We start from the raw sequence: 72,089 nt of genomic DNA on the forward strand, positions 1-72,089 counted from the left end.
TGCACTAAAAGACCCGCAAAATATACACTCATATATATGCACTATCCCATACTCTACAAAATACTTATTTTTCCTCTATGTATAATGTTGGTACCCCAAATATCAACTGCTGAAACATAATACTTTTAACTGTTTTCCCTTTTGGCAATATTTCTAGTGGTTATTGATCTTCATACAGCAAAGAATGCATTAAACAGGCTTGCCAACGTCGGCGCATTATCCACAAATACTGAATACCACGAAAGTTGATGATAATGCTTGTTGTGTAAAGGGGCCTAACATCCAAGGTCATCGGCCCTTACCACGAAAGATGAACGGTAAAAATCGGTTTGAGCCACAAAATATTAGTCTGGACAAGACAACTTGTCTGGACTGGTTCGGTCGTGCTAGTGAAAAAAGAATCATAGCGACAACGAAAATTGTGGAGTTATTTAGTTTCAGGCTGTTTCTATTTTAATTCGTCTGTATAAATAAGAATACTTTTGGGGGTGGGTAGGTTGGTCCCTGCCAAGTATCGAGGACGGATGTCTGCTACCTGCAACAATCTGCGTCTCGCGAGAAGTTGCGGCAGCTTGTAGGTACGGCACTAAGCTACAAACATAAACAGTGCGAGCTCTGTGAAAGAGATGCGTGTTCATTATTAAACTGCTCATTACGCAGTACGTCCAGTAAATGTGAAACTAAAACACAATTGCACTACCAGTTTGAAACTCCACAACAGCATCTCACTTCGCAAGAGTCACCGCGGATGGAACAGATGTTTATTTTCAGTGCTTGAGACTTCAGACTGGCGCATGCGCACCCCTTACCCCGGAAGTAAGCGACTTCTCGTTAGACAACCATAGTACTTCAGGGCTCATAAAACATTATTTGTCTATGTCAACATCCGAACCGAGTACCAAAACGCTACTGAGAAAACATACTTACACACATTGTGAGCTCTTTTTAATACTCTCGACTGTCAACAACAATGTGTCGTAACGGCCTCCGGCGGCGAATGGAAATTTTACGTATTCGTCTCTTTGCATTGTTGCACTGATTTGAATATCAATATTCTTATACAATATTACACGTTGTTTTATACAAAAGAATAATAAAAACTGCAATTATGCATTTATATACACGTATAAAAAGGATATGCGTGTATACCGTATATACAGGGTTATTCACCTAACAAGTTACACAAAAATAACTTCTAAACCATTAAATATATCGGCATTTCGTTTTCATATTCGTAACTGGTACCCAGGCTCTCGTAAAATAACGTGCTACTCAGTCTCATGGGGGTGATTAATAACCGAGATATTGATACAAACTCCATATTTTTAAATAGAACGGTACAAATTCATACAGCTGGCCTAAAAGATCAACTTCGTACAAGTTCAAATAGTAAGTATTTTCAAAATCGGACAATTACTTTTTGAGATATAAATAAGAACAGCATACGCGGTTTTGCTGCCGCATCAGATGCCGTGAAGCCGACCAAGGACATATTGAGGCGCAAGCTGCTTCCTGGCCTTGATTCCAGCCACAGAACGGATACCAGGCATGTACTGTAAACATAATGTGATGTACCGTAACTTACCCTGGTGTGCAACGTTATTGTATGACTGGCGAACACACAATGGGGAAGGGAGATTAAAGTTTTATTGTTTTGTTTTGACATGTATTGGGTTGCGCTCAGTTTAGCGTTTTTTCTGACGGATGGGAATGGGAAGGATTTGTAAAGGAAGTCGGCCGTGGCCTATCACAAAGGTACCTATCCGGTATTTGCCTGGTGTTGAACATGGGACACCATGAAAATCACTTTCAGGTTGGGCGAGGCAGGACTCGAACCTTCGCTCTCCCGTATGCACGCTACTACAGTCGCACTGGAGCTCTGCGGAGATTAATACGTGTAAAATAAAACATAAATAATAGTGTTGCTGCCATCTCACTACGATCAGCTCTGACCATTTGCTTTCCTAGAAGGAGCTCTTCCAGTGTTTTGTGTTATGTTTATTTCTCAACTCATAGAGTAGTATGAACTGTACACTAAAACCAGTGACAGTTATAGCTTTCGTTATGTTCCTTTCAAGGCAAAGTACTTATTTTATTCCTTTTAAACACATCAACCCTTTCTGTCCTGTCATGTGTTCGTCTGTCATACACACTTTGCAAACCCATCACATGTGTACGAGGTGCTTACTTGCCTTGTATCCATTCTATGGCTGAACTCATTCCCAGGAAACTGCTTGCGCCTCAATATGTACTTGCCCGACTTGACGCCGTCTGATGCGGCATGCAAAACAGCGCATGCTGTTCTTACTTATATCTCAAAAAGTAATTGTCCGATTTTGAAAATACTTACATATTTGAACTTATACGCAGATGGACTTTTAAATTAGCTGTATGAATTTGTGCCGTTCCATTTAAAAATATGGATTTAGTATCAATATATCGGTTGTTAATCACCCGACGCGACTAAGTAGCACGTTATTTTACAAGCCCCTGCGCATTATTTACGAATATGAAAACAGAATGCTAATATCGTTAATGGTTTAGAAGTTATTTCCGTGTAACATGTTAGGTGAATAACCCTGTATGCATTATGAAACTTAGCCAATCACCGAGCTCGATAGCTGCAGTCGCTTAAGTGCGGCCAGTGTCCAGTATTCGGGAGATAGTAGGTTCGAACCCCACTGTCGGCAGCCCTGAAAATGGTTTTCCGTGGTTTCCCATTTTCACACCAGGCAAATGCTGGGGCTGTACCTTAATTAAGGCCACGGCCGCTTCCTTCCCACTCCTAGCCCTCTCCTGTCCCATCGTCGCCATAAGACCTATCTGTGTCGGTACGACGTAAAGCAACTAGCAAAACAAAAAAAAAAAACTTAGCCAATCGATTTGAAATGGTATGAATCGTCTTTATTTCTTATGTGATACTGTATGTGCAAACAAAACATTCAAATATGCCAAAATCCTCCCTCTACTGATAACATTAAATGCGAGGAACGTACAAGATCTTGAGGTCATTCTTTTTTCTTTTGACTGTAGTGTGGGGGTGCGACTATACGCTAGAATTGACTTTGTTTATGAAGTAGTACATTATCCAAGTCGATTTATGAACTTTCTTCATCCCTCAGGCATGCCACCTCACAAGTTAGACATACAAGGTGAATGTGTTGTAACATCCTTCTTTAAAGATATTTATACACAGCAAACCCGAAAGCCTGCACTCAGAAACACTTCACCTGAATGAAGACTTGATGACCATAGATATATGGGCCAAAAATCACGGATTAAAATTAAACCCATCAAAATCCCAGGCAATAATTATTGGTTACCTTAAATTACTTTGCAAACTCAATCGAACAGCGTTGCCACAGTTGTCCATAAGTGTTACTCTCATACAATATAGCCAAAATGTAAGAAATCTTGGTATAATATTTGACGAACATGTGTCCTGGTCTGCCCAAATTATATCTGTTTGTAGAAAAATATACGGAACGCTACACTGTCTCAGTAAATTCAAATTCACTTTACCTTTTAAACTAAAGAATGTTCTTATGGAATCACTCGCATTACCTCATTTTGATTATTGCGATATAGTTTACTACCACCTATGAGTAGACTGGGAAAGGAAATTGCAGTGTGCTCAGAATGCTTGTGTAAGATTTATATGTGGATTTCGTTACGCTGATCATGTCACACCGTATTACACACGGCTCGGGTGGCTTCGCCTGCAATAACGACGCACACTTATTAATCTTTGCTTTTTGCATAATATTCTTAAAAATTCTCAACCAGCCTATTTCCGGGATCGCATCAAGTTCCTCTCGACAGACCATAACAAAAATACGCGATACTGCAGCGCCATGTGTTTATCCCTTCCTGTACACAAAACAGCAATCTACATGAAATCATTCACCGTTACCGCAGCCCGACAATGGAATCTCTTACCAGTGGACGTCAGAAGCATGTCCAGCAGCTCAGCTTTTAAACATGCCTGTGTCGAAATACTAGGTAAAAATGCATGAATCATCAAGTTATGTCCGACTCGTTGGCTGAACGGTCAGCGTACTGGCCTTCGGTTCAGAGGGTCCCGGGTTCGATTCCCAACCGGGTCGGGGATTTTAACCTTAATTGGTTAATTCCAATGGCACGGGGGCTGGGTGTATGTGTTGTCTTCATCATCATTTTATCCTCATCACGACGCGCAGGTCGCCTACGGGAGTCAAATAGAAAGACCTGCACCTGGCGAGCCGCATCCGTCCTGGGATATCCCGGCACTAAAAGCAAATACAGTAGAGATAATACACGACACTTACGGATTTCGCCTTGCTAAAATGGGAGACAATTCGACGGTGGCGCTCCTAGTGACTTGACCTGAACAAATCGCGCTAAATTCAAATATCAATGGAAATGTATATACGGAAATGGATAAATAAATTACGTCTAGAAAGAAAGTGGTATTGAGATATTAACTTCCCGAAGTTGCTAAAGCAATTCTGGATAAATGAATGAAGAATTATTTAAAAGGTTATTATTCAAAGACTGAAATTAGACATATAAGCAAGGTGTGAAATGGACTGCTGTGAAATGGCTTGATCTTTCATTTATGCATTACTTTTTTAGCTTTAGCATACCTGCCTGAAATCTTACGGTTGGATTTGTCCTTTTTCCTCATTTAAAAACATTGTATCATCACATTAAGGCTTTTGTCAATAAAAATATCGGCACATTCCTTACACATATGATGCAATGAATTAACATTTAACAGCTGGACAATTTTCCTCTTAACATAAAGCCTACTAACAGAAAGAAAATCTATAAAATCCCGGCTTTAATCTGAGAAGAGGGATAAAGGAAAAAAAATTGAAAATGTTGTCGATAGTGATGCTTTGAGGAATATTTACGTACAATTAGAGTAAAAATGTAACATACCCTTGGCTGTATAGTCGTGGATTTTTAAAGTCGCTGGCCTGGAAATGATCTGAACAGTTCTTATAATTATTATACAAGCGTAACGTCCCTTCTTTCTTGTACACTTTATCCAAATCGCTTCTGTGACATTTCAAAACCCACAGATCACACCTACAACAACACATCGGTATTGAAGGTTAACTGCTGCACTATACTATACAATAAAATATGCGTATTATATTTTAAGCCCGTTAAAACATGGGTCGAGCAGGTCAGAAGATTATGAAGTACTATAAAAATCTCTGTCACTGGAAGAATATATATGCAAACACAATATTACTTACATGTTCTTGTCATGAGGGAACCTGAAGAACGAGCGCGCATTTTTTTCTACATCGTAATTACTGCAGCCAAACACAGCACATACCTTTCCCCTCATGTTGAGAGGAGATATCAAGGAGTGGCACACGCTACTATTTAATTATGTCAACTTCACTGAAAACGCGTAAATAACACCAAAAACTTCATACAAAAGTACACGTGCTCTTATGACAGAATCAGTACCGTTCAGGTCTATCCGCTAGAGTGAGCTCCAATAGCTGTCCCTCGATATCTCGCTCAGTGTCGCGTATTGTCTCTACTGTATTTGCTAAAAGCCATACGACATTTCATTTAATCAAATTATGACCTAAGAACACCTCCTTCTACGGCCTCTTCATCATTATTTCCCTCTTCCTTTCACAGATATTCTTCTTCTTTTTCTTATTCTTCTTCTTACTAATAATTCTCTTCACTTCTGAATTGAAGGCAATATTTCGGTGTACTGTAGAAATGTATACATTTCTTAACTTCCTCTTAAGTAGTAGTTACAGTACTCATTATTCATATATATTTTTAATGTACTCTACGTACGATGTGTATTATATAGATGATATGATTTATTTAAGTGTGGTTACTTTTATTAATATTGTTACTATTTCTCTTGTTAAAATTATCATATTATGATCATCAGTAGTTATTATTACGTGTTCTAGGTTAAGACAGATTAAGTGTAAGAAAGGGAGTACATTCCTAACTTTGCCAGAATAAATAAAATTATTATTATTATTATTATTATTATTATTATTATTATTATTATTATTATTATTATTATTATTATTATTATTATTATTTATTATTATTATTATTATTATTATACAAGCTAAGTACAGAAGCTGGTTTATGCAATGGTGTGATATTTACTGAGGTAAGGTTGGATAAAAATATTGCTCATGCAGAGAAGTAGAGGTGGTGGTGGTGGTGGTGGTGGTGGTGGTGGTGGTGGTGGTGGTGGTGGTGGTGTGGGTGGTGGTGATAGTGGTGGTGGTGGTGGTGGTGGTAGTAGTGGTGGGTGATTGTTTTTAAGGGGAAGTACAACTAGGCAACCATCCTCTGTATACCATTAATCAGAGGGAAAAAATTGAAGGGATCGAACACGTCGAAAAATGAAGGTATTGGCCAAAGAAAGACAACCACCAAGAGCGTGAAAATAAAAGACTCCCTAGGCCTCGAATGCTCTAATACCATCGGGGTCGGAAAAGACCAAGAGAGGTTGGACACGATAGATGAAAGTGAGGAGCCCGACACAAGTAAGTGGAAGCAATGCTAGGACTCGCCTGAGTGCCCTGTGGTCGTGCTGCCAAGTTGAGAGTTCCTGGGCCACTTTTAGTGACCTTTTACGACAGACGGAGGATACCGTGGGTGTTATTCTATCGTCCCAACACACAGGGGGATTGCTGATGCAGATAGACTCAACTTCAGAGAGAACGTGTTCTTTTCCAAAAATAGGCTGAAAATAAGTATTTTATTTTCTCTTCCGCATACATGTGGTCATCCGCAAGTGCGATCGGACGTCTCTATTTATATAAAAGGAAATTTCATAACACCTGTTATGATTCTGTAAAACTGACATCTGTGTAACATGGGAAGTGTAATTTGTTTGTAAGATACAAATATTAACATGTTCATTTCAATTTTCCAATTACATTTTACGTGGTAATTTTGACTGGTGAAGGCAGGCTTGCAAACTATAGTAGTAATATCAAAAAGCGCTCTGAGAGCTAGCGCAGGAGGGAGGGAATACTGTAGTGTGGTGTTGCCACAATCCTACATTCCTTCCTCCTTCTTGCTCTCACACTGAACTATTCGCGACAAGATCGAACTGACAAGTGAACAATTTGGCATCTCCAAGCAACTCCAAGAGGACAGCAGGCACGTCTCCATGGAGATCCCAGTGGTTCTGCCCACGTTTCTATGGCAACCATACCCCTACTCCATTTGTAACTTTTTGATGATAATAATAAATAAATAAAATCATGAATAAAAATATATAAATAAAATTACTCAAAAACTTAATAAAATTAATACGCATAATTAAACGAAGTGTCCGTAGTATGGGCGCCATAGTTCACCAGAATGGATCCCTCGAATTTAGGTAAGAGCATGATAAACTTTATATCCCAGGGCGTGTACATAATGCTGCGTACTGGTACATCTGCTGCAGGCCTTACCTAACCTCCTGAAAACGACTAATTAGGTAGGAACTGCACCTAGGTTCATCAATAACACTGATTCTAAAATAGCTAACTATATTCTTAACAAATTCCGTGCATGAGCACCTCATCAACATACAACAATATACATATAATACACACATAAAATATTGCTGGAAGACTCCATATTTACAACAACAACAAAAATAATGAAAATCGTGGGAAAACGAAAGCGAGAACTAAGCTACCATTTGTAGATAGTCCGATGAACAATGTACATGTATGAAGATAAATACCCTTCACTGTCTCTATATCAATTCGACTTACTGATTCTCATAATCGGCAGTTATCACATCACACAGATACTGTACCTTGTACTACTGTGTTCACATATTTTAACACTTGTTGTAAAGATATATACACACGTCTGTCGATCCTCAACATAAGTTATGGAAAGTCTGAGATAACTTTCACCAACATATAATGCTAGGCCGCCACAAGTGCTACACTACTTAATGCGCAAGCACTCTTCACAATCGGCCACTTTCCACGAACATAACAAGACTACGCTCCACGAACGTTTGAAGTCCAGTCCATAGCAGCCGTGTCACTCCAGTACCGTGTATCAGCACCACTTCCTTCCCGTACAGTGCGTCAGTTGTAGTTCTAGTTGTAGGTATCTTCCTTCTCGTTCCTTTACAATCACTCGCACAATGTTCCTTACAATGTTTTGGTTGCCGCCGTATGATCAACCTTTATAGACATCAACATCCCCCTCCTCTCACATGAAACGTCTTGATTGGTGCTTGCCCACCAATCATGAGTGAACCTCTTGTCAAGACCAAGCCCTGAACTACTTCTTCCTCCCAAGACAATAACAAACTCTCGGGAGTTTTACATGAATCACCAAATTTTCCTAATACAACAACAAGCTCATCTCATCAGGCTGGGATATATACATGACTCATGAATTTCCCGACACAAGTACATCACAACAAGCACTGGGGCAGCCATATGACTCATTCAAATTACCAGAGTTATTAAAGCAATGTTTTCCCACTCATGCAAAACAAATTACTCATACCTACATTGTGGATATCTTCCAGCTTATAAATATAAATGACAAAACATACAAATGAAATACCGATAATAATAATAATAATAATAAAAAATCGAACACTGACAATAATATCTCTACCTTCTACATATAATTCGGGGGTGTGATATATGTACTATCACATAACGCCCCCTTGGTGAATCGATGATATCACATATTATGATTCACCATAAAACAGAACTTCATACATAACCTTATAATGGCATAACTGAACACATAATTTACTGTAATAATGATATATACATTGCGTCTACTGCATTGTATTCGCACACACGAAATACAATTTGTCCAAACAATAATAATAATAATAATCATAGTATGGCTATATACACACAACTCCGATTGTTTCATATACCATTGAATACAATCCCTTCTTACTACTGTACACAACTCATAATTGATAATATATACATCCAAGATGCAGATCCTATCTCTTATATCTGCGAAGGCTATAGATATTAAATGTCCCAAGAACCTTATTTTCAGCGGTTAGGAGCCTATGAGCACACTTGCCTATTCTACTGTCCACAGTATACGGACCCTGATATAAATGAAAAAAACTATACATAACATTCGCATCGATAAGCGAGGAATGCGTACCGCAACAAAATCTAACTACGTCTAGAATCCACTCAATCTCACACACAAGCATTCATCCCATCCAGTCACACAAGAATTATACAAACTTTCATTCGGAACATTCATAACAAAGAAATCCCTCTTTCTGAAATGCGCGGGAATCTCACAATGTTTACTCTTCCACAAAACCATAATTAATGCAAGTAAACAGATCACATACTTTTTCACACATTCCACATCGATATCATACAGCACGCCATTCAAATCATTCACACATCTCTCAGTATTAAATAAAGCATTACACATACGCTTGGATAGACTTTCTTTCATCTCACGCACACTTCCATTTTCACACACGCTCACTCTATTACTGGAATTATTACCATAATACACTTTGAAATTGCTATCATTACTACTTAATGACCCAACAATTAATCCATCTTCACCACCTTCCATATCAGCTCCTACTTGCACCACTTTCATGCCAACAACACTGCTACTTTCGACTCTCTTATCAGAAGTTTCATTAATCTCAAAGTCACCATTTTCACACATAATGGACCTAACTTTACTCTCCTCACGTACACTTAAATCAACAAAAACATCCTCATGATGTATACTCCGTGAACACACTTCACTTACTAAACAACCTTCATCAACTTCACAAAAAACTTCACTTTCAATTTCAGAAACTTCCACAAGATTATCGATCGCAACACCGCTATTACCATCACCACTAGCACAAAGTAAGTTATCCGACACATCATTCTTACTTTCATCACGCCCCCTATACACAAAATCTCCCTGAACACAAAACACATGGTCATACAATAATTCCTTTTTCACGTCTACCTCGTAACTTACCTGTTTCATCATGTGAATAGGAATGTCGGTATCGGACTGCCTATCTGACCCAACTAAGAAGTCCGATTCCGGTTTAAATTACTTGACGTGGACTGTTCACTGTTATCATTTCTCGGCACTTGATCTGGAGGTCTTTGATCCGTACGCCCCCTACTTTCTGATTCCCCTTGATTAGGTCTTCTGCCATAATATTCCTGGTGATTAACTCCCTGATTAGAGTGTCTGTTTCCCCTTCCGGAATTACCACCCTGATTCCCGTGCCTAGAATGACTGAAATTCTGATTATTCCTATCTCCCGCTACCTGATTACCTTGTCTCCCATTATCCCCGTAATTTCTACCTTCACTTTGCCTAGTCCTCCCCTGCCCTTCCAAAGCGTCAAACCTCTCTAACAGCTGCTCTAATTCCTTGATCGTAACAATATTCTGCATACATGCAGCTAATCCGACCTTCTCAGGAAAATGCCTCAACATCTGGCGGACTGTATCTCTCTCCGATGCTAGACCTTCAATATTCTGGCTGATCAGAACATGCGCCAAGAAATATTCCGTCATAGACACACCTTCCTGAGGTCTATATTTGCCAAATAGCATGCGATCTCTTTCCCTTCTCTGAATAGCATCACTCCAAAATTTAGAACTAAATTTCTCCTTAAATTCCTTCAAACTGGAAATACCCTGTCTATAAACTTGAAACCAGGATCTCGCTTCTCCAACAAATGCAATATCCAACATCTCATCAACCATACTCCATTCGATCAAACCATCGTCAAGATTCTTGGAAAACCGTTTCTCCGCCGTTTTCAAGAATTCCATCGGATTAAACTGCCGACCATTAAACTAGGGTAATTCAGAGTCCTTCGTACAAGATACGTACCTATTACATATACTGCTACCTACTTGGATTTGACTGATCTCCTGCCTTAACTTTACATGACATGCTTTAATTCCTTCTTCAACTACCATTCTGGCATTTCCTTCTACTGACTTGAGGTCTTTCTCCAATTTCTCAGTCTTTTCATCTATTCGCTTCACTAAAACATTCTGGCTGGTTTTAATTCTATCTATTTCTTCGACTTTATCTTCCACTATTTTTATTCTCTTGTCGCATTCCTTGCTGTTTTCAACAAATTCCTTCCTAACTACATTAAATCGGCATTCGATTTTCTCGGTCAGTTCCAAGCGTTGAGATTCAACCTTATTATTGACTTCCTGAATTTCCCTGCTTTGATGGTCAAACTTCTGGTTCAATTCATCTATTCTACCATTCACAGCACTGCTTAAACTATCAATTTTACTAGACAAATCAACACTCACTGAATTTAATTCCTTACTCTGATTCTCAATCTTACTAGACAGTTCCGTACTAACTGAATTTAATTCACTATTAATACTGTATATTTCATTACTTAAAAAACTCAATTCACTCTTCAACTCTTTACTCTAACTATCAATCTTATTAGACAATTCAACATTATTATTGTCGATTTTACTGGACAGTGCATCACTTTTACTGTTAACAACATTTAATTCAACACTCACTGAATTTAATTCCTTACTCTGACTATCAATTTTACTAGACAATTAACCTTCAACTCTTCATCCTTACTGTTTAATTCACCCTCCAATTCATTAAGTAGCGATTTAAACATAATGAGCATTGAAGCCTCGCCTTGATCCCCTACGTTCTGAGTTTGAGACGGGTTACTCGGTTCCTCACCTATCGTTACCGATTGATCTTTCCTACTATCAGCCATTTCGCTTTTCTCACTTAAATTAGATAAACTCAATGTGGTGGAATTCTTTTGACTTCTCTTGTCCTGATTCATAGTACTAGTAACTTTAACAACCTCTCTATTTCTCAGTTTTATAATACTCGACTCACTACAACATTTCTTCATACTCCAACATACAAATCACGTACATATAAAACACTTCACTGACATAGTTTTCAGAATTCCATCCACACCTGACAAGTGCACCTACGCTTATAAGCCTAACAGATGTACCAATCATTCAGCCCCACGTTGGGAACCCAATTGTAACTTTTTGATGATAATAATAAATAAATAAAATCATGAATAAAAATATATAAATAAAATTACTCAAAAACTTAATAAAATTAATACGCATAATTAACCGAAATGTCCGTAGTATGGGCGCCAGAGTTCACCAGAATGGATCCCTCGAATTTAGATAAGAGCATGATAAACTTTATATCCCAGGGCGTGTACATAATGCTGCGTACTGGTACATCTGCTGCAGGCCTTACCTAACCTCCTGAAAACGACTAATTAGGTAGGAACTGCACCTAGGTTCATCAATAACACTGATTCTAAAATAGCTAGCTATATTCTTAACAAATTCCGTGCATGAGCACCTCATCAACATACAACATTATACATATAATACACACATAAAATATTGCTGGAAGACTCCATATTTACAACAACAACAAAAATAATGAAAATCGTGGGAAAACGAAAGCGAGAACTAAGCTACCATTTGTAGATAGTCCGATGAACAATGTACATGTATGAAGATAAATACCCTTCACTGTCTCTATATCAATTCGACTTACTGATTCTCATAATCGGCAGTTATCACATCACACAGATACTGTACCTTGTACTACTGTGTTCACATATTTTAACACTTGTTGTAAAGATATATACACACGTCTGTCGATCCTCAACATAAGTTATGGAAAGTCTGAGATAACTTTCACCAACATATAATGCTAGGCCGCCACAAGTGCTACACTACTTAATGCGCAAGCACTCTTCACAATCGGCCACTTTCCACGAACATAACAAGACTACGCTCCACGAACGTTTGAAGTCCAGTCCATTGCAGCCGTGTCACTCCAGTACCGTGTATCAGCACCACTTCCTTCCCGTACAGTGCGTCAGTTGTAGTTCTAGTTGTAGTTATCTTCCTTCTCGTTCCTTTACAATCAGTCGCACAATGTTCCTTACAATGTTTTGGTTGCCGCCGTATGATCAACCTTTATAGACATCAACATCCCCCTCCTCTCAGATGAGACGTCTTGATTGGTGCTTGCCCACCAATCATGAGTGAACCTCTTGTCAAGACCAAGCCCTGAACTACTTCTTCCTCCCAAGACAATAACAAACTCTCGGGAGTTTTACATGAATCACCAAATTTTTCTAATACAACAACAAGCTCATCTCATCAGGCTGGGATATATACATGACTCATGAATTTTCCGACACAAGTACATCACAACAAGCACTGGGGCAGCCATATGTCTCATTCAAATTACCAGAGTTATTAAAGCAATGTTTTCCCACTCATGCAAAACAAATTACTCATACCTACATATGTGGATATCTTCCAGCTTATAAATATAAATGACAAAACATACAAATGAAATATCGATAATAATAATAATAATAATAATAATAATAATAATAATAATAATAATAATAATAAATCGAATACTGACAATAATATCTCTACCTTCTACATATAATTCGGGGGTGTGATATATGTACTATCACACATTCTGTCCAGCCAGGCAGGCAGTACCGTCCCTGCTCTAGCTGTCATACCGTTTCTTTTAATATTACGACTATAGCATAATATAATAGACCCCGCAGTTTGTTACAAAGTTTTCAAACACCAGCCAGAAGATGTTGATCTGGAAAAGAATCTGATTTATGAACCAACCATACCTTATTATAAAGATAAATTTGGACTGAGGAACATTAAATTGAGAGGCTTAATGATAGGAGCCCGAGCAAGTAGTTTATTTTGGGGAACAGTAATTTAAGCTTTGCACGGCGGAGTGGCTCAGATGGTTGAGGCGCTGGCCTTCTGACCCCTACTTGGCAGGTTCTATCCTGGTTCAGTCCAGTGGTATTTGAAGATGCTCAAATACGTCAACTTCGTGTCAGTAGATTTACTGGCTCGTGAAATAACACCTGCGGGATTACATTCCGGCACCTCGGCGTCTCCGAATACCGTATACTGTAAATAGTTGGTAGAACGTAAAGCAAATAACATTATGATTATTACTGTAGACTCCGCGGTGTAGGGATAGTGTGCCTGTTTCTTACCCGGAGGCCCCGGGTTCGATTCCCGGCCAGGTCAGGGATTTTTACTTGGATCTGAGGATCTGAGGTCTACTCAGTCTACGTCATTACAATTGAGGAACTATCTGACTGTGAGATGACGGCCGCGGTCTAGAAAGCAAAGAATAACGGCCGAGAGGATTCGTCGTGCTGACCACACGACACCTCATAATCTACAGCCTTCGGGCTGAGCAGTGGTCGCTTGATAAGCCATGGCCCTTCAGGGTTCTTGCGCAGTGGGGTTTGGTTATTATTATTATTATTATTATTAATTTAGGCTTTCTAGAATTACTAACTCCATCACTGTTAGCATTGCGAGGTTCAATTTCATTAGTTAGAAATCATTTCTTTATGCTATAATTCTTGTCCATTTTCGAAACCTTCAACTGACAGATTGGTAGACAGATAATAATAATGTTATTGGTTTTACGTTCCACTAGCTGCTGTTTACGGTTTTCAGAGACGCCGAGGTGCTAGAACTTTATCCTGCAAGAGTTCTTTTACGTGCCAGTATATCTACCGACACGGGGCTGACGTATTTGAGCACCTTCAAATACCACCGGATTGAATCAGGATCGAACGTGCCAACCTGGAGTCAGAAGGCCAGCGCTCTACCGTATGAGCTACTCAGCCTGACGGCAGACAGACAGACAGACAGACAGACAGACAGACAGACAGACAGACAGACAGACAGACAGACAGACAGACAGACAGACAGACAGAGAGCCATGGCAGAAACTTTAAAATATATTTTTCTTATTCTAGATATGACTGACACAGAAATAACAATTTTTAACTATTCTGATCGAAGGACAGTAAAAAATCTTATATAATTTAATAGATGTTGGGTAATAGGGGCTTCCTGGCCAAGGCGGTAAAGGCGTGTTCGGTCCATACGGAAGGACGTGGGTTCGATTCCCCGTCAGGAAGTCGAAAAATGTAAGAAATAGATTTCCACTTCCAGAGGTGCTCATGACCCTGAGGTTCAGTCAGCCTACACCAAAAATGAGAACCAGATTAATTCCTAGGGGCAAAGGCGGCCGGGGGTTAAGGATAATGAAAGCCTTTAGTTTCATCCCCTTCCAGATGTCCTTTCTTTGCTTTCAGATGTTGTGTAATCTCACGGATCTTCCGCTTTCTATACACACAACACCAACCTCACAGTAGCATGCAATAGGTAGTGAATACAGCCTTCCACCTAGGGTTGCCGTCAGGAAGAGCATCCAGCCGTAAAACAGGTCTAAGAGCTCATGTGCGAAACACATTTTGTGCCTGCGACCACACCAGGATGCGAAAGAAGACGAAGATACGAATGTTTTAACGTGTTGATCACAAGTTATAATTTGAATCTGTGTTCTTAAAGGAAACAACAATTTCTTAATCTCAGTGGCTGACATAGTGCTGTGCTCTTGATAACATTCTGGCTGTTCCGCACTTTGAATCATTGGAGATCAGGTGTTGCAAATATATTTAAAGTGTGGACCTTGAGGCGCGAGGGTTCTCCACAGTAAGATGATCACTCGCGGGGGTCCACCTGGCTATCGTGACAGGGAACTTGAACCGGAGCCATTGAATGCATATCATTATAAAGATTATTACAACATGTATTTACATAACAGCTTACTGCGTGCCATTCCAGTTTAGACATTAGCATTAACCAAGCTTCACTTTACGAATGCGATGATAAAACTGCCTTCGCCTGGATTTTAAATGAGGTCTACATGACTATATCTCACTCTCGTAACATAAAGAAGACTTGTAAGTTCTGTGTTTAAATTTATATTGCATTTTAACGTAGACTTACGTTCCTCTACATCGGGTAGGCTACAGGGAAATAAAACTTTTAAGACACTTTTAGTGTTTGGATAGAACGTGTATATCTCCAAGAGTATTTAACTTACTATTAAGTTTAATGCCTCAAATGACGGATAAAAGAGGAGACTACCTGTTGCAAGAAAAAAAGAAAATCTGAAATGTAGTTTTCATTACAGACTATGATAATTTTTCATGAAATAGCGCTTCATAGTAAGGCAAAATGTTATGCTAAATATGCGACCTCACACGCATACTCCCTTGTAAGATGGCGCTGTGTTGACTCGCGCATACTCTGTTATAAGGTGGCGCTGTGTTGACTCGCGCATACTCTGTCATGAGGTGGCGCTGTGTTGACTCGCGCACACTCTGTTATAAGATGGCGCTGTGTTGACTCGCGCACACTCTGTTATAAGATGGCGCTGTGTTGACTCGCGCACACTCTGTTATAAGATGGCGCTGTGTTGACTCGCGCAGTCTGTTGGAGGTTAGCTGTCGTTGTGAATACATCGTGGTCAGTTGTATAGAATAGCAAATTTAATCATGGAAAAGAAAGATTGACGTCACACTCATGCTCTGTTATAAGATGGCGCCGTGTTGACTCGCGCAGTCAGTTGGAGTTTAGCTGTCGTGAATACATCGTGGTCAGTTGTATAGAATAACGGATTTAATAATGGAAAAGAAAGATTTCATTAGGAGTCGGCAAAAAAGTTGAAAAGAAAGAGTTGAAACGAGAAAAGTGAACGATGAATGAATAGAATACATTAATTTATAATAAGTAAGTCTACGAAACCCATATGCCTTTGCTGGCGGGAGCTAGTGTTTACAGTGCACTATGTCTTCTAGTATAGGCTACTCCCGGGCAGGGCCTCTCACGGTGCATGCACTGTGCACGATGCAAAATACGACTTGGCTTGGTTGACCAGAGTGCAGAACCCCCACTTCTCGATTTGGAGCAATAGCGGTTACTCTCTCTCTTTCCTCACGCCTGTCTCGCTCGCTCCACTTGTCTCCCTCTGCCCCACTCGCGCCGTAGCGCTCAAAATCCGGGCTGAGTTGAGCCTAGTATAGCCGAGTAGCCCAGAGACGAAGCGTTGATCCGAGCCATGCCGAGCGGCACCGATGCACAGTGCACGGAGCTCTTGCGCCACGATCTGCACGCGTGAGATTTTGGGCGTTTGAGAGGCCCTGGGCTAGAGCATTGTTGTTATCTTCATAGATCAGTCTCAATCTTATCCTTGGCTTTGACAGTATGAAAGTGACTGAGCTATGAGCAATGCTTGTAATACCATTCTTTATGCAACCAGTCCCTGCTATGAATGATGTGAAAATGTTGCTCATAGGGTCAGTTGATGCATGCATTTCAGCGAGGTAGGCAGGCTGATATGTAATAGCAACTTCTGGCTTGGTGGGGGAAGCAATGGGAAACTACCTTACTCCTCATTTCCCTAGTACGCTTCCTCAGTGATGCATAGGCCATCTATGACAGTTGATGGTGGAGCTGTTGAGAATCCAACCAGCCGTAGGGCTGAGGTCTGAACATACATTCGAAACCCATAAAACCCTGCGGCCGTTATAATAGTGACAGCCTACCGCCATTTTTGTTGTTGTTCTTGCAATAACGAGGGATTTATTCTTCTTGTCCTTCTTCTTCCGCCACCTTTCCCGCAGGTACGAACTGTATCGCTCATAAGAATTTCACCATGTTTTACGGAAGGGTGCCCTTAAAGACGCCAACTCTGTGTGCAGCGATGCATTCCCTTTGGCGTGTTTCTTTGGTGCTTGGTAGTGTACTGTGTTTCGAGTGTATGGAGAGTCGCGTATTGAGACAAACACTTGGTCCACGAATCAGAGGAATTAACCAGATGAGGATAAATTCCTGATCCGGCCAGGAATCGAGTCCGGGACCTTTGAATCGATGGCCAGGACACTGATATTTCAGCCAACGAACCTGATGGACGTACTCTTGATAATTTCTTATTGAATCGGTATTGTTTCATAGTTCTGCCTGTCCTAAAATTATCCATATTTTAGTCTTCGAATCGGTAAGAAATCTACCAGTGGGCAGGAATTTTTCCTGAAATTACTCAATCATGAGGAAGGTGATGACGATGATATTCGTAATATTAACAAACATAATGATAATGGTGATGAATATGATTATAAGAAGTTGGGGAAGGGTTGACGAAGAAAAACTTAGTAAACACTAAGAAACCCTTTAAGGGCTTCGGCTTGCCAAGACGACTGCGACTCAGATGACCTGCAGATATTGGATCTCCACGTGATCAGTGAGACGAGATCCTCAGCCATATTAAAATTCTTGGACGAGCCAGAAATCAAACTGACAACCTCTATGTAAGAGGCAAATAGTCTATTCCGTGCACCACGGAGGACTGATAATAATGATGATGATGACGATGATAATAATAATAAAATGAAAATCCATAGCCTGTTTCCAATCATTTGACCGAGTCAGTAATTGAATGAATGAAGCCCCATCTAGCGACGAGGATAGGAATTTGCCGGCTGCCGAAGCCTGTCGCACTCCTCTGGGGCAATGATTAATGACTGACAGATGAAATTAAATGATATTGGAGAGAGTTGCTGGAATAAAAGATAACAGGGAAAACCGGAGTACCCGGAGAAAAACCTGTCCCACCTCCGATAATAGTAATAATAAGAATAAGAATAAGAAGAATGAGAAGGATCAGTGTTTTCTATGAAATTTTCCATGGATATACTGTATAAGCGGCCTTGAAGCAGAATGATGACCATGATTGAGTAGGCCTAATTACGCAGAGTTTTAAGGACGTGGAAAATAATAAGTAATATTCATCTAATGTCACGAAAGAACTCCAAATTACGTCAAATGAATGGAATCTCTGTTATCTCTCTTTCGCTTATAGTAGTATAATACTAATAGAATGTAGTAATTTCCTTGTGCTAGCTTAGATGAATGAATACGAAGGTTACGTAACAAAATTGAGAAAATATAAATTTCCTTACAAAAGTGCCCACATATTGAAATGCAATTATGTCCAGATTTATCAGGTCAATTGTAATTGAATTGAAGAAGGTGATATTGATATGTGATTGCCCAGTAGTGATTAGCGAATTGAATTGCTTGGGACATGTTAAGGTCATCTAATTTAATTTACGAACCATTGCATTTCACAGGTTCCTGGAACTTAGAAAATAATATTAGTACTCCTGAACATTCACAGAAAAAAAATCAACTTGGTAATACATAATAAATCTTTTTTTTTTTCAATATTTATTTTATAATAACAATATTTTATTCATTAACTAGAACAAACGAACGTGAATAGACAGTTGAACTCTAATTTCTAGTTAGGTTGATATTTTCCTTCTAACATGTTTTCTTTCATTATGGGGAAGCAAACATTTACATTATACTCTGTAGTGTTTCACTCACTCATTTAATAATATGACACTGAATTAAAATATTCAATATTAAAATAAAATACAATATTAATGAAATAAGATGCTCAATCGTCGGACTATGTATTCGCCCTTACAAGGGAACACATACATGTGTTACACTCGGATCCGGTTGAAATTGGGTAGGGATATTCGTGGGGGGGGGGGGGCTGCAGAATGCTAAGGTGAAACCTGCATGTGCCCAGCGCAAGTTTAAACGCCAGCATTGAACAAATAAAGTCGTGAATTTAAAAGTGCCGCGGGAGTATCGGGGTGTGGCGGAGAGGTAGGGAGGAGCGAAGCAGTGGACGTGAGCCAACCGGGCTGTGTCAAGCAGCGTATAGTCGGGCTGCTCGCTCGAGTCGAATGAATAACTCCCGGCCACTCGTCTTTACTGCGCCGCAGTTCGCACATACCTCGTATCTTCCCGATTAGAAACGTCAAAGCAAATCAAGAGGTGCACATTCATTATTCGTCCGATGAGACAACGTTCTTACAATGACAGGTAAAATATGACGTTCTTATAGTAATTTTATGAATGGTGACTGTGTATTTACTTTAACCTTGTATGGTAATAATTGATGTTTTACAAATAGATACAACAAAACGCCCATTACATAAGTCATTCAATCCGTGGAATGTAGTAGTGTGCCTTCAGAATTGTTTTGCAGAGTGTGACAAAAAAGACAACCCATTTTCTGAAGATGAAAGGAATTTGGGATTGGAATTATATCGTAAGTGGATCAATCTATTTATATATATATTTCCTTTTAAGAGAAAAACAAGCGTTCACAGGAATTGCGTTCTTGTCTCCATTTTACAGGTCTAATTGCCGACAGGGTTTTGGATACCGATGTGACAGTCGAACTGGATGGCACATTGGATATGTCAGATGATGACTTTTTTTCGAGGAAGACAATATTGAAACACCGATATTTGAACTCGTCTCCGAATATGTTGCTCCTAACCCTCCATCTACAACAACGGCTGAACGATGCCTAATCCCAATAACTTATAAGAAGAAGGTCGCCGAATATTGGCGAAACAAAGGTGGGAAACAAAGGAGCTTCGCATCAGTGAAACACAGGTTTCGTAAATTAAATTGCCGGGAAGAGCTTTACAAGTGGGAGCAACAATTGGAAAACGGTGGCACAATGAGAGAAAAAGAAAATTGTTACGAAGAAGACTTATCAAAAGTTTAAAGAAACAATTCAAATAGGATAGCAGCCAGACTAGAGTGGTTTAAGCATCTATCTACGTAGACTCCCGAGTCACGCACATATCCCTCTGTGGGTGGGGGCGGTAGAATAACACGCACGGTCATGGGTGCAAATGATTGTTTCTGGCTTCTGCAGAATTTTTCACTTTACTTAGATATGACGGCCCAAGAAACCTGAGAGTGATTTACTGAAACTGACGATGCCAGTCAAACCCATACTAATTCTGACCATGCAGTGTTTTTTGTTTTAGCCAGGACACCCGTCCAAAAATAGTTAAGAGGTTTCTCACATTTTGTGAAACATATCGCGTTATATGTCTGTTTGTCTGTCTGTCTGTCTGTCTGTCTGTCTGTCTGTCTGTCTGTCTGTCTGTCTGTCTGTCTGTCTATATCGATCCCTCAATGCTGAGGATCGTGATATCTGAAGATATTTATTTGTACCCATTTCCATCCTCCATGGTCTTTATCGCGTTATATAGTGGTTCAAAAAGGACCACGCCCCATTAGCACCTTTTTCCCCGTTTTCCTTAAGATAGACTGCAGTGTACGTTAAATAAATTAACCCACATCTGATGCAGATACTATTTATATACTGGGCAAAGGCAGATTCTGCATAAAATCAAATGCTATGGCAACCAAGTCCTCGTAAAGTTTTCATTGCTTTTTAATGTTATACAATTTATGGCTCCTACGGTCATCGTTAACTAAGGAATTAAGAAATTCCACAACACGAACTTCTATATTCTTCCTGCTATTGGATACAATCTCTGCATAGTCTATAGGGTATATATTATGTCAACAGTTTTAATCTTCTTCTTAAATAAACCAACATTTCTGTTACAAAATAAATGTCTATGTCCACGTTCCGGAAACCTGTGAGCGAGGGCACTGTAGGTTCCTAGATAGCTTTCTTCTCATTATCAACCGCCTGTGGCTGGTCTAAATTCAGTTCAAACGTCACAGCTGGATCTAGTATACACTAAATATTTCGTAATACTTTACAAATTAACTACATTAAAATTAGGTTATTCCCCATAATTGATTTAATATCCACATTTAATTAGTAAATCATTGACTTCCTCCTAGGATCGCGCTGCACGTAGCAGTAGTTCCTAGCATAAATAGAAGACTGGTTTAATTCTTTCTTATGCTATTCGAAGGTCCATGGTTCAATACTTCAGAATACTGAATGTTTAAAAATGTGCTGTTTTGACTTAAGGCTCTTCAGCTCCGGCCGATTCAAATAATATTTTTATACAAGAGCTGATAAAAGATAAGAAAAACACTATTGGAGATTAAGAACAATAATACATTGTTACATAGCTTATAAATGATTTCGTAAAGTCGCGACTGATCACTTAACTCCCGAGAATAGAACTAATAATAATAATAATAATAATAATAATAATAATAATAATAATAATAATAATAATAATACGTCCGCCTCTGTGGTGTAGTGGTTAGCGTGATTAGCTGCCACCCCCGGAGGCCCGGGTTCGATTCCCGGCTCGGCCACGAAATTTGAAAAGTGGTGCGAGGGCTGGAACGGGGTCCACTCAGCCTTGGGAGCTCAACTGAGTAGAGGTGGGTTCGATTCCCACCTTAGCCATTCTCGAAGTGGTTTTCCGTGGTTTCCCACTTTTCCTCCAGGCGAATGCCGGGATGGTACCTAACTTAAGGCTACGGCCGCTTCTTTCCCTCTTCCTTGCCTATCCCTTCCAATCTTCCCATCCCTCCACAAGGCCCCTATTCAGCATAGCAGGTGAGGCCGCCTGGGCTAGGTATTTGTCATTCCCCCCAGTTGTATCCCCCGACCAAGTGTCTGTAGCTCCAAGACACTGCCCTTGAGGCGGTAGAGGTGGGATCCCTCGCTGAGCCCGAGGGAAAAGCCGACCCTGGAGGGTAAACAGATGATGATAATGATGATGATGAACAATACTAGTATCGTGTGGCTATTTCTAGCCCGGTGCAGCCCTTGTTGGCAGACCCTCCGATGAGGGTGGGCGGCATCTGCCATGTGTAGGTAACTGCGTGATATTGTGGTGGAGGATAGTGTTATGTATGGTGCATGAGTTGAAGGGATGTTGGGGACAGCACAAATACCCAGCCACCGAGCCACTGGAATTAACCAATGCAGGTTAAAATACCCGATCCGGCCGGGAATCGAACCCGAGACCCTCTGAACTGAATGCCAGTACGCTGACCATTCATCCAACGAGTCAGACAGAATTTTGCAGGTCTTTACAAAAAGTCTTGGCATAATTCCACGGCCACCTACCATCAATTCAATCACCTCAATATCGTCAAGGTTGTATTTATTTGTATAGTAGGGCACTGTAGGTTCCTAGAACCTTCTTCTCATTGTCAACATCCTGTGGATGGTCTAAACTCAGTTCAAACCTCACAAATGGATCTAATCTATACAAATAAAGTTGTAGGGGGTCCGTTGTCTGTAATTTCGTTTGTTTTGCAAATTTTTCAGATATTTATCCGTTTGTCAACTCAAGACCAAAACTGTGGTTTTTTTCGTGACTGTTTTTCTGTTTGTCTGTCTGTTCCACGGTCACGGGAAAACGGCTCGACCAAACGACGCATTTAGAGTATTCTCATCCCGGGGAAGGTTTTAATATGCATATAATTTAATAATCTTTGAATAGAAGGGATTTATAGGAAAACCAGAAGAGTTTTCCTCCATTTTCTCTTATACTATTGATCTTCTGTAAAATCCGTAGACTGCATGTGAAACGTCACTTCATTATAAACAACTTTTGTTATGTTCATAATTTAGCTTACTCTTCAAATGACGGAGAAAATTACTATTTTCTGCGGGTATAATGCTCTGCATTGAGCGAACGATAGACCGACAACGAACCTACAGGTTACTACGGCAACGTCTCTACTGCTTGCCAGTAGGGGCGGCCCCGGAAAATATCGAAATACGGATGCAATTTTAATGACGGTGCAGACCTTCGTTTCGGGATAATTGGTGGCTAAACGGTAAGTCGTATCACAAAACAAAAAGCACAATCGCCTTTTAATTTGGAGAGATCTACAATTTTGGTCCTATGACATTTTTTAGTACGTTACGTATTGCCATTTTGTCATCAGTCCTGTAAACTCGTGGTTGTTCCTTGGGTAGAAAGCAAGAGAGACGTCAATAGGCCATTCTGCGGGATATTGGCGGAATGTCGTTGGAGGTTATAACTGTTCTCGAATAGCTTAATAACACCATAAGTCATCTTCTTATCCGTTTACCTAACAATCCCTGCGCCTCAATTTCTCCTCTGTTACCGAGTTCTTATATCCGCAACTCATTCCTTCATAATTTATTGAGGAACATTTGATTTTCCAATACATCCACTAGGTATTTACATATTTGTCCTATTCGGCTGTCCTCAGATAAAATCCTATTTTCTATTAATTTCAACTTTCTTAACTCTATTACTTTCTTCCTTAATTACTCGGTATGTATGCGAGTGCTAATCCTGAAACCAGGATACTCCTTCCTTTGAGGAAAAATTCCAAGCTACACAAATATATAATTTTCGGCCCCGGAAAATGTCGAAATACGGATGAAATTTTAATGACGGTGCCGACTTTCGTTTCGGGATAATTGGTGGCTAAACGGTAAGTCGTATCACAAAACAGAAAGCACAATCGCCTTTCAATTTGGAGAGATCTACAATTTTGCTCCTATGACTTTTCGTATCTCTATCCCTTACACGTTAAATTGAGCTGTATTTCTCGATATAAAGTTAATTTTGTACTTTTTACACGTATATGCTATAGTTATAGCAAACATAGAATCACGACGTTCGTCACGCACATTGACACCACCAGTGGCCATATGTTAGCCAAATTTTATGATTCCAGTTCTTACATGTGTATCAACACATAAAGTATTATGACTTATTGTCCTGTCTTGATTGTTGATACTTTAGATAGCACTTCATTTCTCGATTATAATCAATTCCTTCGAACTCGATTGTCATTGCCAGTAGAAAATGTGGTATTCCATTATCCTCTGAACTTCCGCTATGCCTACCTTACTTAAGAAACAACGTATTCTGACCTTCCGGTTTTGTTTCTAGGATAGCGCTTAGAGGCATGCAATTTAATTTAATCTTAATCACTGCCTTGACAGTAATTCACGGAGGAATCCATATACATTGTAGAATATCGTAGCTAAGCACGGGTATATTTACTAGTACATACTAAATATTTTGTATCACTTTACAAATTAACGACAGTGAATTATTTCCCATAAAAATATGCCTTTGCTGGCGGGACCTAGTGTTTACACTGCACTAAGTCTTCTGGTATAGGCTAGAGCAATTTTGTTACTTTCATTGATCTGTCTCTGTCTTATCCTTGGTTTTGACAATCTGAAAGTGACTGAGGTATGAGCGGTGCTAGTAATGCAATTCCTTACGCAGCCAGTCTCTGCTATGAATGGTGTGAAACTGTTGCTCATAGGGTCGGTTGGTTCATGCATTTCAGTGGGCTTGGCAGACTGATATGTAATAGTAACTCCTGGCTCGGTGAGGAAAGCAACGGGAAACTACCTCACTCCTCATTTCCCTAGTACGCCTCTTCAGTGATGCCTAGGCCATCTATGGCAGCTCATGGTGGAACTGTTGAGGATTCAACCAGCCTTCGGGCTGATGACTAAACATACATACAATTGATTTAATATCGACAATTAATTATATTATTTCATAAGGTTGGTAAAATCGATCGAAATTAGTCTGTTTAATCATACTGGTTGTTATGGATGCTTAACTAGGAATTTTCCTGTCATTTTGCTAAACGTCGACATGATGTTTCTGTATTATTATGTAAAATGTAGAAAGTGGGTTATAATAAATTATTGCCAAACATCACAATACGTTAGCTGTATTCATGTTATCAGTTAATATCGACCAAAATTAAATTATTTCACATTGTAAGTAAATGCGAATTTATAGGCATTTTTTCAATTTTCTTTACGTCACATCGACGCAGATAGGCCTTATGGCGATGATAGGATAGGAAGGATAGTTTCTTATATTATCGCCGCCATAAGGCCTAAAAGTGGTAAGAAAGCGGCCCTGGCCTTAATTAAGATACAGTCCCAACATTTGCCTGGTGTGAAAATGGGAAACCTCGGAAAACTATCTTCAGGGCTGCCGAAAGTGAGGTCCGAACCCACTATCTCCCGGATACAAGCCCATAGCTGCGCGCCCCTAATCGCACTGCCAACTCGCCCAGTTTTTTAATTATTTATTTATTTCGTAATATAAAGTAAATATTGAGAGTGGCAGTCCTTATCTTGTCTGGTACGCCTCATTTTGGCACTGCCATTGGGTTTTGGGTTTCAGGATCCAACCAGCCTCTGGGCTGATGACCTAACAGACATACGTCGAGAGTAAATTAGATTATTATACATTATAGTAAATACTGACGATAAATTATTATTCCGTTCTACTTTGCTAAATATCGACAGTAAATTGGATTATTGCACTGGCTGGGTAGATTTTAATGAAATTTTGTCGAGTAGCATCTTAGCAATAAGGTGATCAAAAATTTTAGCTTGAACGAATGCTTCAGAAGAGGCCTTAAAGCATAAAACTCGATGCATCTCTCTCAGAAATGATTTTACACGGAAATAGCTGATTGCAAATTTTTGGTCTATACGTTTTTCTGGTACACTGAAAAATAAGGGAAATATCAGTGGCAGTCTAGTGAAAGAGGTAACTATATGGACTATAAAGAGAGTGGCTATGGAGATCGTTCCGGCAACGTTTTAAAGGCTTTGTAAATATGTCAGTATTTTTTATTCACTGAAGAAAATGGAAGTTGCAACGTCCAGAAGGAGTGGTGCTATATTGCTGCAATTGAACATGCAGGACGAGTGTTCGGTTGTGATTCAATGATTACACTTTCAGGTCCCTCTGACCGCAAGTTTGGACAACAATTAATACAGGATGTGCCTACCATGAGCTGCAATACATTGACGAATTCGTCGAGGCATGGAGTCAATAAGGCCCTGAATCGCTTCCTGAGGAATTGTGGCCCATGCTCGCTGCACTGTACGGGTCAGTTGTTCCAGAGTTGTGGCTGGCTGAGGACGGTTGGCCAGTTGTCGATCCATCACGTACCACAATGCTCAATAGGACTGAGGTCCGGGGATCTGGCGGGACATTCTAAGGTTGTGATGTCGTGGAGAGCTTCTCTGGAGATGCGTGCAGTGTGAACCCGGGCATTCTCCTCGCTGAAACATCCCATTAGCAGTGTTCGCCATCATAGGGACAACCACTGGTTTCAGTACCCTATCAACGTACTGTCGAGCAGTCATAGTGCCCTCAACAAGCACTAATTGTGATTTCACATGAAAGCCTATAGCTCCCCAGACCATATTGCTTGGTGTTGGCCCTGTGTGCCTCTCGACAATAAGATCTGGGCGGACCCTCTCCCCGGTACGTCGGCGCACACGATTCCGGCGATCACTGCGGGCAAGACAGAAGCGCAATTCATCACTAAAGACGACCCTATGCCATTCGTCGACCCACGTCGATCTTTCTCGACACCAGGCCAGCCTTACACGTCGCTGTTGTGGGGTCAACGGAACACCTTCTGCAGGGACACGGGCTCGTAAGCCAGCTGCACGCAGGCGATTACCAACTGTTTGTTGTGTAACGTGGGGTGCCACAGCTGCTCGAATTTGCGCTGCTGTTGCATGGGGTTCCATCCGAGCCATCCGAATGATGCGGCGATCCTCTCTCACAGTTGTCTGACGCGCTGGGCCTGTGTCAGGGCTACGAGTGTGGGTACCTTCATTTGACAACTGCTGCCATACACGTTGTACCGTAGATGCCTGTCGGCCAACACGTGCAGCGACAGTCCTTAGCCACAATCCAGCCTCACACAGCCCATTTATCCGAGCCCTCTCAAACGGCGACAGTTGTTGATAGCATGCTCTACTCTGTCGTCAAGGCATGTTTGACGGGGAACACTTCACTGCACAGACTGCAAGTCAACTACGCTACACCAGAGTCCGTATACTGGAATTGATTCCTCCGCGACCAAGCACGTGGGGAGACCTGTAGCAACAACCCAATGGGTCTGAAACTTTGATCGTTTACACACCTACATGGCATCGTTCCATATCTTGAAAATCAACACAAACGACCAATGCCTTCATGGTGTTGTAATTGCCATTCTCTTAAGTGTATTAACTCAATACTTGGCTTTGTTGATACCAGAAGAAAGAGATCAAATCAAGATAATTAATAATGCCAAATATGGAACTGCAAAGATACACAGAGACTATGGAAGCGAGTACATCAGGACAAGGAGACAGAGACCATAATGCCCACTTACGTGCCTCAGAATATTTTTACAATTTGCTTTACGTCAAACCGACAAAGACAGATCCTATGTCGACGATGGGGTAGGGAAGGGCTACTAGTGAGAAAAGCGGCCGTAACCTCAATTAGGGTAGAGCCCCAGCACGTGCCTGGTGTGAAAATGGAAAAACACGGAAAACCATCTTCAGGGCTGCCGACAGTGGGGTTCGAACCCACTATATCCCGGGTGCAAGCTCACATCTGAACGCCTAAGAATCTTGTGAACAAGGTGAGGGATGGACAAAAACCGAATCATATACGGTACTAGTTAAATTATTACCCCGTCAACGACGGGTGCTACAATGTTTGTCCAACCTTTGTACCATTTCTCTGCGGGAGTGGGTATGAGGTGTGATGAATCCGTTGTGGCGGGGTTTTATGACCGGATGCCCTTCCTGACGTCAATATCACAGAGCGAGTTGGCAGTTCGGTTAGGGACACGCAGCTGTGAAGTGGTGGTAGTGATTATTGTTTTAAGAGGTAGTACAACTGGGCAACCATCCTCTATAAACACTAATCAGAGAGAAAATATGGAAGAGGTACTGTGACTGTTCACAACGTCACCTATGGTATGTCACGATATCCAGGAGATGAAATATTCCGTTTTCCGCGTCATTCTATGATAAAAACTGCCCAAGTTAGAATTTTTCCACCCGCTCCAGGACTCGATTTGCAGTATCCAGAGTCGCGCGACCGAGCTCTAGTTGCCGGTAATTAGCAGCAAGGCGGTGCAAGAGCGCTTGTACTCGAAGTTTTCTCACTCCAACCACGAGCGAGATGAAAGGAGACGCGTTGTCACGTGACAGAGAATCTAGGTCACTAGCTGAGCCCAGAGAGTATATCCAACGTGAAAAATAACATTATACCCTGTTTTCCTCGCTCATTCTCCACTGCCAACTTAACGCATTCAGCTGTTTTATTTCTGTTAATTTTTATAAATCACAAAATACCCAATGGATAATTAAGCGCAAACATTCATTTGAATCAGGGAATTTTACGCATAATTATGAGACCGAGAAGTGCTCTACTTAACTGACAGAGCGGTAACTACGCTGTAAACAAGGGCGCGTCTTAATGACTAACAGATGTTGGACCCTAACCGTGACAGCGAACACAAGGAATCCCCTGTGCTCGTCATCATTCACCGCCAGAGACAAAAGGACGCTTTTGAGATTGCTTGAGAATCTACCAAGCTATTTCAAAAACATTCACTCAGTGGAAATGAGAATGCCAGAGCTACAATTTGATATCCTGTTCGTCACTATACGTTGCGTATTAACGGACCAACGTGTGAGAAAGTTTTGCATTTTTTCCGCCACCTTCAGCATTCGGGTCTCTAGCGTAGCTCGCCTATATATTCAAGAGCTGAGGGGGAGACACTACCCAGTGGATTTTCAGTGTAACGCCAGTACGGTAGTATTTCGTCGTGGTTTGTGTGTGAGTCGTTTGTGAAGAAATAATCTTGTAATATGAGCAGTGTAATACAGTGATTCATTAAAGTCTGTGAGTATGTGGAAATAATCACAATCTGAGTGAGATGTCAGCGCGTACAGTGTGCCGCTAATTAAGAAAATAGGAACGATACGAAACCGTAACAACCGCTGTCCGTGTGTCGAAGAGGTCGTGCGTCGAGCCTCATATGTGCATAAACTAATACGGCTCAATTAACCTCAATAGCCAGGTATCTCAGTGCGTGGAGTTGCGTGTGTGTTCTCGACATAAGTGAGAGATACAAAGAAAGTGCGTGAACGGCTCAGTGTCGGCATAATTAAGGGTAGTGTCACGTCTATAAATCCATAATGCAGTTGAGAGCCTGACTTAGGCATGACTAGGTGAAATAGAATATGCATGAAGTGCGGTCGTGTGAGAAGAGAAATTTTAACCCAGTAGTGGCCTAACCAGTGACATTCTTTATTCAGGACCTAGAATAGCTGTATGCTGTTTATAAAAGAATAGGTACATGAGATGGGAGCAGTGTCGGGCTACAGAGACAATACCGGCATTGGGTTGGAATGCTCGTGCTATTGAGCAGATCCAACCATATATTCAAATTGTGATGTGTATTAAACTAACGCATTCACATGAGATAACTTCCTCTCATTTACATGTCTATGAGAACGTCGACATCCAGCTGAATGCCAGAGTTTTGCCTGTGTACCGGAGTGAACGAGTCATCTAGCTGTTTGCCGGAATTTCGCCTGGTAGCCGAGAACGTCTGGAACGTCGCTGTCATGTCTATGACCTGCCAGGAAGTCTTCATGGGTCTTCACATCGCCGATGACGTGATGCAAGCAGCTTAAGCCCATGGTGTGCCCTCCTGTAAAGCTGTGAACGTGGTACCCAGAAGGCTGAGTACATTTCCAAGTATTTATATCTTTGAAGGTCGTGTCCCATTGTAAATATGTAGATTTTTCACTTAGATGTAACGTAGACTGCAAGCACGCCATTTCAGAGGGATAATAATTATAATTTCATTTTTATTTGAGTCTTTTATAGAATACTTTCATCATGGTTTTGGGACGACCATATTTTACTTCCATCCTTGTATAAGGGTTCGATAATGCATGACGTAATTATAAGGAACTTGGCTTAATTAAGTGTGAAGCGCTGTCAAGTAGAGAAGGCTTAAATATTCTGTACAAATGACTCCAGTTATCGTCTTTCCATAGCATATACGAGTCATCAAGATTTTTCAGTAATTCATTTTTTTTGGTGCGCTTCACCTGGTAGAGATCCCTCCTAATTAGTAACTAAGGCACCTGGAACAAGGAATCGAGACAGTGGGTATCTTACATCGTTAATTAATTAGTTCGCGAATGCGCAAGTTAATTTGGACCCTGGTGGCAGGAGATCATCATTAAATCTGCATCGTGGTCAATGTACCGAGAGGAAAGGAGACGGTTGGACAGGTACAATACGACACTTAAAAAATGAAGGTATCGGCCAAAGAAAGACAAGGGCCACGAAGGGCGTTAAAATCAAAGACTCCCTCGGCTCGAGTGCTCTAATACCGTCCGGGTCGGAAAAGAACAAGAGTTGACTAAGGGAGATCGGATACTATAGATGAAAGTGGGGAGACTGGCACAAGTAAGACGCAGCTGTGAGATAAAATTAAAAACTAAACGTTAACCTCATCAGAGGAGTTAATGAGGTGAAATGAATGACGTGATATAATGCGATAGTAGGAAGAGAAAGGGTGAAAACCCATGCCGGCACATAGCCTTCTCTTGTCGAATAGCACCAAGGGGTCTGCTCGAGGCTCCCACGGTATCCTCTGCCTGCCGTATGAGAGTCCCCGGGGCTCTTAACGTGGGAGCGTGGGTTGGTGATCACGGGACCCTTAGCTGAGTCCTGGCATTGCTACCACTTACTTGTGCCAGGCTTCACACCTTCGTCTATGCTATCCGACCTCCCTTGGTCAGCTCTTGTTCTTTTCCGACCCCGACGGTATTAGAGCACTCGAGGCCTAGGTAGTCTTTCATTTTCACGCCCTTTGTGGCCCTTGTCTTACTTTTGGCTGACCGAGCTCGATAGCTGCAGTCGCTTAAGTGTGGCCAGTATCCAGTATTCGGGAGATAGTAGGTTCGAACCCCACTGTCGGCAGCCCTGAAAATGGTTTTCCGTGGTTTCCCATTTTCACACCAGGCGAATGCTGGGGCTGTACCTTAATTAAGGCCACGGCCGCTTCCTTCCCACTCCTATCCCATCCCCGTCCCATTGTCGCCATAAGACCTCTCTATGTCGGTGCGACGTAAAGCAACTAGCAAAAAAAAAAAAAAATACAACCACTTTTGGCTGAAGCCTTCATTTTTCGAAGTGTCGGATCGTTTAAATTGTTTCTCTGATTAGTGTTATATAGAGGTTGGTTTCCCAGTTGTACTTCCTTCCATCCGACGGACAAATCACAATCAACAGTGTCATATGCCCTCACTCCACCTGAGCACTGCGGAGAGGTTTGGAATTTAATCCAGACTTGTGGCATGCAAACAAGTGATTAGAAACACGTGTTCTACGGCTAGTTTAAAGTTAATTTCTAGTAAATGAGACTGTTTTTATGTGGCAATGGGTACAAGTTACGACAGAAGTATGACAAATAATGCGTCAATGAAAGAAAGGATACTGTTTGAATGGATTTAATGAAAGATGAGAGCATTGAGTATTTAAATATTTTACAGCTTTTTATAAATTATTTAAGGAAGTAATTCCAAACACTGCGCCATGTAAATTGATACAATCAAACTGCACCAAGTAATTTTGTTAATATTTTTTATTGAGAGATGTTTAAAATTGTTGTGAAATAGTACCTTTCAGTCCATAAATACATACACATGGGAGACAAACAAACATTGAATAAGACTGTGATAACCATCAGACTTTTGAACAGAAGGTTGCGATATGTGCAGTCTTCTTCACGTCAATATTACCTTGGGTGAACTATCATGGCCTCTTGCGTCTTTGTGATCTGAAACAGAAAATGTATACTTCAATTTAGAATGATATGTGAGGTTAAACAAATATATTCTACCGACACTCTAATAAGTACATCAGGATAACCATCCTCTCTCAACACTAAGGAGGGGAGAATTGAAGAGCTCCATCTCTTCGAAGAATGAGGCTGTGGGCAAAGCAAAGGGAAGATCCACGAAGTCTCCCTAGGTCTCGCAAACCAAATACTGTCGGAGTCGGAAGAGTGCAAGAGTCGACTGAAGGAAGTCTGGTAAGATAAATAAAATCAAGGAAACTGGGAAAAAAATGTGTAAGCATTACCAGCCTCGTTAGGGTCTTTGTGGTTGCCGACACTCGCTCCCAACAGTAGAACCTGCGGGTTTCTTCATTTCAATACATAAATGAATAAATGAATAAATAAATAAATAAATAAATAAATAAATAAATAAATAAATAAATAAATCAGTCATCAACAATCTGTACTTAGGGCGGTCCTCCAGGTGGCAGATTCCCTATAAATTGCTTACCTCATATTTTCATTTATTTATAACTAGCAAATGTACCCGTGCTTCGCTACGGTATTCTACAATGTGTACGGATCGAAGTAAATTGCTGTCCATGAAGTGAATAAAAAAATTTAATTGCATGTCTCTTGGCGTTATCCGAGAAAAAGCATAGGGAGGTCCGCAGACATTGTTTCCAATGTAAAGTGCGAGTTGCAGAGTTGTGATGATAACGACAGGTCCACTTGTCTGCCGCAATTCACTATGCGTAACGTCAGTCACATTTTGATGGGTAAATTTGTTTATAATCGGGTGCACCTATACCTAATGATAAAGAGAATCAGGTAAAAGAGTTTAAAAAATGCACGCTCCCTTGCCTTCTGCTAGTCAAATCAAGAAGGGAATTAAACATTACAGCGGTACACAGGCGTTGGAGAACTACCCCATTCCTATTGCTAGTTAAGGTCGATGTGGGGAGTACTGATTACAACGGCAGACGCCCTCCTGCTGAGAGTCACTTTTGATTTGTAAAGTATTAATTACAATGTAAGACGCACCCCTTTCTAGATCGCTAAAAATCGACTTAAATTAATAAATGTAGATCGACATACGGAAGTATATGCATGTTCACCTTTGTTTACAGAATAACTGCTGCTAAACGGTGCATTCATATTGAAAAATGGATTGTATTAAAAGACGACTCTGGCCTTATTTAGCTATCTAAATGGCTGGCCCTATGGTATTACCTCGTTTCTCATCTATTTAAAGGCAATATTATTTTAGAACCGTTGAATAGGGGGAAATTTGTGTAAGGTTTTCACACAGTGAATTACTTTTCAGATACTTATGCGACAGCTCCAAACATAGAATTTGGCTGGGTGGGGCAATATTCGTGTAGAATTTGATGATCCCATCTTTCCTATAAGTGAATCAAACCATCAATTTACGTGTACAAAGTGCAAAATTTAGGTAATTCCAGAAATAGAGCCAAATTTAACATAAGGGATAGAGATACAACAAAAAGTTATAGGATCAAAGTTGTAGATCACTCTAAATTGAACGGAGATTGTGCCATCCGTTTTGTGATACGACTTACCATCTAGCCACCAAACACCTAAACACCTCGAAAGGAAAGTCTGCACCGTCATTAAAATTGCCTCCATATTTCGATATTTTTGGGGGGTAAAAAATTATTTTTTAAACATATCGTAAATCTTCCATCGATTACAGGCAAAAAGCTTTAATTTTGCCAAATTTCTATTTTCTAACTCGACTGGGAGATTGTGCTGCCATCTTGATATGGGGGAGGGGGTTAAAAATTAGGACTTTCAGGAAACTTCTAAGCCCATGAAACGTATAGGTCATCCTTCAGGATAAATATCACCGACTGTGTTCTTATGCAGATTTGAAAACTCCCAATGTGTCCCTCTTAGAGAATTTTGAGAATTTTAGATTTTTCTAGGGATCCTGAAGTCATCAGGTTGTCTAGTACCAAGTTTTAAGTTTCTATGATGCCTAGAATGGCCTCATTAATTCACGTCTGTTTTCATTTTTATGCCTTAATTTATATATGTATAGTACAGTATATATAGATCGCGCCAAACTGACTTCTATTTATTAATATGGATTTTATTTTTCAACCGCTTCCGAAGTGGTTCTAGGGGCGTCTTACTCCCACAGTGTGTTTTCCAGGTAGTAAGTCATACTTGAAAGTCATACTGAAACATACACACGTCTATTACCTTGGGCATATTTGACACTTAATTTTTTCACCCTTTCTCACCCTCTATGCCAAAGGGGGGCATTTTTGACAATTTATTGTTTCACCCTTTCTCACCCTCTATACCAAAGGGGGGTGAGGCTGGACTTTAAAAATCCGGAATGTTACTATTCATCTCAGCGACCCGGAAAACTATGGATTAGGCAGTATATTCGATTATTATTATTATTATTATTATTATTATTATTATTATTATTATTATTATTATTATTATTATATCTCATTACCCTCCCCCCTAAAGGGGGTCAAACTTTGAGTTTTAAAAAACCGGGAGTGTTACTATTCATCTCAGCGACCACGAAAACTATGGCTTCGACACTATTTTCGATAATTTTTAAATCTGAATCCCCCTCAACCCCATCAGAAAGGGGGATGAACTTGGACTTATAAAATATCCGGGGTCTCACCATTCATCTCAGCGACCCCGACAACTATGGATTCAACATTATTTTCATTTATTTTTATATATCACTCTCCAATTGCCACCCACCACGAAGAGGGCTGAACTTAAAAGAAATCCGGAGTGCCATTATTCAGCTCAGCGACCCCGAAAAGTATGGACTCTACACTACTTTCGATGATTTTTATATCTCAGCCCCCTCACTCATCGGTGCATAAGGGTTCCTGGGGTGTCCTACCCCCACGTGGTTTGTCTCCTGATGCTAAAATTTTGAAGTGTACAATTCACCTCGGCGAAATCGAAAACTATGTATTCGACACTATTTTCGATTAATTTTATATATCATTCCCCCTCGCCCCCTATCCCAAAGGGGGATAAATATGGACTTATAAAATAAACGGATTCTCACTATTCATCTCAGCGACCTCGACAACTATGGAATCGACACTATTTTCCATTAATTTTATATAACATTCTCCCATCTCCCCCACCACGATGGGGGCTAAAATTGGATTTTAAAAAATTCCGGAGTGTCACTATTCATTTCAGCGACCCCCAAAAATATGGAATCAACACTACATTCGATGATTTGTTTATCTCAGTCACTCGCCCCCACCCCTAATGTTTCCTGGGGTGTATTACCCCCACGTGGTTTGTTTCCTGATACTAAAATTCCGGAGTGTCACTATTCATCTCAGCGAACCCGAAGCCTACGTATTTGACAGTATTTTCTATTATTTCTATATATCAATCCCCCACCCCCCCCCCCAACGAAGAGGGCTGAACTTGGACATTAAAAATTTCCGGAGTGTTGCTATTCATTTCAGGGAGTCCGAAAAGTATTGATTCGACACTACTTTCGATGATATATATGTCTCAAACCCTCGCCCCCCCCGCCCCTAAGCGTTCCTGGGGTGTCCTACCCCCACGTATTTTTGTCACCTGATATTAAAAATGCGAAGCGTACCATTCACCTCGGCGACCCCGAAAACTATGTATTCGACAATATTTTCGATTAATTTTATATATCACTCCTCCCTCGCCCCTACACCAAAGGGGGATAAACTTAGACTTATAAAATATCCGGAGTCTCACTATTCATCTCAGCGACCCCGACAACTATGGATTCGACATTCTTTTCGATTATTTTTATATATCACTCTCCCATCGCCTCATACCACGAAGGGGGCTGAACTTGGACTTAAAAAAATTCCGGAGTGTGACTATTCATCTCAGCGACCACGAAAAGTATGGATTCAACATTACTTTTGATGATTTTTCTATCTGAGCCCTTTTGCCCCCCTGCCCCTAAGGTTTCTTGGGGTGTATTACCCCCAACTGGTTTGTCTTCTGTTACAAAAAATCCGGGGTGTCATTATTCATCTCAGCGACCCCGAAAACTGTGGATTCGACACTATTTTCTATTATTTTTATATATTACTCACCCATCGCCCCCCACCCCGAAAGGGGCTGAACTTGGACATTTGAAAATTCCGGAGTGTCACTATTCGTTTCAGCGAGCCCGATAAGTATGTATTCGATACTACTTCCGATTATTTTAATATCTCACCGCCCTCGCCCCCCCCCCCCGCCCCTAAGGTTTCCTGGGCTGTCTAACCCTCACGTGGTTTGTCTCCTGATACTAAAAATCCGGACTGTACAATTCCCATCGGCGACCCCGAAAACTATATTTTCGGCACTATTTTCGTTTAATTTTATATATTACGCCCCCCTTGCCCCACCCGAAAGGGGACTGAACTTGGACTTTTAAAAAATCCAGAGTGTCACTATTCATCCCAGCGACCCCGAAAAGGATGGATTCGTCACTATTTTCGTTAATTTGTGTATCTGACCTCCTCACCCCCTCCCCCCCCTAAGGTTTCCTGTGCTGTCTTACCCCCACGTGGTTTATCTCCTGATACTAAAAATCCGAAGTGTACAATTCCCCTCGGCGACCCCGAAAACTATGTATTCGACACCATTTTCGTTTATTTTTATATGTCACTCCCCACTAACCCCCACCCCAAAGGGGGCTCAACTCGGACTTTAAAAAATCCGGAGTGTCACTACTCATCTCAGCGACCCTGAAAAGTATGGATTCGACACTATTTTCGTTAATTTTTATATCTGACCCCCTTGCCCCCCCGCCCCTAAGCTTTCCTTGGCTGTCTTAACCCCACGTGGTTTGTCTCCTGATACTAAAAATCCGGAGTGTACAATTCACCTCGACAACCCCGAAAACTATGTATTCGACACTATTTTCCTTTAATTTTATATATCAGTCCCCCCTCGCCCCCCACCCAAATGGGAGCAGAATTTTGACTTTTCAAAAATTGGGAGTGTCACTATTCACCTCAGCGACCCTAAAAACTATGGATTCGACACTATTTTATATTTTGTTTTTACCTGACCCCCTAACCCCCACCCCTAAGGGGGGTAGTGGTGGCTTACCCCCCACAGTGCTCGTCTCCAGATAGCAAATAATATGTGTTCAAAATTTGATTGAAATTTCTCCAGTGTTTTAGGAGGACATGTGTCATTTACACACATACATTCATCATCAGTCCCCCCTCACCCCCCACCCAAATGGGAGCAGAATTTGGACTTTTAAAAAATCGGGAGTGCCACTATTCACCTCAGTGACCCCAAAAACTATGGATTCGACACCATTTTCGATTATGTTTTACCTGACCCCCCTAACCCCCCACTCCTAACGGGGGCTAGAGGTGGCTAACCCCCACAGTGCTCCTCCGGATAGCAAATAATAAGTGTTCAAAATTTGATTGAAATTGCTCCAGTGGTTTAGGAGGAGATGTGTCATTTACATACAAACATACAAACATTCATTTTTATATATATAGATTGTTTACCTAACTTTTTCTTAAGTATTTTCAACGAACTTGGAAATGTATCACCATTTCCCTTGATAATTTATTCCAATCCCTTACTTCCCGTCCTGTAAATGAATATTTGCTTTAGTAATCCCTTGCGACAGGCAGGGAATACTGTGAATGTGTTCTACCGCTCCCACCTACATTATCATCGGTTGATGCTCTGATTTACTACTTCCAAAGCTGTGACCAGAGAGGAGGCTTTAGGCTACTTCCGTCATCTTGTGTATGTCCCGGTGTACAGGATATTTTCATTCTTATTAGTATGCCTCAGTGGCGGCTGGTGGTATCTGAAGCTGGGTGTTGCACTAACATTTTCAGTGTCACATTTTTATTGCTTACAGAAATAACAAGAAACACTATTATCGTTAATTAATGAACTACATTCCTACCAAAAATGAAATATATCTGACAATTACAACCCAGGAAATGAGACTGATTATACACTGTAACTACAGTTACTCTTAATAATAATGGTATTGGCTTTACGTCCCACTAACGACTTTTTACGGTTTTCTGAGACGCCGATGTGCTGGAGTTCTTTTATATGCCAATAAATCTACTGAAAAAAGGCTGACGTATTTGAGCACCTTCAAATACCACCGGATTGAGCTAGGATCGAACCTTCCACAGAAGGCCAGCGCCTCAACCGTCTGAGCCACTCAGCCTGGCACAGTTACTTTTGCCTCACTTGAATTGAAAATTTGCCGTCCTATTTTTCATTGAAGCAAGATGTTGGTAATATTGTAGGTGGTCTGATATGGCGTGGAAAAGAAATCACCCATCAACTTGGGCGTGCGGTTAGGGTCGCGTAGCTCTCAGCTTGCATTCGGGGTATAGTGGGTTCGAACACCACTGTCGGAAGCCCTGAAGATGATTTTCCCCTGTTTCCCATTTTCACACCAGGCAAATGCTGTGGCTGTGCCTTAATTAAATCCACGGTTGCTTCCTTCCAACTTCTAGCCCTTTTTTATTTCATCGTTGACCTATCTGCGTCGGTGCAACGTAAATGAAAGTGAAAACCTACAACCTGTTTTCCAGTCATTGACCTGGTCAGGGATGGGATGAATGAAGCCCGCAACCCTTGGCGAGGATAGGAATTGTGCCGGCTGCCGAGGTCTGTCGCACTCCTCTGTGGTAATGATTAATTACTGATAGATGAAATGAAATGATATTGGAGAGTGTTGCTGGAATGCATGATGACAGCAACAACCGGAGTATCCGGAGAAAAACCTGTCCCGCCTCCGCTTTGTTCAGCACAAATCTCACATGGAGTGACCGGGATTTGAACCACAGTATCCAGCGGTGAGAGGTCGCGCGCTGCCGCCTGAGCCACGGAGGCTCTTGCAACGTAAATGAAATTTGTAAATTTAGAAAACGGAAAAGAATTACCTTTGTGAGAGGAAAGTAGGAATGAATTAATCTCCGCAGAGTGGTGCAATCTAACGGGGACGTTTGGAACTGTTTCTCGGTAGGGGACTTGCTAGTCTCCTGCAACACCTTGAGACCGATACTAGCGAGCATGCTACCTGATGCTATGTAGGCTTTTGGCTCATCCCTGCTGAGGTACATTGCGCCGCGCTGTGCGCTACGGAGTTGCCGTAGGAAAGCCAACCCCCTGAGTTTGATTCGAAGCCAGCAGCGTTTGTTGGTCAGTTAGGAAGCCTTAGTACAGCGAACGACCGAAGATGGTTGATTTTAACATGTTTTCGAATACATGTTAGGTTTATTAAACTAAAACATTAAAAGAAAAGACTACAAATGAAGTGCGAAATTATTGGGAATTGTGCAACCGTGCAACAGTACCACGCACCGCCCCTGTTATGACTTTAGTTACATCGCAAGACTCATGCAGTAAAGCCTGTTATTCTGCCAAACAATGCCTTACAACATGCATATATTACGACTCTGTTGTGTTTGGTGTGATTTTGTTATGTATAATACAACCCCATGGCACTACAGCCCTTGAAGGGCCTTGGCCTACCAAGCGACCGCTGCTCAGCCTGATTACGAGGTGACGTGCGGTCAGCACGACGAATCCTCTCGGCCTTTATTCTTAGCTTTCTAGACCGGGGCCATCATCTCACCGTCAGATAGCTTCTCAATTCTAATCACGTAGGCTGAGTGGACCTCGAACCAGCCCTCAGATCCAGGTAAAAATCCCTGACCTGGCTGGGAATCGAACCCGGGGCCTCCGGGTAAGAGGCAGGCACGCTACACCTACACCACGAGGCCGGCATGTATAATAATAATAATAATAATAATAATAATAATAATGATAATAATGTGCGAAAGAAATAGTTACAAGTTTAATTTATTTTAAGCATTAATATGGTAATAAAAATACTACTGCTATAATACGTGTAAGAGTTCGATACAAGATTTATTTTTAATGTTATTAGATGAGTTATGTATGTAAGAAACAGAGCCGTATAAATATGTAAACGTAATAGTGAATAAATACTACTACGATGACTACTACTAATTACACAAAAACTAATTACTAAACTTTACACATAGTTATAAACACACATTAAGGAAACGTGAGAAATGTACATAAAATACCCAGAATAAAAAAAAATGATCTTAATGCATCAATAAAAGCAAATTTAGTCAATCTTAGTGAAACACGGAAAGAAATAAGGAAAGAGGAAAACAGAATTCATGTATTTGCACTCAACGGGATCCGTCCAAGTACCGCTGCCTACATTTCGTTTTAAACACCATTCAGATAGGGACCCCCCTGTCACAGGGCAACGAATTCCATGTTCAAATTGTAGTGACAACAAAAGAATTATTGTAGAGAGTGGATCTGTGATTTGGTATTTTGAGGGTTAGGTTAGCTGCAGCTCTGGTCGAGATGTCATGAATGGTTGAGAACAGCTGGAATGAATCTGTTAGATAAGAGGGTATCTGCCAGTATCATAGCATATAAGAGGGTATCTGCCAGTATCATAGCTACTACGCTGGTTGAGTTTAAGCCAATTTAGTTCATGGAATGCTGGAGTTATATGATGACATTTTGGAATGTACATTACATAGCGGACGCAAGCATTCTTAGTGCTGTGAAGTCTATTAGAGAGGGCGCCACTTAGTCTGATGTACACGACGTCACAGTAGTCAAACAGAGGCATTATTAGCAGCTCATCCAACAGCTTTCTAACATTGAAAGAATGTAAATCGTTCATTCTTGTAAGTGAGTGAAGGGAGAAAAGTCATCGTTGGCGTACAGCTGTTACGTGTTCTGTCCAGTCAAGGTTTGTCTTGGTCGCTTATGGTACGAAATATAATCACGATACAATTGAATCTTCCACGGTGAAAAATATCACAAACTACTTATTAGGAAAACAGGGACTTAATATACGTATTGCACATTTGAAGTAATTTCTACTCAAACATAACATTTTTTTGTGTTACCATTGTGAGTAGTAGCCCCTGACATCTAGAATTTTCTACTCCAATTCAGTGTATCTTTCAAACTAAGCAGTGAATTAATCCCGTTTTAGCGTTTTCTAATGGTGAAAAAGATAATATTAAAATGCTTCCATGATAATATATAGCTGATACTAACACAGAAAAATATATGTTTAATTGTGCATTGTAATATATTAGGGAATGGTGCATGGTCAACCCAATAATCGGAAGTTTCAAACAAAGAAAAAAGTTTAAATTGTTTAAAATTTGTTGACGACTTTGCTCTATTTTCGAACAATATTCAAGAAACTCGACACCAAATTAAAACTCTACAAGAAATAACACGAACAATAGGTCTTAGAATATCGTTTAAAACATGACATCATATTTACTGATCCGCCACTGGCAAATGAAATAACAATTCATGGCCAAGAAAATAAAATCGTCGATAAATTGAAGCATTCGGGAGAAATTATACCTTGTAAACGAGCTTGGCTTAATAGAATAAATAAATAAATCAAAGCAAATTATATTACCAAGACTACATACAACAAAAGAAGCTTATCAACAGCAGAAACATTCAGATATTAAAAAAAAAGAGTCACACAGTCTAAAATAACTTACGCTAGTGAAACCATTTTTAAAACTAATAATACAGCTGAAATAGACAAAATACTTAAGACAAAAAGAATAATAATTAGAACATGCATAAATAAACAATGTCAAGTTAATGGACGATGGAGAACAGGGTGCGAAATCGCGGGGGGGGGAGGATGGAGGGATTTCCCCCCCCCCACCGACAATTTTATCTCAAAGGTTCCCCCTCCCACTAAAATTCTCGGGGAAGATCCTTTCATTATAAAATTGTGAGGAAAATGTAGAACGCATATAATTTATGACTGAAATGAATGATTTTTACTGTACATATTTTTATGAACACATCAGCAATAATTCAAGTGACAGCCAGACCTTCAGCAATAAAACAACACAGCAGTGGTAATCTGGACCTGAAACCTATTATTCATGTTTCACTCTGAAAAGCCCATCTGAAACCCGGGAAAAAATATAAATTACTTGAAGCTCTTCTCCTTTATAATTTCTCTAAGTAGCTCGAGCTTACACCACTCCTGTACTTCTTGGAGAGGTTGTGTTACCGATAAGTAGCCAATAGAACAATATTCACTTAAGCATTGTACAAACCGACAAAATTTGTCAGTCAAAACGTAGCCCTGAGAGAGGAAGGTTCCACTAATAAAGCAATAAATCGGGACAAATCCCACCTCGTCTGGCCTTTCGTAAGAAAGCGACAGTCTCTCAATACTTCTCAGCTGATTGGAATAATGTTCTATTGTTTATCATTCTCGTTATAACAACAACATTCAAAATTCAAAAGAAACAGCTGCAATCTACATTTGTCTGGAGGGGGGGGGGATAATTAAATTACAGGAGAAATTTAACCCCCCCCCGCGAAATACTGCCTGAATAAACACTAGTAGTTAAGCCCTATGACCTTCCCCCCACCATTTATTTCTGATTTCGCACGCTGATGGAAAATAACATGAAATAAAATGGTTTATAAGGAAATTAAACCGGTACTGGGAAGATTAGGAAATAAAACGTATATAATTCTTTGTACATCTTATCGGAAAACATGACACCAGAATTAGAAGCAGAAAAAATTGAAGATTTATGGAATAGCAAGATCAAGATTAAATGAATTACGGAAATTAAAGAACTCCAAACAATAGTAGGCCCTAGATGATTTTAACAACAAAACAGACAAAATTAAGATACTTCAAGAAAAACACGCCAGGCCGCAGATTATTATTATTATTATTATTATTATTATTATTATTATTATTATTGAAGCCTCCGTGGCTTCTTACCGCTGGATTCCGTGGTTCAAATCCCGGTCACTCCATGTAAGATTTGTGCTGGACAAAGCAGAGGCGAGACATGTTTTTCTTCGGGTACTCCGGTTTTCCCTGTCATCTTTCATTCCAGTAACACTCTCCAATATAATTTCATTTCGTATGTCAGTCATTAATCATTGCCCCAGAGATATGCGACAGGCTTCCGCAGCCGGCACAATTCCTATCCTCGCCGCTTGATGGGGGCTTCATTCATTCCATTTCTGACTCGGTAGAATGACTAGAAATAGGCTGTGGAATTTCCATTTCATTATTATTATTAAATCTTTATTCATATGATAGTTCTGAGATTAATGGACTTTTGGTACTTCAGTACGGGCATAGTCCACAACGTGTCATAATTACAGTATACTGACACCTTTACGGAGTTCTGTCTAAATACAGCATGATGTATTATTGTGGAAATAATATAATGCAACAAGTCGGGACAGTGATTTGGAGACTGACCTAAGACGCCCCGAAAATAGAGTTTTATTGCTACGGAGAGTATTGTGTTTCAATAAATAATTAATTCATAGAAAAACCTTGCTAATAATTGTTTAATTTTAAAATTATAAATACGTATAAAACGTGGAGATTTTAATGGTTGTGGTGATTATATCTGGAAGGGGAGGTATAACTTAATAATCAATCCTTCAACACTAATCAGTAGAGGAACTGAAAGAGGTGAACCCATTCGAAGAACGGAGGGCCACGAAGGCAGTGAAAATGCCCCCTGCGGGTGGGGGACGCACATGTAGAATACACCCGCGGTATCCCCTGCCTGTCGTAAGAGGCGACTACAAGGGGCGACCAAGGGATGATTGAATTAGAACCATGAAACTACTCTTGATTCGTACCATCATGCGGGGAACACCATGGGTTGCTTGTACTTGCGAGTAGTACCACTAAATTCGGTACGAAATAGGTTTGTGATTAGTTGCAGTAAAAAGCTTGGCCTGGTGGATTCCAGTACCCGTGCGTTGTACCCATGTGGGCAACACCGCGGGTCTGGGCGTAGCCTGTGAGTTGTACCGCTATATGAGCGGCACCGTGGGTCAGCGTTGCCTGTGATTGGTACCCACTCTGTGAGGAACACCACGGGAATACCGGCGCCCGTGACTAGTACACCTAGGTGAGGAACCTTACCGGTTTGCGTTGGCTATGAGTGGAGCCATTGTGTGAGAAACACCATAGGTCTGCGTTCCCTGTACGAATTGCAATACTTGTGAGTAGTACCATCTTGTGTGGACAACCGTGAGTCTTCGCTACTTTTGATCAGTACCCCAAAATGACAAAGACCATGGTTCTAGTTTACTCGTGACATGTACCATTCTGTGGGGCCTTAGACGTGAATTTAGCACCCCTTCAGACATCAACCACCATTGTCATTTATAAATGGTCCCTTGGTCAGTAAAACTCTAATTAAGTACCTTCTTTTTGAGTCTGATCCACTGTTTTTGTTTGTTGTTTTTTAGTTTTTTTGTAGGGTTCATGTCCATCCATTCATTCTTCATGATTTTTTTGGTCAGTGGATGAATTTGAATTTTTTGTTATTTCATTTCGTACCATTAGGGGCCGATGACCTCGATGTTAGGCCCCTTTAAACAACAAGCATCATCATCATCAAGCAGTGAAAATGAAAGTATTCATAGGCCTCGGAAATCTGACACGGTTGTGGTCTGAAGAGAACAGAAGGTTACCAAAGAGAGGTCATATAAGAAAAATGAAAGCGAGGACTCTGATATACAGGATGTTTCACAATTAATAGTGCTAACAGAAACAGCTATAAGCACACGATGCTAGAAGCAAAAATGGCTTAATAAACATGGGTCCGCAAACGAGCTGTTTGCGAGATAATCTAGAATTTGCGGTTACCAGCCACCTCTGACTTGATTGTGTGGAAATAATTTGGTATAAGTGCAGTTGTTTTTAATGAACAATAAAACAATCAGAATGTTACTGTTACAATAACTGAACAGTGTACTTACTCGTAGTTAAAGGAAGTGTTCAGAGTGTCGTCCTTGTACTCGGATGCAGGCAATCCTGGAAGATGATGCCGCAGCAACCGAAGGTAATTCCGTCCACTGAGTTTGTTTGGTAAAATGTACAACCCAATAAGACGATCACTTAATGCCCTTAACCATACATGAATGAGAAACGTCGCTGTTGTGGTGACTCATGCACAGTATGTGGGTAACGTACTAAGTAAGACTGTTTTCTTGTACATTAAAAACAACTGCACTTTTACCAAAGTATCTAATAACTTGTAATGTTGTATTGGTACCTTTTTCTAACTAGGATGACGTTTACACACAATCATGTTAGGGATAGCTGGTAATCACAAATTCTGTCCGACTCGTTGGCTGAATGGTCAGTGTACTGGCCTTCGGTTCACAGGGTCCCAGGTTCGATTCCCGGTTGGGCCGGGGATTTTAACCTTCATTGGTTAATTCCAATGGCTCGGGGGCTGGGGTTTTTGGTGTCCCCAACATCCCTGCAACTCACACACCACACATAACACTATCCACCACCACAATAACACAAAATTACCTACACATGGCAGATTGGCAGATGCTGCCCACCCTCATCGGAGAGTCTGCCTTACAAGGGCTGCACCCGGCTAGAAGTAGCCACACGAAATTAAATTAATCACAACGTCTAATTTATCCTGTAAACGGCTCGTTTTGCATACCCATGTTTACTAAGACCTGTTTTTGGTTCTAGTATTGTGTACTTACAGTTGGGGCGCCTCCGTGACTCAGGCGGCAGCGCGCCGGCCTCTCAACGCTGCGACCCGTGGTTCAAATCCCGGTCACTCCATGTGCGATTTCTGCTGGACAAAGTGGAGGAGGGACTGGTTTTTCTCCGGGTACTCCGGTTTACCCTGTCATATTTCATTCCAGCAACGCTTTCCAATATCATTTCATTTCATCTGTCATTCATTAATCAGTGCCTCAGAGGAGTGCGACAGGCTTCGGCAGCCGGCACAATTCCTATCCTCGCCGCTAGATGGAGGCTACATTCATTCCTTTCCTGACCCGGTCGAATGACTGGAAACAGGCTGTGGATTTTCATTTTTTCATCGTGCACTTCCAACTGTTTCAATTTGCTCTAATAATTGTGATTCGCCCTGATATATATATGTGCAAGTTGAAGGAATATTAGACACAAGCACAGGCTCTGGGGTTGTCATCCTAATCCTACTCTCTCAAGTCGAAAGCCGTAGGTTAAGATATTAACCCATTCAACGCCAAACCCGTATGATATATACTTCACCGATCTCATATATGAACGGGATATAGTGCCGTGCTTTGAGATTCCGTGGAAATGCTCAAGGAAGTTCTGTAAGACAGATAAAGCACTCCACTTTGCATGTTTTGAAAGCGATCTGTAGTCATTTCAGCTTCGTTGGAGTGGAACATCTGTCCCGCTAAAGTGTAGCCATCATGGCGTCTTGCAGTATACATTCATCTCTTGTTGAAGAAGAAATTGAATGTTCCCTCATAAATAGCTACATTTTGATAATGAAGATAGCAAATATATAGGGGGGCAAAAATGAACCACAAGAAAGTGCGAGACAAAGCATTAATGATGAATCTTATGCGGAATTGTAACCCCCTTCTCTGATAAATTCTTTTTTCCACCAACATTAATGATTTTGAAAATACCTGTTCTTGGATCAAAAATTGTATAATATTATATTTCAGTAATAATATCACTGAGCGGAGTTAACACAGTACGGCTACCCTGCATTCGGCAGGCGAGTGGGTTCGAACCCCACCGTCCGCTGTCCTGAGAATGATCCCCCCCCCCCCTTTTTGCACTCTCAAGCAAATGGCGGGAGAGTTCCTATACATAGGCCACAGCTGATTCCTTCCACTTCCTTACCCATTGTCATTCACCATCATTCATTTCATAGTCATTATCTCCTCCACTGTTGTTAGCACCAGGAAGGGCATCCGGCCGTAGAAACATGCTGTAACATATAATCTCACGTCATCCCCCACCCCGTGCCGGGATGCGGGGCGAAGGTGACCCTAAGCATTCCATTAATATTATCAATAAAAATGTATCTGTAAAAGTGCTTCTACCTTTAAAAAAAAAAGCCCAGAGGTTTCGCCTGGTCATCAAAACTTGGATAGTGGACACATTTTAGATTAGGAGAGAGTTGATACATGCTTCATGAAATTATGGATAAAACAATGTTTAACCCGATGTAACGTAGCAACCGTTCAGGCTGTGATGTGAAGTATTGATGGATGGCCATGACTGAGAGACATATTAGATTAAAGATGTCCGACTCGTTGGCTGCATGGTCAGCGTACTGGCCTTCGGTTCAGAGGGTCCCGGGTTCGATTCCTGGCCGGGTCGGGGATTTTAAACTTAATTGGTTAATTCCAATGGCTCGGGGGCTGGGTTTGTGTGGCGTATTCAACATTAGAAATCATCCTAGGAAGAGCCCTCATCTTCACAGACATGCAGGTCGCCTAATAGGCCGTCTACTAGAAAAAGACCTGCACAAGGTCTCCCCGGAGGCCATACGCCATTATTGTTATTAGATTAAAGATGTGGATGGTATCTTGATGGCTGTGATGTGAAGTATTGATGGATGGCCATGACTACACTTCTTGACTCCAAACTCCATACAGATGACTCTCGAAATAAATATTCATTAGATGCAAATAAATTAATCGTTATCTTAGTTTAATTTATTGAAAAGCATATTTATGATAATTTCACTTTCCCAAAAGGAAATTATACACCACTTGTTCCTTTTCGCATTTTCATATTTGGAGTCCATGATAGCGAATTTACACTCAAAGGCACACAAGTAAAAGGAAACATCACAGTATTTTCACTCAGAACTGGGGGAGGGGGGATTTGCTTTACGTCGCTAGGAGGGGGAAGAAAGCGGCCGTGGCCCTTATTAAAGTACAGTATTTGCGTGGTGTGAAAATGGGAAACCACGGAAAAACTATTTCAGGGCTGGTGACAGTGGGATCCAAGCCCGACTATCTCCCGAATGCAAGCAGACAGCTACGTGCGCCAAACTACGCAGCCATTCGCTCGGTCAATAAAAAAAAAACAGGTAGTTATGGAAACTGCAATTACCGCTAACATTACTGCTAAATATTAAAAAATGCACACGCGGAGAGCTTTCTTTTTGAACAACGAGCGCCAAACTTGAATTTTTAAAATCGAAAGGAACCATGAAGTTCTCTGCGTAGTGGCACCACGGCCTCCTCAGACCGTGGCATGGCGGCACTGATCCATTAAAAAATAATTTTTGAACATATGTATACACGAAATACGCAAAAACGTACATTTTCTTGAAGTAGAGGAATTAACCTTTCATCAAGGAACAACTATTTAAAATAAGTGAAAATCCTATCAAAATATTTAACTTTAAATGTATGTGAATTCCTCAAGACCCGAGTACCATACGCAGTCGATTGGCATTTAAGAATTATTATTATATGAAGGCATCCTGTGTCTACGTACACTGGCAGGTCGAAAGGTCTCCTTTCAGGGAGGAAATTCGACCATACCGGCTTCCCTCGAGAAACCGATAGTAGGGGAATTCCGTGTAATTTGGACCACGTAATTTTAAGCGTCCATAACTCTATTGACCTTAATGAAAAATTCTCAAACTTTATACACGATAGTTAGTACAATGTATCGAATGATTTGGTGAAATAAACTTTAGTATTATTTTAAAGATTTGTTTAAAAGTAATGTTTAGTCTAAAATTTGTTATCGTGTAATTTGGACTGGAAAATATATACACTTGTAAGCAATTTACTGAATTTATTATGAAATACTAAGCAATAAAATTCAATATGAATTATTGTGGTCGTCATTTTTATTTATTTATTTATTTATTTATTTATTTATTTATTTATTTATTTATTTATTTATTTATTTATTTATTTATTTATTTATTTATTTATTTATGCCTATGTATGTGGCGAAGTTAGGGCTCACGGCCCTCCCTTACACTTAACCACAACATACAGTACATCGTCACATGATTTGGAAAATAATATTGTTAACAGTTTCTATTAACCACCAAAATTAATGGAGTAATATTATAACAAATGTTAATTGTTATTTTTAATGATTAATATTATCTATGTTTATTACCTAACAATAGCTCTAAATCATACTTGCACTCATACACACTACCATTCAAACAAGCTGATCACGTATTTAAGTGAAAATCTCGACAAGACCGTTTTAATGAGACTATTGAAGTGCTATTACGTATACTGACAGGAAGTGTGTTCCATAGCCTTGCTTCAGACACTTGGAATGAGTGCTGTATAGAGATGTGTGATTAACCGGTATCGTAAGGGTAGAAGTCAATCTGGTATTATGTCCATGGATAGATGAGAGGAAATTAAAATGTGAGGATAGGTATTGAACCCATGACCTTTGAACCACCAAGGGTTCACTATTCAGGTGTAGATTCGTTCAGAAGTCGAAAAATTAGTGTTACAGTATGTGGATTTCTTAGTTGATCGAATTTCAGCCAGGGTAGCTTCTCATAATAAGGGGCAATATATGTCCTAAAGTTCGAAGAAAATAAAAATCGTATGCAAGAGTTCATTGCCCTTTGAAGTTTCACAGTTTGTTCTACAGTTGCATCGATTAATACGACATCACAGTAATGAATTATTGGAAAAAATATATTTTGAATAGGATTTATTTTCATGCTATGTGGAAGAATGGATTGTTATTTTTGGCATGTAAGACAATGATAAAACAATTCATCCTGAATTTTGGACCATTTTCATTACCCCACTTTTTGCAACTATTGCACTTTTTTTGCAAGCTGCTTTACATCGCATCGACACAGATAGGTCTTATGGCGGCTATGGTATGGGAAAGGGCTAGGAGTGCGAAGGAAGCGGCCGTGGCCTTAATTAAGGTACAGTACCAGCATTTCCCTGGTGTGAAAATGGGAAACTACGGAAAACCATCTTCAGGGCTGCTGACAGTGGTGTTCGAACCCATTCATTTTAGACCCGATTTACGTAATCTATATTTTCTTACTGAACTCAAAACTCACGCTTGACTGCATCATTCGACCCGCAATAGAATACAAAATCTGCATCCTGCTAAGACTTCAAAATTGGCGTGCAATTTCTACGCCTGTTGAATAACTACATGTGTAGGAAGATTGGGGAGAAATAGAAGAAGAAGAAGAAGAAGAAGAAGAAGAAGAAGAAGAAGAAGAAGAAGAAGAAACATAGAGTGGCCAGAGAATGCGGGTGAGTGAACTTGTATATTTTCCTCATAATAATTTCAAATGAATATTGCAGTCTTTAATTTATTTATATTATAACATATCAGTGCTCGAAACACTACCGAGATTTTCATTAAAACTCCCGAAATTTTTACGTACAATCTATCTAATTTTTATTTTTAGACCTGGCAACACTGGGGGAGGTTAATTATGTATGAGTGGTAATTAAAACTGTGACAAAATATTAAATGTACGGAACATACAATAGGCCTACCATGCACTCAACATTTTAAGCGACATAGGTGCAAGGAAGACAGTCGAGTAACTACAAGGAAAAAAAGTGTGGATAGCATGTTATGCCTAGTTGACATCAAGCCAATTGATGAGACAACTGTTGGCGACAGTTGTCCTCTAATTATTGCAATCACGGGCCAGTCCAGCTGAACGAGAACCCGTTCACACGAGAAATGGCTGAGTGTGCAGCGTCCGTAGTATCTCGTGAGGAATTAAATTTACTTTGTAATAATATGTGCCGGAAATTCATTGCTGAATCCTGCAAAGTTTGACCTCAATCACACCGAATTGAATGTTAATTTTATCGGTAATCTCAGAAAGCGCCGCTTGACGAGCAATTTGGTCTTTGAACAGGTCTTCGTGCTGGTCCCACAAACACCATCGTTCCCTATACAGCTGTACCATTTTCACGTTAGCATCGACACCCTACTTTGGAGCCATAATTACGCGAACAGCTTAAAAATAATTTAAAAATTAAATTATTTAAATTATCAAGACCAAGCAGGCGGCTACACCTCTCATTTGACACAAGCGAACTGGCATAAAATAAATATGCAGCTACTGGCTTGTCGCGTTCACACGGCGCCAACTGTCCCGAAAATACTGAGCTCCGGGCGGTGGTGTCGCAGCTGGGCCCAGTTGGTTGTCCTCAATCTACTCCTGGGGACAATGGATTGCCTGGGCAATTGTGTGGCCTAGACAACTGGATCGAATTGTTCACACGAAGCCAATGATTATAAGCCAGTTAACTGTCTTCTGACAACTGTCCAACTGTCACATCAACTGGCATCGTGCAAACTAGGCATTTAGTGCCTACTTATCTGATATATAATGAAAAAAATACAAACATCAATAATGCTCCAACATTTTTGGCAATAGATATTGGTCCAGTGGAAAGAGTAACGAAATTCAAATATCGAGGGGGAGGGGATAATTCAAGAAAATGGTTTAGACAAATGTGCGGTAGAAGAAAGGGTAAGCGAGATAGAAAGAGCATATGGTATGATGAAGAATTTTTATAACAAAAGGTGTTTATCTAAAAATCTTAAAATAAGCCGCTACACTACAGTGGCAAAACCGGAATGCCTATATGCAAGTGAATGCCTGGTACTAAACTATAGATTAGATGAAATGAAATGGCGTATGGCTTTTAGTGCCGGGAGTGTCTGAGGACAAGTTCGGCTCGCCAGATGCAGGTCTTTTCATTTGACTCCCGTAGGCGACCTGCGCATCGTGATGAGGGTGAAATGATGATGACGACACATACACTCAGCTCCCGTGCCAGCAAAATTAACCAATTATGGTTAAAATTCCCGACCCTGCCGGGAATCGAACCCGGGAACTCTGTGACCAAAGGCCAGAACGCTAACCATTTAGCCATGGAGTCGAACATAGATTAGATAAACTTGAGGTACTAGAAAGGAGGATCGTGAGAAACATCTTAGGCTCTGTGAAAACAACAGAAGTAAGGAAACTAAGATCTAATAATGAAATACACTGGGACATAGAAAAAATACAGAAACCATAAGAAAAAGGAGATTGCAATTTTTGGACATATTTACAGAATGGATGATCCCAGATTAACAAAAAGGATTTTTCAAGTACCTTTGGGACAAAAAAGTCAACAACAACTAGCTGGATTCAAGAAGTAAAGAAATAATTAGAAGGAAGTAATATTAGAAGAAACTATGGGCAGAAATATTTTTTTAGAAAGAGGGCAGTAAGTATGGAAAGATTCCAAGGAATATTGAACAAGAAACCTAGTGCGAAGTGGTCCGAGGACAGAAAGAAACAGCATAGCGGAAGGATGAAAGAATATTGGAAGAAACGGAAGAGAAAACAACAAATTATGAAAAATTGATTTGAGATTGGCACGTGGTCCTTAGCAGGCCTCATCGGAAGGAAGAAAATAATATGCAATTAATCCATGAAAAAAGAAACTCACCCTGTTAATATCCGAATATAGTCACAATGTAATTTATTCCTTGATTCCGTTCAGACTTGAATCTGATCTTGACGTGCTTGAGACCTGCTCCTCCTGACGTAACGTTAGCGTAGGCGGTGCCTCCTCCAATTTCACGAGCCAGGATGAAGGAGATGGTTGCGTTGTTGGTCTGCCCGACCGGGGGAAACTGTAACTCTGTAGTGACGATCCTGACAAAACTCCACTTCTTAATTACCACTTCCTTGGCGAGCAGTCTGTCTCCAGGAACGCGGCAACCCTCTACCAAATTGTGAGTGTTGTTCTTCAATGCAAGTATCGCGTTTTCCATGTAACATAAGGAGTACGCTGGCACTGCGACGCTTAGCGTCACGAACACTAGTGCTGTTACAAGTAAGGACGTCCGATACATTTTGAGACAGGTAAACGCTTGACTGGTCTACCTATGTATATAGGTAGCTGTCATCAGTCTATGACGTTAGCTAATTAGCTCTGTACACACGGAGTGTCACTGTGCTAATACCTACTACCGAGAAATGATAATGAGGAGTCATTGTTTTTCAGCGGAATATTTATGACTGTCAGTGTTGAAGTACGTAAACAGCTAAGCTCTTAGGGACACAGACACAGGAGCTACCGATAAGGAAAAATCACTAAGTATAGCTAGAACGTTCTGTTGATGAGCGATCACATAACTCGTTTCGTGAAAACTTAATACGCCTACTCTATTTGCTTTCTGAGAAGATTCCTGTTAAAATTCCTTTCCACTCTATTACCTAATTACTCCGAGACAAAGACATATAAATCTTTGCACTACACTCACTATTCCTTAAAATATATGTATGTTGAGTGCTCAGCCCGGAGGCTGGTTTGCACCTTAACAGCTCTGCCATCAGCCGTCACTGAAGAGGCATACTAGGGAAATGAGGAGTGAGGTGGTTTCCCGTTGCTTTCCTCACAGAGCCAGAAGTTGCTATTACGTCTCAGTCTGCAAGGCCCACTGAAATGTCCGCACCAATCGACCCTATGAGGAACATTTACACACCATTCATAACAGGGACCGGCTGTCTAGGGATTCGTATTACTAGCATTACTCATATCTCGGACAATTTCATGCTGTCAAAGCCAAGGATGAGACTGAGACAGGTGAGTGAAAGTAACAAATTTGTTCTAGCTCACACCAGAAAACGTACTGCTCGTCAAAATAGCATATAATAATAATAATAATAATAATAATAATAATAATAATAATAATAATAATACCGAGCTCATAGCTGCAGTCGCTTAAGTGCGACCAGTATCCAGTAATCGGGAGATAGTGGGTTCGAGCCCCACTGTCGGTAGCCCTGAAGATGGTTTTCCGTGGTTTCCCATTTTCACACCAGGCAAATGCCGGGGTTGTAGCCTACCTTAATTAAGGCCACGGCCGCTTCCTCCCACTTCCTAGGCCTTTCCTATCTCGTCGTCGCCATAAGACCTATCTGTGTCGTCGCGACGTAAAGCAAATAGCAAAATAATAATAATAATAATAAAGATAATTAGTCGTATATTCTTAGCTACCGAGTTGAAGATTTTCTGTAATCTTCAATTTCTTCTTTTTATTCTACTTTTTCCTTTGGCTTGGAGTCGGTACACCATGTGTATGATTTTCTTCACGTATTCACTGTTCTGTGTTTCCCTACTTGTTTGTAGTGTAATATGTTGTATGTAAAATATGACATGTATTAAGAGGAACGCAAACACCCAACTCCCACGCCAAAGGAATTAACCAGTCCCGGTTTGGAATCGAACCTGTGGCTCTCTGTACTCAAGGCCACTATGTTGACTATTCAGTCAAGTAGCCGGACTCTACTGGTCAGGTATAATGGCTGAGTTAATTTGACGCTGAGTGCGCCACCAGAGATTTTAAACATGCTGACAACAATGATATGGAGTGCAGAGGTCTACAACCGCCGTTCAAATGTCGGCTACTTCAACTGAGATCGAACCCACGAACTTAAGATCATGCGTCGGACACTCTACAACTGATTCATAGAGGTAGTGGTAGTATAAATTATACTTCCCGGCCGGGTTGGGATTTTAATCGCGTGTGATTAATTATTCTGGCTCGGGGACTGGTTCTTTGTGTCTGTACCAAAACTATCCTCTTCGTATTCACACAACACCCTACACTACCAACCACCGCAGGAACACGCAATAGTGATTACATCCCTCCACATGGCCTTGGCGTCAGGAAGGGCATCCGGTCGTAAAGCAGGGCCAAATCCACAAGGTGTGGAAAAAGTGGTAGAAGAACAAGAATTCTTCTTCTCCTTTTTCTTCCTATTATTAGAAAATGTACCCGCGCTTCGCTACGATATTCTACATTGTATGCGGATATCGAAGTAAATTACTGTACGTGAAGTGAATAAGATTCTTTAAATCAGAAACAGCAGCGGGAGGTTGCCATACGTTGTTTCCAATGTAAAGTGCGAGTTACGGAGTTGTGGCGATAACGGCAGGGTCACTTGCCTACTGCCATTCAAAATCGAGTGGGTAAGTTTTCGTTATGATGGGAGGTGGTGATGGTGATTATTGTTTTAAAGGGAAGCACAACTGGGCAACCATCTCCCCATTACCTACTGCACGGCCACAATAGATCTGGGGAATTTTCGTTACAATGGCAGGCGCTTTTTCCTACTTTCAGACAGATTACAGTTGAGGAGTTTTTATTATAATAGCAGGCACCTTCCCTACTGCCATTCAAAATTGAGTTGTGCTGTTATCATTATAATGGCAGGCCCCTTTTCTTAATTTCAGTCACACCGAGTTGGTGAGTTTCCAATATAATAGCAGGGCCACTTTCCCTAATGCCGGTCACATTTTAGATGGGTTAATTTGTTTATAATGGCTGGCACACTTGCCTACTCCCAAACACAAACGGTTAGGAGAGTTTTGAACAAAATTGCATGCTCCCTTGACTTCTGCCAGTCAAATCGAAAAGGGAATTATTCATTACAATGCTAGTCCCTCCTTACTAATGCTAGTTACGAAGGAGTTTGAGAAGGATCCCATTCCTTCTGCCAGTCGAAGTCGATGTGGAGAGTAATGATTACAATAGCAGTCCCAGCCTGCTGAGAGTCAATATCGATGTAAAATATTAATTATAATGGCAAACACACCATTTCTACATTTTCTACATCGCTACAAATCGACTTCAATGAATATATATAGATCGACATACGAAGTGCAATGACTTAGCAAATGTCATGGAGTAGTCAACTAGTAGTGTGTGGGGCCTCCTCTGGCCCTGCGAACTGCAGTGAGACACCGTGGAAGAGAGTCGACAAGTCCCTAGTAGTCCTCTGGATGCAGCTGACACCAAATCGTTTGCAGAGCGGCCGACAATGCTGGTCTGTTCGTGGGTGCAGGATCCATGGCACGGAGCCTGCGTTCCAGTACATCACAGATATGCTCGATAGGGTTTATATCGGGGCTCCTGCGTGACCATGGCAGTCGTTGGACTTCCGCTGCATGTTCCTGGAACCATTTTCGGGCGACGTGGGAGAGATGTGGCGGCGGGTTATCATCTTGAAACACCGCAGAACCGTCTGGGCGCTGGAAGGCCAAAAATGGGTGGAGATGGTCTCCGAGCAGCTCAAAATACCGCGTACTATTCAAAGTCTCTTCCAGGAACAACTAGGGGGCCCATTCCATACCAGGAAAATGCACCCCAGACCATAACAGACACACCAGCGCCCTGGACCACACCTTCGAGGCAGGCGGGATCCATCGCTTCATGTGGTCTGCGCCATACACGGTGCCTCCCATCAGCATGGTGCAGTTGAAATCGTGATTCGTCGGACCATATGACGTTACGCCATTGTTCCAGTGCCCATCCCTGGTGACTGGCGACAAATGCGCGTCGTTGTGCCCGATGACGTTGGGTTAACAGTGGCACCCGTGTGCGGCGCCGGCTCCCATACTCCAAAGAATCCATGTTCCTACGGATTGTGCACTGGGAGAGGTGTCTAGCACGGCCTGTGTTGAATTGAGCCGTGATTTGTTGCACGGTTGCCCGTCCGTCACTATTGACAATCCGTCTCAAATGTCGCCGGTCACGGTCATCGAGGTGGCTGGACGGCCGGTCGTTCGTCTGTTGCGGACGGTGACACCCGCATTCAACCATTCACGATACACATCCTGGACACGATTGATCGTGTGAAGCCGAATTCCCGCACCACTTCCGAAATCGCACTTCCCATCCGTCGGGCACCGACCACCATACCCCGTTCGAACGGTGTCAGCTCACGACGACGTTCCATGTTAGAACTGTCACATGCACAGCCACTGCTCACAAGGTCTCCTATACAACTGCCACTGGCACAGGGGGCGTGCGGTGCGCAGACAACACACCCGCGCATCAGTGCTCCGCTATCCCACGACATTTGCTCAGTCAGTGTAGATGCATGTTTACAATATTGCAAACCTTCATTTACAGATTAACCGCTTCTAAACGACACATCATATCGACAAAGGGATTGTACCATAAGACGCCTCATTTAGTGGTCTAAATGCCTGGTCCTAAGATATTTTCTCCTGTCTAATCTATTTATGGGTAAAATAGAGTTAGAAAAGTTGAATGGGGTGAAATTTGGGTAAGGCTTTCTCACAGTGCATTACTTTTGGGTAGGCCCTCCTAGTATGACAGCTACAAACATAGAATTTGGCTCACGAATGGATACTGGATGGACCAATGTTCATGTAGAATTAGATGATTCTACCTTTGGTATGAGTGATTCGAACTACGAATTTTACGTGTACAAAGAGCAACTTGTAGGTATAATCGAGAGACAGAGACAAATCTAACATAAGAAATAGAGATACGAGACGTCATAGGAGCAAAGTTTTAGATCACTACAAATTGAATTTAGATTGTGCCATCCGCTTTGTGATAGGACTTACCGTTTAGCTGCAAAATACCTCGAAATGAAGGTCTGCACCCTAATTACAATTGCCTCTATATTTCGATATTCTTCGTGGATAAAAAGTGAAAAATTTAAAGATGTTGGGAATTTTCCGTCGGTTACAAGCTAAAACGTATAATTTTGCCTAATTTAAATTTTCTAGCTCGTCTGGCAGATTGCGCCGCAAATCTTGGTTTTTGGCAAGGGGGGTAAAATTTAGGATTTTCAGGAAACTATAGTTAAAAAGTATACAGATGATCATTATAAGACTTAAAGGGATAGCTGTACGAAAATTTCGCCAAGATAGTCAAAAAAGTTTTAGAAATCGATGTCTGTCAAGGTTGGTTGATTTCCAGTCATGTTGGTCTTGTATATATTGTGGGAGAGTAAAATCACATTTTTGGTTCCCTATATCTCCCAGTCCATTCCGAGAATTTGAAACGGCATGGACCTCAAAACCTACCGTTGGACAGGTGGATGCTAAATATAAAGTTTGTTTGAAATACCTTCAGTATTTTTTTAGTTATAAGAAATACGCGTTACACGCACCCGCTTTTGAGTTTAAACGGGGGGACTTGTACCGAAAAGCGGTCCGTTAATGATATCTCCCGTATTATTCCTTATCTACTGTAAATGATACACATGAGAAAAATAGGTTTAGAAATTGATTTCCATTAAGGCAGGTAGATTTCCATTAAGTTTGGTTGTGTATATTGTGTGGAAGTGCAAAATCACGGGATCGGTCTCGTATAAAACCCCAGTCAGTTCAGGGATTTAGAAAAATTATTAGCCCTAAAACCTCCGCAAAGACGGGTGGATTCTAAATATGAAGTTTGGTATGAATATTGTACCGGGCGGTACACCTCCACACCGTTTATCTAAAAGTTGCGCCAGTTAATACTCCTCTTCTGGAGGAAATCTGAACTTTATCTACGGTCTTAATTTTCAAATTTCTCAGAAGATGTCACTACCTGGAAAATTTTGAGTTTGTGAACTGTGTCATTTTCGATGTACTTTTGTTTTGCTTGTATTAAGAAGTGTGAACTTTCTCTTCTAGAGGACACTACTGAAGATCAACAATAGTGCAACCTAGTGCAGAGTCAAAGAACTATTTTGTTGGAGAAAATTTAATTTCAGGAATTTGTTCTTTGTTAAATTTATTTCTATCATTGTTTAAGTTGGCAATATTTACCCGTTTCTTCCCCTTGCTTTGAATGTATCCAATCACGAATTTCTTCAATGAATTTCTGGCCAATCAGGGGTATCTTCCCCCAACTTGTATCTGTTGCGGGGTCCTACCCAATAAAATCTTTGTGGGAGGGTGTTTTCTTTCCCCTAACGCCTAGAATTCTCTGCGAGAGTATTTAAACTGCTGATTTTAGGGTCTCCGGGCCACTTCTGTTCCATCTTTCTGTGTATTAAGTACATAGCAGGAGGCGGGAAGCGCCTCTTTCCTCGGCAGCGTTCTACTACCAGGTAATGGCCTATTAATATCTTCTTTTCTTGCTAGGTCGGCAGTTTAACTCTCGCGGCGGGTTCGAAGCGTTTTCCATCATGTAACCTTTTCCTAAAATGTAACTACTCTTTTCTTCTATTCTCTTGTAAAGCCACATTATGGGATAGAGAGTGCTAACCCTCTCGAGTTCCCACTCACATCGTCTTGAGGTGAACTTATTTTTCTCAACCAATTCTCCCGTAATGTAATGTAAATTGCCATTAAGTCACCTCCGTAGTATGGGATTAGCCCTTGTAGTAACGGCCTAGTGCCAAGTAGGTCTTAAGCAAAGTGTATTAGGAGTGCAAGTTCGCCTCCTCTCAAGTTGTATTTTAGAGGTCATGTATTAATCTTTTCTCTCCTAATAGACCTCAGTAGGTTGGGTATTTTACCCCTGTGTATATGTCCTTTGAGGACAACTTGAAAGTTGAGTTTGGTGTGGCCTGGGAGAAGCTTAACTTTAAGAGCGAGTGGCTCTTTTCTAAAACTGAGAGTTGTATGCCTCGAGGAGGCTTTGCTGTGTAATTTGGAGCAAGGGCTCCAGGATTTGATTGGGGTCTTCTGCCCCTTTTGTTGAAATTGGTATATCGTAAAGTTGAGCTAGTTGCTCAAGAATTGTGTTTTCAGGGCTAGAAGCCCAAATTCTTTAATCCCTGTAATTGTACATTTCAAGTTGTATTTCGGCTACTAAGTACCTGTTCTATTTGTTGTTACCTAATTTTGAAAAGAAAATATAACCTTGTTAAAATTTTAAATTTAATTTCTCTTTAGTAGTTTGAGACCTATTCACCACCCAGCACCTTCTTTCATGCTTAACTACCACAAAAACCCGGTAACAAATATATCCAGTAGTTTTCAAGTTACAGACAAACAGACAGACACCAAGGCAAAAAAAAAAAATATGCAGATGGTCATTATTACTCCGAAGTCCGGCTCCATGGCTAAATTACTAGCGTGCTGGCCTTTGGTCACAGGGGTCCTGGGTTCGATTCCCGGCCGGGTCGAGAATTTTAACCATAATTGCTTAATTTCCCTGGCACGGGGGCTGGGTGTATATGTCGTCTTCATCAGTATTTCATCCTTATCACGACGCGCAGGTCGCTTACGGGAGTCAAAAGAAGACCTGCACCTGGCGAGTCAAACATGTCCTCGGACACTCCCGGCACTAAAAGCCATACGCCATTTCATTTCATTGCACCTGAAAAGGATAACTGTACGGAAATTTCGCCCAAATAGTCAAGGTAAACTCTGCTTGTCGTATGAGGCGACAGGAAGGAGATGGCTCACCAGGGTCTTGCAACTTTGCAGCAACGGGGATCCCAGCATCCACTCACTTGTACTGCGGTCGTCACTTTCAACTTTCCATGGCAAACCCTTGTTCTCTTTCAAATCCCATAGTGATGCCGTGAGATGCTAGACTAATTACTTGCGACTTCTAGGAAGTATTAATTCTCACATCCTATGTGGTCCTTTTTTTTTCTCTCTAGCTAGTAATTTTATTAAAAAGGGATCTTGTCTTCAATCTCTTTTTCTTATTTATAGAAAGGGATTGTTATCAATTTGTACTTCACTTTCAAAGTGATCACCACCAAGATTACCTGAATAATCATGTTGTGTACACTCTGAAGTGATATCTGTTCCGTTACGATAGGATTCCGGTAGCTGAGGTAATAATGGTAGCGATTATTAGTATTATTATTTTACGGACGGACGGACGGACGGACGGACGGACGGATGGACGGATGGACGGATGGACGGATGGACGGATGGATGGATGGATGGATGGATGGATGGATGGATGGATGGATGGATGGATGGATGGATGGATGGATGGATGGATGGATGGATGGATGGATGGATGGATGGATGGATGGATGGATGGATGGATGGATGGATGGATGGATGGATGGATGGATGGATGGATGGATGGATGGATGGATGGATGGATGGATGGATGGATGGATGGATGGATGGATGGATGGATGGATGGATGGATGGATGGATGGATGGATGGATGGATGGATGGATGGATGGATGGATGGATGGATGGATGGATGGATGGATGGATGGATGGATGGATGGATGGATGGATGGATGGATGGATGGATGGATGGATGGATGGATGGATGGATGGATGGATGGATGGATGGATGGATGGATGGATGGATGGATGGATGGATGGATGGATGGATGGATGGATGGATGGATGGATGGATGGATGGATGGATGGATGGATGGATGGATGGATGGATGGATGGATGGATGGATGGATGGATGGATGGATGGATGGATGGATGGATGGATGGATGGATGGATGGATGGATGGATGGATGGATGGATGGATGGATGGATGGATGGATGGATGGATGGATGGATGGATGGATGGATGGATGGATGGATGGATGGATGGATGGATGGATGGATGGATGGATGGATGGATGGATGGATGGATGGATGGATGGATGGATGGATGGATGGATGGATGGATGGATGGATGGATGGATGGATGGATGGATGGATGGATGGATGGATGGATGGATGGATGGATGGATGGATGGATGGATGGATGGATGGATGGATGGATGGATGGATGGATGGATGGATGGATGGATGGATGGATGGATGGATGGATGGATGGATGGATGGATGGATGGATGGATGGATGGATGGATGGATGGATGGATGGATGGATGGATGGATGGATGGATGGATGGATGGATGGATGGATGGATGGATGGATGGATGGATGGATGGATGGATGGATGGATGGATGGATGGATGGATGGATGGATGGATGGATGGATGGATGGATGGATGGATGGATGGATGGATGGATGGATGGATGGATGGATGGATGGATGGATGGATGGATGGATGGATGGATGGATGGATGGATGGATGGATGGATGGATGGATGGATGGATGGATGGATGGATGGATGGATGGATGGATGGATGGATGGATGGATGGATGGATGGATGGATGGATGGATGGATGGATGGATGGATGGATGGATGGATGGATGGATGGATGGATGGATGGATGGATGGATGGATGGATGGATGGATGGATGGATGGATGGATGGATGGATGGATGGATGGATGGATGGATGGATGGATGGATGGATGGATGGATGGATGGATGGATGGATGGATGGATGGATGGATGGATGGATGGATGGATGGATGGATGGATGGATGGATGGATGGATGGATGGATGGATGGATGGATGGATGGATGGATGGATGGATGGATGGATGGATGGATGGATGGATGGATGGATGGATGGATGGATGGATGGATGGATGGATGGATGGATGGATGGATGGATGGATGGATGGATGGATGGATGGATGGATGGATGGATGGATGGATGGATGGATGGATGGATGGATGGATGGATGGATGGATGGATGGATGGATGGATGGATGGATGGATGGATGGATGGATGGATGGATGGATGGATGGATGGATGGATGGATGGATGGATGGATGGATGGATGGATGGATGGATGGATGGATGGATGGATGGATGGATGGATGGATGGATGGATGGATGGATGGATGGATGGATGGATGGATGGATGGATGGATGGATGGATGGATGGATGGATGGATGGATGGATGGATGGATGGATGGATGGATGGATGGATGGATGGATGGATGGATGGATGGATGGATGGATGGATGGATGGATGGATGGATGGATGGATGGATGGATGGATGGATGGATGGATGGATGGATGGATGGATGGATGGATGGATGGATGGATGGATGGATGGATGGATGGATGGATGGATGGATGGATGGATGGATGGATGGATGGATGGATGGATGGATGGATGGATGGATGGATGGATGGATGGATGGATGGATGGATGGATGGATGGATGGATGGATGGATGGATGGATGGATGGATGGATGGATGGATGGATGGATGGATGGATGGATGGATGGATGGATGGATGGATGGATGGATGGATGGATGGATGGATGGATGGATGGATGGATGGATGGATGGATGGATGGATGGATGGATGGATGGATGGATGGATGGATGGATGGATGGATGGATGGATGGATGGATGGATGGATGGATGGATGGATGGATGGATGGATGGATGGATGGATGGATGGATGGATGGATGGATGGATGGATGGATGGATGGATGGATGGATGGATGGATGGATGGATGGATGGATGGATGGATGGATGGATGGATGGATGGATGGATGGATGGATGGATGGATGGATGGATGGATGGATGGATGGATGGATGGATGGATGGATGGATGGATGGATGGATGGATGGATGGATGGATGGATGGATGGATGGATGGATGGATGGATGGATGGATGGATGGATGGATGGATGGATGGATGGATGGATGGATGGATGGATGGATGGATGGATGGATGGATGGATGGATGGATGGATGGATGGATGGATGGATGGATGGATGGATGGATGGATGGATGGATGGATGGATGGATGGATGGATGGATGGATGGATGGATGGATGGATGGATGGATGGATGGATGGATGGATGGATGGATGGATGGATGGATGGATGGATGGATGGATGGATGGATGGATGGATGGATGGATGGATGGATGGATGGATGGATGGATGGATGGATGGATGGATGGATGGATGGATGGATGGATGGATGGATGGATGGATGGATGGATGGATGGATGGATGGATGGATGGATGGATGGATGGATGGATGGATGGATGGATGGATGGATGGATGGATGGATGGATGGATGGATGGATGGATGGATGGATGGATGGATGGATGGATGGATGGATGGATGGATGGATGGATGGATGGATGGATGGATGGATGGATGGATGGATGGATGGATGGATGGATGGATGGATGGATGGATGGATGGATGGATGGATGGATGGATGGATGGATGGATGGATGGATGGATGGATGGATGGATGGATGGATGGATGGATGGATGGATGGATGGATGGATGGATGGATGGATGGATGGATGGATGGATGGATGGATGGATGGATGGATGGATGGATGGATGGATGGATGGATGGATGGATGGATTACGGTGCTTGTGGTCAAATAGTGATTAGTATGAAGATAAGTTACGCCGTCTAGTTTTGTTTAACAGGTGGTTTCTTATTTTCTTTCTTAATCCGTTTTGCGTCCATGGTCGGTTTTTCTTTCGGACTCAGCGAGGGATCCCACTTCTACCACCTCAAGGGCAGTGTCCTGGTGCGTCAGGCTTTGGATCGGGTGATACAACTTGGGAGGTGAGCCTCTCCTGCTATACTGAACAGGGGCCTTGTGGGAGGACGGGATGATTGGAAGGAATAGGCAGGGAAGAGGGAAGGAAGCGGCCGTAGCCTTAAGTTAGGCACCATCCCGGCATTTGCCTGGAAAATAAGTGGGAAACCACGAAAAACCACTTGGAGGATGGCTGAGGTGGGAATCAGAACTCCTCCTTTCAGATCACCTCCCGAGGCTGAGTGGACCCCGTTCTAGACCTCGTACCACTTTTCAAATATCCTGGCGGAGCCTGGACTCGGACCTCCGGGGTTGGCAGCTAATCACACTACCCACTACACCACAGAAACAGACCAGGTGGTAAATTATCAAATAATTTAATAAGAGAAAATCATCCACACTGAATGAAAATAAATTTAAAATGATTCCCTCTTTGAAATCGCCTAATATATTCATACGTTTATATCTATACGATCTCTTAGTGTCTTAGTTATTTTATTCATTACCCTCCTACAAGAGATGGCCTCTATGGGCCATAAAGTGGTCCGTAGTTGAACTCGGGACAATGGCACAATGCTCCCGGGAAGAGAAAGAGGCTCATCTTCACACAAAGCTGGCCACACCCAATCACATCGCACCCTATTATGCTGAGTTATATGTCATTTACTTCCTGCTGCCCGCAGGCCAGTGTGTAATTCACACCAGCCTCCCGCTCGCCAAGAGCGGAGAAATACGACGACAATGTGCCCATCTCAATGAACTTGAGCGAAATATACCAGCAACCAGAAAAATGGACGTATATATAATGATTGTATAGAATAACCAATTTGTAAATAATTATGTTCTTAAAGGTAATTAGCCGCGAAGTTATGGGCGTGCTCGGTTTATCCGAAAAGACATGCATTCGATTACCTGCCAGAAAGTCGAAAAGTTATACGTATGAATATCAGGTCAATTATTTGCAGGAAACGTGGCCCCGGGAATAGGACTGAACTGCCTATCCCCCGTAGTGGCGATTTTAAGAATACAGAAGCTCATTCGGGATCTCTGGCAATTGAGCTACTTCGAGACTCTGAAAATTCGAGTAATGGAGGTTCGAGATATCGAAGTTCGACTGTATTTATCAGAGGATGTTCATGTTCAAACGTATTGTTGTATTTTGATGTAGTTAAACTGTGTCCTTGTGGCAATCCAGAATGGCTAAAAAGTCGTTGACTTTCTCAATAAATAGTTAGGTTAAGGTTAGTGGGGTCTTCCACTCTTCCAGAGCCCTTCATGACCTGTATGAAGATGGTTTTGATTCTAATTTGCGTTGTTATAAGGTATTTTCCCAAAAGTTATGTTTTGTTTCATTAACACTCACGTGATTTGTTACCGACTTCATCCAGTTAGGTGGAGGGCAAGATGTCGATAGTAGGACCCAGTAGCCTATCTTGATGGGAATAGCGTTCAGAAAGATGATTCGACACCAAACTAGCAACGTGGCAGTGCCGTAATATTGGCACTAGCATCTCACCAAGGTGGCCAGAGTTAGAATTCCGATCAACGTAGATGAGATTCTTCGAAATCGATTGTAAATTGAAAGTCTAGTAAAGTGTAATCGTACGCTTTTCTACTTTCTTTCTTTCTTTCTTTATTTATTTCTTTCTTTCTTTCTTTCTTTCTTTCTTTCGTCAAAGCATATTCTTCCCTCGTTCATTGTTCGGACGCTTCTGATACAAACATTTAGTCACGTAAAAATGGAAGATACCTTCCGCTTCATCTTCTTTCCTACGTTTTAGCTTAACTTTTATTGTTCCTTTCCTCCTTTGATGTCTCTTTCATCAATGCTATGATTGCTTTCTTTCTTTCTTCATTTCTTTCTTGCTTTTCCTTTCTTTCTTTCTTTCTTTCTTTCTTTCTTTCTTTTTTTCCCTCCTTCCAAGCTTATTCTTCCCTCGTTTATTCATATGTCCCTTCCTTCCTTACTTCCATCCTTGCTCAATTCCGTTTCTACAGTACATCGTTGGTTTACTTCTAATTTCTCCCTTTCTTCCTTCTCCCTTTTCTTTCCATTACATTGTTCATCATTCTTTCCTTCCTTTTATTCTTGTTTGTATACTTCTTATTTGCACGTTTGCTACTATTATCATCAACACTGAGCCTCCGTGGCTCAGGCGGCAGCGCGCCTGCCTCTCACCGCTGGATACCGTGGTTCTAATCCCGGTCACTCCATGTGAGATTTGTGCTGGACAAAGCGGAGGCGGCACAGGTTTTTCTCCGGGTGCTCAGGTTTCCCCTGTCATCTTGCATTCCAGCAAAACTCTCCACTATCATTTAATGTCATCTGTCAGTCATGAATCATTGCCCCAGAGGAGTGCCACAAGCCTCGGCAGCCGGCACAATTCATATCCTCGCCGCAAGTTGAGGACTACATTCATCCCATCCCTGACCCGGTCATTGACTGGAAAACAGGTTGTAGGTTTTTCATCATCAACACTCCAGTGATGTTTACCGTGAATAACATTAGTTAGATTATTTATTTGAAGACATAGTGTATATCTACTTGTTATTGCTTTTACGATGTTTTTATGCTTGGAATGTGAATATCTGTGCCCTCACTAGTGATAAAAGTCAGTCGGTATTTAGACACTAGCTACTATTATGAATAGACGTCTGATGATGAGTTTTAAATACTATTTTCAGATACTCAGTAAACAGGGAAAGTCACATTAGCATTACAGCACTGCAAAATCAAGCATTCACTTGTTGCTGCTGACATGTGCCCCATGGATCGTCGCTCTGATCTAATGAACTCCTGCGGTACAAGAATCCGACTGCTTGGTGGTTATTTTTTTAAATGCTAAAGTTATTTGAGAAATTGCCGGTGGGCTGGAGAGATTACGCCATAGTTATAAAAACCTTAAAATATGACTTCCGCGATATTAGTTCTTATGCGGCTATATCCATAGCAGTAGAAAGTGGTACCTAATAATCACATTATTAATAACAAGTCGTGTATTGAAAGCGACGTACTTCTTGTTGGATCCAGCAATTTCTGTGATAAATAGAGTTCATAAAGTTTTATGAAGTTCAAGAAATTACTTTAACACTTAAACCTAAACACAACTGCTTCATCGTGGTGAAGCCGCAACGTCTGCCAGCGCTTTCAAGTTGCAGAACAATGTCTTATAACGGGAGCAATCTGTTATTCGAGTATGACAAAGGGAACACGATTCTTCAAAAATTGTTATTATGTTTTATCTTTAAAGTAATACGAATGTTTGTTTGAAGACATCGTTGCGTAATTTTACTTCCTGTTAAACGAACTCTATAAGTTCAATACCTCGCCGCTAGACCCCAAATCGTGGGTTCGTTTCCGACCGTGGTGGAGGTCAACTTTCTGTATGGGTCATGTAGTGCTGACTTGTATTGGGAAGGAGGAGAGCTCCACCTCCCCATCGCCTGCCGAGAAGATTGTTTGCTGTGGATTCTCACTTCTATTCTGGGCAGTAGAAGGCGTTATATGTAATTATCCGATATTTGATAACTGTCATTATCATGGATCCTGTGTATAGAACAGAAGTGTCCACGCTGGGCTTTTCGTCCCGCGGGCACAGCATGTAAGTGGATCCGCTAGCGATCAGTGTGTGCGCTTCAGCGTCAACAACGTTTGGTTACGTCACAGGCCGTGAAGATCAATTACGGTGAACGTTCGTTAGAGTATTTATTAAGGGAATAGTATTATCTTTTATTTCCACTGGACAGAAATCCAGTTCAATTTCAGCGTAACTTACGGTGTAAGAAGTTAATTATTTCTGTTCTTTTTACGTATATAGACTGGACAAAATACAGAGTTTACAGATACCTCAAAATATCTTTGTAGTCTGCGCAATGAATAACAAGTTTCACCATTATATTTCAAGATGTCTATGCTTTAGAAACATTCCTAATATAACAAGGAGTAAAGCGGATAAGCTGTGGCTTGTTGTTCTCGAGTTTAAATTATCAGATAAACTCATCAACAATCCAATCCGGCTCCATGGCTAAATGGTTAGCGTGCTAGCCTTTTGTCACATGGGTCCCGGGTTCGATTCCCGGAAGGGTCGGGAATTTTAACCATATTTGGTTAATTTCACTGGCACGGGGGCTGGGTGTATGTGTCGTCTTCATAATCATTTCATCCTCGTCACGACGCGCAGGTCGCCTACGGGAGTCAAATCAAAAGACCTGCATCTGGCGAGCCGAAGTCCTCGGACACATCCTGGCACTAAAAGCCATACGCCATTTCATTTCATCAACAATCCAATAATGTTTACCGGGAATAACAATAGTTAAATTATCTATTTGAATACATGATGTATATCTTCTTGTTACTGCATTTGCAGTGGTTTTTATACTTGAACAGTAAATATCTTTGTCTTCACTGATGATGAAACTCATTTGCTATTTAGTTTGGCATACTATTTTCAGAAACTCAGCGCACAGGAAAAGTTGCATAGCATTAGAACACTGTGAAAAATCAAGCATTTACTTGTTGAAGTATGTAAATATATTACGATTTAATGAATGGTTAAAAGGAATTTTACTTTTGTTAGTGGAAATTCTGTCATCCCTATTTAAGAAATTGTAAATCGTTACTTGCATTCTTCAACCCCATATATTTGTACATCTTAACACGAAAAATGTTAACAGTCAGTTTTCTTTCATTGTGCAAATACATGAAAATAAAACCACGTCCATTAATATCGAGTGCAGTATAAATCAAAGCTGAATATTTAAAAAGAGTCATTTATCTTGCGATTATAGTGTCATTTTTACACTGCACTGTGATAGCTTCATCATCAAGTCCATAGTTTAACCATCATCATTAAGAGCAAACGGACCAATACATCCTCAATGCCCAGCAACAAGAACTTAATATTATGAACGTGCTTCCCAAACACATTAAATTCACCTCAATTAATAGTCCTTTCACCTGGCAATAGCACAGAGGGTCGACAACGACACTAAGTGAACAAAAATAGCCAGATACAGGACGCTGTTACGACAAATTTCTCCGACAGCTCACTTAACTTCATGTCCAGTACCGAAGTATGATGTAAATCAAGCAACGCGATAAACATTATATTGCCATTGCCGTAGTGATGCATGACCTTATTACATTTTTGTATGAAGTCTTGGTAAGGACATACGGAACATCCATGTGGCAGTTTGGCTGGCTTCTCGCAAACAGAGCCGCGGTTCTAATCCTGGGTAATGCATGTGAGAGTTTTCAAATCAAAAGTTACATCCCTGTGGTTCGGAATCCGCATAAAACTGGAGGTCGCGTGGTTATAATCACGATATCAACCCAGCCCACAAACATCACAAAGCGAATACCACACTGTTCGGCCACAGACTAAAAGCCACCAAACACAGAAAGCTACGCTATGCTACGCAGCCCAACGGTAAAAGTCGCTCCAGTGACGTTATATGGAATGGCACACGCAGACTTCTCTGCTAAGCTACGCTAACCTAAGCCATGCCAAGCTAATTTTCACAGATCGCCAACGAGGCGATTTTCATAGCGGTAGCTGGCTTCGTGCGTGCGCATAATGACCTTTTTTGCCCGACGTCTAGCGAACAGTCGTTTTATTTGTCTGGCTTTCGTGAATCACCCCAGTACAACAGCTATTGTTAATTGTCACGGAAGGCAGACCGAAGGATTTTTTTTTCTTTTTACAAGTTGCTGTTCGTCGTACCGACACAGATAGGTCTCATGAAGACGATGGGACAGGAAAGCGCTAGGAGTGGGAAGGAAGCGGTCGTGGCCTTAATTAAGGTACAACCCCAGCATTTGCCTGGTGTGAAAATGGAAAACCACGATAAACCATCTTCAGGGCTGCCGACAGTGGGCTCCTAACCCGCTATCTGCCGAATAACGGATACTGGCCGCACTTAAGCGACTGCAGGCATCGAGCTCGGTAGGCCAAACGATTGAAGAGATACGAAAATGTACTTGTCTGCCAAATTATTAAAGAGATATAACCATGAAATGCAACTGATGGCAAGAAATAAATGAAACTCTGGAAAATGATTGTTCGTATCATTTATTGCTTTTACGTACATTTTTACCCTACATTCTATAATTTGCGTACTTCATATTCATTTTTCTTAATAGAGAGAAGTTCATGAAACTGTTCCTGATTTAGAGGTGGTGGTGGTGGTGGTGATGATTATTGTTTTAAGACAAAGAACAACTAGGCAACCATCCTCTGTATAACACTAACCACAGAGAAGAAACGGAAGGGATCCGACACTTCGAAAAATGAAGGTATCGGCCAAAGAAAGAAAATGGTCACGAAGGGCGTGAAAATGAAAGATACCTAGCCATCGGAATTCTAATAGCGTCGTGGTCGGAAAAGAACAAGAGTTGACCATGGAAGGTCGGACAGGATAGATGAAAGTGAGGAGCCTGGCACAAGTAAGTGGAAGCAATGCCAGGACTGAGCTAAGGGCCCCGTAGTCGCCAATTCACGCCCCAAAGTTAAGAGTCTCTGGGGTCTTCCTGATTTAGACGAAAGTAATTTTTAGTTCTTCATCATTTCCACACAATACTTGAATCAAATGATGGAATTCACCACGAATTATTCTCCCTCCAATTTGACGTATCTGGAATCTTCTCCTCATTCTGTTTTTTCGGTTTCTTTGTCTTCCTCGACAGCGGCCAATGAAAAAAAGAGCACCTCTTCAATTAATCCGCCATATTTAAACGGCTGCCTAGCAAAGTTTATATCGCTTTTAATTCGTGACATTACACAGCATTGCTTAGCCTAGCGTAGCTTAACGTAGCTTATCTTAGCTTTCTGCGCGTGGCGGCCATAAGAGTTGAAACTGAAACAGATGCAACTGCCAAGGCTGTTAGAGGCTTCAGTTATTTTCATCCACAATAACGTATACGCATACATCCTTAAATTTACGATAAACAATGTATCATCCACAGTTCTGAAATGTACTTCTTCTTCTTTGTCTCCTCAACCCTACGGTTGTTGGGCAGTATGACCTTCACCCAATGACTAGAAATTCTGTTCTTGGTTGACCTCTCTTTGGTCTCCCTTCATCTTTTCCTTCGATCAATGAGATGCACCAGGATGAATGACGCAATAGATGACCAACCCAGCTGTTCCGTCGATTTTCAATCGTTTGTAACTGTACCGGCAGGTACACCTCAACCCTGTACATTTAAATGAAGGGCCTCGAAGGATGCTATCTATCATATAAAAATTGAAACATCTATAGTACAATAAGTTGGAACATTGACCAAAAGATGTCACTACTAAAGGATGGAGTACTATGTTACTTTAAAGTTTCCTAAACTGACTGGATTTCTTTGTTTTGTTTTGGTGTATCACAGAAAGTTCGCACTTTTCTCCATAGATGCCTCTATTACAGAACTGATGTCATGCACTCTGGTGCAAAGTGGAATAATTAGAGATTTTAAGAAGTTTCGTGTTTATAGGTTTTCTGAACTGAATGGACTTTTCTTATTTTTGGTACTTCAAGGTTTGCAACACTTCTTATTCATCCCGCCAACATGGGATTCTAACCAATTATAAATTATCTGTATATATTTTTCAGC

The sequence above is a fragment of the Anabrus simplex genome, chromosome 4, assembly GCF_040414725.1.
Source record: "Anabrus simplex isolate iqAnaSimp1 chromosome 4, ASM4041472v1, whole genome shotgun sequence".
Lineage (NCBI taxonomy): Eukaryota > Metazoa > Arthropoda > Insecta > Orthoptera > Tettigoniidae > Anabrus > Anabrus simplex.